Source organism: Adiantum capillus-veneris, chromosome 1, assembly GCF_014529385.1.
Source record: "Adiantum capillus-veneris isolate H3 chromosome 1, ASM1452938v2, whole genome shotgun sequence".
Lineage (NCBI taxonomy): Eukaryota > Viridiplantae > Streptophyta > Polypodiopsida > Polypodiales > Pteridaceae > Adiantum > Adiantum capillus-veneris.
In genome coordinates, this window is record NC_140931.1 from 37500918 (window position 1) to 37573006 (window position 72089).

At 42.1% G+C, this 72089-nt stretch overlaps 1 pseudogene; it reads right to left on the reverse strand.

Annotated features, from left to right (window-relative positions):
- Window positions 1-25974: 25974 nt before the first annotated feature.
- LOC147464559 (uncharacterized) lies at window positions 25975-28785 on the reverse strand (annotated as a pseudogene).
- Between the last annotated feature and the right edge of the window lie 43304 nt (window positions 28786-72089).

Sequence of the window (72089 nt, forward strand, 5' to 3'; positions counted from 1 at the left end):
CAAACCATCTGGAGGTGCAGAATTACTCTAAGCTGTGCGAAAAGTGTCCCAACTTTTCGGCAATGTGATCAACAGGAACATAGCTCTAAAAGGTTCATCAAACTTGACACCTTGAGCTAACAATTGACTGTAGATGGTGTTGAATTCATTCAGATGATTGGACATAGGGGTCCCTTCTTTCATCTTCAAGTCAACAAGCTTCTTAAGCCAGTATACCTGTGAAGCTGCACTCTGCTTCTCATAAAGATCACTCAGTTTTGTCCATGCTTGATAAGCCGACATCTCGTCTACTACATTGAAGTAAACGCTTTCTGCCAAAGTCAGCATAATGGTAGAAAGTGCCAATTCATCCATTTCGCTCCATTCATCTTCGTCCATATCTTCTGGTTTTATCCCCTTGAGCTTTATAGGTTTTATCTGCTTCTTTTGTACCAACACGTGCCAAATCTGCTTCTTCCACAATGGGAAATTGGTTCCATCCAGCTTCTTGATATTGTAAAGAGCAGTGTCCTGTGATCTAGCCATAGCTACGCTTCACAGTAGTTTACTTTCCTGGGAAAAATTCGGCAGAGTTTCCTCTGTAAACTGACCTCTGAACCAATATCAACCTGTCAAATGAACCAAGAAAGCTTCAGATTCTGCAAGAATTTTGGCAGAGTCTCCTTTGTAAAATGGCTCTGGTGTACTCAAAAACAGACCAAAAAACAGCTCAAAAAACCACTGTCTCTCTAACACTGTAAGCTGTGGGTAAACTTGTCCTGCACCTATACTGTCTCTCACTGTCCTGTCACTGTCCTGTTAGCATAGACTGCAACAATGCCTCAATGGCAGTAAAGCAAAGATGCAATCCCAACTGTCTAACTCACAGTCAATACATCCTAGCTGCCTATCTAAGGGTGCTCGAGGGATCGCTCCAAGACCTGTATCACCGAAAGGATCTCAACATTCGAGAATCCCCCAGCTCAATAAAACCTCACTCGACCCTCAACAAAGGCTGCAGTAAATCTCACAATACATAGACTTCCCACAAAGTCATACATCCACAAATTTCCCACTGTATGTTGTAACCGGTGCGGCGGTTGTTTGCTACGTGACTCACAGCCAACAAACCCTCAACAAACATACATCATCTCTAACAATACATCCCATGTGGAAGTACCTGCAATGTCAGGATGAAATTTGGAATATCAAGTAGCAAACACAAGCTACATGATGAACTAGTGGATGTCGCCTACAATCTGTGTGTAGATGCATCCGTGTCGTATGTGACATGCCTCCAAGAACTGTGAGCCGTCCTTCGTTGTGTAGACAGCCACAAATCAGCACTCTGGAAGTGCAGATATCCTCAACACTTGCAGTCGTAGGCCAAAACCCCAAATTTGCAGAGTCGGTTCTGCACCCGCCAAGACCACGTAGTCAAAAATGGCCTGCGCAGAACTTTGTCGAAGCCGAACGGTGGCCGAGATGACCTCAGAATGAAATTCTGAGAACACCAAGCCCTTCGGGCTGTCCCACAGGAATTGGGGCCGTATATTCGTCTGTTGAATCTCACTCCAATCTGAGCAGGTGACTGTGGCTACCTGGCAATGCTGCCCCGAGCCTCGATCTGAGCTCTGATACCAGTTGAAAGAGTACGAGCGGAAATGCGACGCGAGAGAGAGTGCGAGAAGAAGAGCACGACGATATGGTGAACTCGCTCTACTGTAATGTGTAGAGCATAGTGAGTTCTTATTAGGTTTTAACAAAAGAATGTGTGTACATACCTAGTGTCCCGCCCACTTACCTGGGAGACCACATTGGGCTTTATACCCCAACAATCTCTACCAAAAGGACCTTTATTTGCCACTAAGCAGTCTTGCAAAGAAGCCCGCAACAACGATGGCAAATGAACATGGATTGTCCTTGACTGAAAGGCACTGGGAACAATTCGGTTAAGCTTGGCGTCAACGGTGACCTTCAATGTTTCGGAGATGGAGATCACGGAGGACTTGATGAAGTCACTTGATGGCCTCTACAAGAAACCATCGGCATCCAATAAGGTATTTCTCATGAAGCGCTTGTTCAATCTAAAGATAGTAGAAAATGGTTCAGTTGCAGAACACCTAAATGTTCCAAGATTACACCAAAGGTAATTTTGGGTATGTATACTTGGGAGATGATGAAGCTCGTGAAATTGTTGGCAAAGGTATAGTTTGTGTCAAAACTGCTAACAAAAATGAATGGAATCTTAAAGATGTTATGCATGTTCCTTCTCTTCGCAAAAATTTGATCTCTACAGGACAATTGGACGATGAAGGTCACAACATTGCATTCAAAAACAAGCGTTGGAAGATCTCAAAGGGATCTTTGGTGGTTGCCAAAGGAGAAAAGGTTGGTACACTTTACTTGTGTATTGTCAGCACGCAACCTTCAGCTTGTGCAACAACTACAGAAGTCGACAATGCAGTGTGGCACTACCGGCTTGGGTATATGAGTGCCAAAGGAATGTAAATCCTTCAATCAAGAGGGTGTCCCATCACAGAGTGACCATGGACAAGGCAAGAAGGCAAAGGAGACCAAGGAAGCTAAGAGGACTCGACGTTGTATCAATCTCCAAGACTTCCCTCTTGGACATGGTATGGCTCCATACAACCTGTTGGAAGACATGCGAGGTAAGGGTCCTGATATCTCATGGCCTCAGTTTCTTGCATTATGCCCACAAGTTAGGAGGGATTTAACAAAGGCAGTTAGCACTAGGAGAAAGGTAAAAGATAGTTTTCTTGTTGTAAAAATTGCACATGCTGAAATGAACGAGGATATTACACCTGTGCTAGATTGTTACATAAAAGGAAGATTGGTTAGGAAAGGTCTAGTGGATGGGGGTGCACAAATTTGCATCATGACAGAAGGGCTCATGCAAAGACTAGGCATGCACATCCATGAGACACCTGAAATCAAAGTGAAAATGGCAAACAATAGCAAGGCTAGGTGCGTAGGCATTTGTAAAAATATTTTTGTGGAGGCCTTTGGCATTAAGAAGGCAGTGGATTTCTATGTCATGTCTACCAAGGGAAATGGTTACCCATTTATCCTAGGAAGACCATGGCTAATGAAAATGCGAGCTTTGCAGGATTGGGAGAGTGGGAAATTAATTTGCAAGAATGACAATCACAAGAAGGTTGTCTTTGACATGAAGGAGCAACGCCAAGAGGAGCTCCATGAAGAATCATCTCGAAGTGAGACGGAAGAAGATTGGACTGAAAACACTTCAGAAGAAGAAAGTAGCGGCAGCATTACTGAAGAGGAGTCCTCCATTGAAGTCATGGGGGTAAGGTTTAAGCCAAGCAACCAAGAGACCTCTTGTCAAGGCTTGGAGGAGGTAGGTCCTCAAGAGAACCAAAAGGTGGAAGATGAAGGAATGTTAGAAGGTATGTTGTCTACAACACTTACAAATGATGAAAGAGAGGAGTTCAAATGTGTGCTGAGGAAATTTCCGAGGCTTTTTGCTAAAGACTACACCGATGTGCGTGGAGTAGATGTTGTTCAACACAAGATTGAGTTGAAGCCAGAGGCCACACCTAAGGCTCAAAAGCTACGAAGGCTAGGAGTCATTAAGGAGCAGGCTCTACTCAAGGAGGTAAGAAAGCTTCTAGTAGCAGGTTTCATTTATCCAGTGGAGAATTCAGAGTGGGTCTCTCCCGTTGTTGTCACTCCTAAGAAAAACGGCAAGTGGAGGGTGTGTGTGGATTATCGTCCACTTAATGAGGCAACAAAAAGAGATCACTTTCCCCTCCCATTTCAGGATGAGATACTAAATGAAGTAGCTGGTCATGAGAAGTACATTGTGTGTGATGGCTACTCGGGTTACTTTCAAATAGGTATCGCATTGGAGGATCAATTGAAAACAACCTTTATCACTCCTTGGGGTTGTTATGCTTTTAGAGTCATGCCATTTGGCCTGACAAATGCTCCTGCAACTTTCCAACGCTTCATGAACATGGTGTTTCAAGCATTCTTTGGAAAGTCCATTAGGGTTTTTATTGATGATTTTTGCATTTATAGCTCAAAATCATTGCATCTACAAAGGGTAGAAGAAGGTTTAAAGAAGCTCTATGACATGGGAGGTCAACTCAACCCCGACAAGTGTCACATAGCTGAGGATGAAGTGATCTTGCTTGGTCACAAGGTTTCCTATAAAGGCATTGAGGTGGATCCTTCAAAGGCAAAGGCTCTTACTGAGCTCCCCTCACCCAAGAATCTCAAAGAGGTCATATCATTCATTCAAAAAGTGAAGTATATGTCACGCTTTATTCACTTAGCTTCGGAGTTGCTTCATCCTTTGCAAAAGTTGACACAACAAGTAGAATTTGCATGGTCTGATGAGCTTGAAGAGTATTTTTGTAACATTAAAGTCATTTTGTCAGAGCTACCAACACTCATGCCTCCTTGTTGGGAGTACACATTCTTTGTTAGCTCTAGTATTGGAAGGGAAACAATTGGTGTTGTGTTGCTACAACAAGATCCCCACAGTACAAGGATGCGACCCATCTACTTTGCTAGTAGGGTCATGAATGCTTTGGAGAGAGACTACACAGAAGCAGAACTCATGATGCTTTCTCTCATGTTTGCGGTGAGAAAGTTTAGATCCTACCTGCTACCAAAACCTTTTGTAATTCTCACTGCAAAAAATTTGTTCCCTTGGGTGTCATCTCAAATGAATCTTAGTACCAGGATCTCAAAGTGGATTATGGAGTTGCAAGAGTTTCAATACTCTTTCAAGGTAGAAGATAGTGTGCGTGCACAATTGGCAGGGATTCTCACTTATAGGGTGCATGAAAAGGAGATTAAGGTGCCTGAAGTAAAGACCCTACCATTGCCACCACCAAAAAGTATTCCTAATGCTTTTACCTTGTTCTTTGATGGAGCTTTTCGTCGAGCCACAGGAAAAGCAGGGGGAGGGCTAGTGTTGCTCAACCCAAGTGGAGAGGTGGTCATGAAAGAGAAGTTCAATCTACCAAGTTCAGCTAGCAACAATGAAGCAGAATATGACACACTACTTCATGGTTTAAAAATATGCATTGGCCATGGTATACAACGTCTCATGGTAAAAGGGGATGCACTTCTCATTGTGAAGCAGATTTTAGGCATTTGGGCATGCAAAAATGAAAGACTAAGGGCCAAAGTTCATACCATCCGTAGGCTATTTAATCAATTTGAGGAGGGGCATTGATGCTATGGGTCCTCTGCCTAGGACAAAAAATGGTAAACTCTACATTCTAGTGGCTGTAGACTATATGACTAGGTGGGTGGAAGCACAAAGTGTGGCAAGAGTGAATGAGAGGACAGTTAGCAAGTTTGTGTACAATCACATTGGTTGCAGATTTGGCACACCTTTGGAGATTGTTTCTGATAATGGTCCAGGGTTTAGGAAGGGCTTGCTCACAAAAGTCTGTGAAGTACTTCACATTCTACATCGTCACAGTACACCCTACTATCCCCAATCAAATGGTTTGGTAGAAAAAGCTAATGGTGTCATTGCAGGCATCATTAGAAAGATGGTGAAAAACAAGACAAAGTTGTGGGATGACTTCTTGGATGGTGCCTTGTGGGCGTATCGAACCACATATAGGGAAGACACGGACTTCACACCATTTCACTTGGTCTATGGTCAAGAGGCTTTACAGCCAATTGAACTAAACATTCCAACAATGCGACTTCATGGCAAATCAGCACAAGATGATCAAGAAGCATGGATGGATCGACTTCTTACCTTAGCTGAGCTTGAGCGGAAAAGAGAAGCAGCATACGAGTGCTACAAGAGGAAAGCTACGCAGGCGAAGGAGAAGCTTGACAAGAAACTAAAGGACAAAGGCATCAATGAAGGAGATCTGGTGCTAAGGTATGACAATCGACTCGATAATCGTTTTGATGCCAAGTTTGAAACAAGATGGCAGGGGCCATACATAGTCAAGAAGGCTTTCAATTCAAGTTACTATCAGCTTATGGACTTGAATGGTAAAGAGCACTCCAGGAAAGTAAACGGGTATCGCTTGAAGCCCTATTTGAGTCGCCTTCTATCAAAGGATCTACCAAAGATCTGTCAAAAGGCCACCGTCTCATGTAAGTATTGTTACATGAAGCATGAGTGTAACTCTAGCCAAAATTCCGAGGGGCCAAACAATGAAGATCTTGTCAAGGACTCTGAAGCACTCTCTTTGGAAAAGATGCTCTATGATGGTACATGAATATACCATCATCCAGGGGGAGGGCTAATGATAGCCGTTTTTCGGCTCTTTGTAATTGCAACAGTGAGTTACCTCACCCTACCAAAATTACCCAAACACTATGGCTATCCCTACCATTTCACTGTACATAGGCGTGCGTGAGTCACGGGACTTTTCCCATATCTTCTTAAAAAACCCTCAATTAGCTAGTCATTGGGCTAGTTGAGCCAAAAAAAATAAAAAATATAAGTATATTATGGCCCATGCGTATGTAAATATTTCTTTGTATATAGGGCCTAAATAAAAGATTTTTTCATAATTATTTTGGTATTTATTTAAATATTTCTACCTAGGTGTGTGTTATTTATGCTCTGTACATTGCCTCACCATTACCACAATTTTTCTTACCATTTTCATACTCTTTATTCCATATAGAAATATTTTCATGTAAGCTTCTCTTATATTTGGTGTAACTCCACCCCAACAAAAATCCAAAAAAACTAGTTTTATTTTTTTCACTATTATGATTTTTCCCTTCCTACATCTATTTTGTTTTTTTTCTAAAAAATTAGAACACCAAAAATATTTATCTTTTTATGGTAGCCTCATAATGAGAGAGATTTCTTTTGACCCCTTCATATTTTTTCCACTTATATTATTTATATTTGACATGTACATATTTTTTAGACCCCTCAATATTTGATTTTCTTAGTTGTACTATTCACTTATATCATGATCTCAACAATATCTTCAATTATAGACCTACCAAATAAGGTCAAGGGTAGGTGGCATGCATACATGCACTATGGAGAGCTCACTCTTGGAGGTATTCAAAAGAATCATCCAAAGAAGGACCCCACAAGGACCTTGTGAGGTGGAAAAAAACGACCGGTTTTGCTGAATTTTTAAAGTTCACTTGCTCTCCGAATTTGAAAAGGTGATACAAACAAAAGTTGTAGCTCGTGAGCTGAACTTTTGCCTCAAATTTTTTCATATTTTTTTGAGCTACGAGCTGTGAGCTATGATTTTATTAGTGGACCCCAGTTTTCCCATGCTATGCAGCCACACTCTCTCTTCCACTTTATCATTTTCCTCTTTCACACACACTTCTCCACTCATCATCCCCACCTCTCTCACCCCTCCTCTCTGCACCCTACTCACCTTCTCCTCAACTTTGAAGAATAAGAGAAACCATGGTGAACTCATACCTCCCACACACAATTCCATTCCAAAATTGACCACCTAGTTTCATTTTTCCTCCTCCAATTTACCCATATCTATCAAAAAAACCACAAAATTCAGCCTCTTCTCTTAAAAGACAGCATCATGGTGGTTGATTACTCAGCTTCAATTACCTTGTCTCTCAAGGAAGGTCAAGAGTGGAGAAAAAATGTACCGTCAACAAGCGTCAAAATTGGCCCTACTCAAGACACTTGGAGCATCAACCTTGTAAGAAATCCACCTTTTCTTACCTCTTAAGAGTTTTTCTTCCTTATTTGTATCCTACATGGATACTCCCATTGTAAATATCCAATTCCATTTGTAAATTAATACTAACTCTACTAACACTAACCCACTATGAAAAGTCCTATCACCTCCATTTCTCTCCTCTCTCTTTCCCCACCAACTTCTTGATAATTCCAAGCAAAAGAAATTAGATAAATTGCTGAAAATCTAACCCAACCATGGTTAGAGGAGTAACCCTAGCCTTCCAAATTGCTATAAAAGGAGGGTGTAGCTAGCACAAAAGGGGGAGCCATAAGCAAGAGCACTATGCTATAGCTTGAGAAGCCAAGCTCAACCTCTCTAGAAGGAGCTCTTGAGTGGAAGCTCATTGTCTTATGCATGTGCATGTGTTGTAATAGGGGATTAGCAAGGGAACTCTATGCCATTGTAAGAGAGAGAGTGATAATTCAATTGAGAGTAGGAAATCTATCATTTCTCCTACTAGTGTAAGCCCAACATTTGCTGAATCAAGGAGGGTGGATTTGAACTAAGCTTGGATACTTTGTCTCCCTTCCAACGTGAAGTAATGGACAACAATGATGCGTAAGTGTCTTGGTGTTTTTTTTGTTAAGTTCTTGATAGCTTGTCTCTGGTGTTGTCATCAATCTCGCCATAAATCCCACATACTGTAAGAGGGCGACAGGGTGGAAAGGACTCCCCTGGCCTTAAGACAGTGATTGGGGTGGCTTTTCTTGTGATGTGTTGTGGTGAAATCTATGCAAGCTATGTTGAACAAATACTAATCTCACTTTGATTTGTCATGACAGATTTGTAAGAAGGTATTAATGCAACAAGCACCCCCTCCCCCTTTCTCTCTCTTTCTTACATATATATATTTATGTTTGCTTGATCATTAACGATACACTTCAAAGCAGCCCGAGCACCATCTCTCTCTCTCTCTCTCTCTCTCTCTCTCTCTCTCTCTCTCTCTCTCTCTCTCTCTCTCTCTCTCTCTCTCTCGTGTTTCAGTGTGTGAGAGTGTTGCATTGGTGTTAGGGTTAGTGTAAATTCCTTGCTTGTTTGTGGGTTGCTCTAACGATTCTCCTCTTTTGCGTCCTAGTTCGTTCTTAAACTAGGTGGTGCCCCTTGTGTAGTTGGGATTTGGCTGGGGGTTTGTTGTTTTGGGTTGTGTTGTGTTGTGCCCCAGCCCCATTGAGCAGCACGGGAGCCTTGAAGGGTGTCTAGAGGTTGCTCTTCTTGTTGCCCGCCCCGGACCGCCTCAGCGTAGGATGTCTCTAGACCAGTTTTAGGGTCCAATTGTACTTTTGACCATACAGAAGTGTTCACAGTGTCACAGAGATCCCAAATATTTTTTCAAAATTGAATTTGGACTCATTTTGACCAATCCAAACTGCATTTCACTGTTTTGGCCATAACTTTCACAAACGGTATCGGATCGGAAAAGTTTTTATATCAAAACGTAGCCTGAGAGCGGCCCTACTGAACTAAGAACAAAACTTTGAAAAAAAAACATTGTTTGAGGCCTCAAAATTCATCCGGAAGTCAGGGGTGTCTAAAAGCAACACAGTGGAATAAGTCTACTTGAACCAAGCAAAAGCTCTTAAGCCCAGAAATCATGTCTACCCTAGATTCAAACGCAGATTACACAAGCTTGGAGATCCCTACGATAGAGGAATATCCTCCCACAATGGATCTTCCAAACTTGCAATTGATAAAGACCCATCTTGTTGAGAGAGTTTGGATGATTGATCATGAGAGTGAAGGACTATATAGATACATTGACGACAATGAGGTCAATCTTTATAGGTGCTCAGATCCATACCTAGAAGAGATAACGGATTACAAGCTCTTATATGTCTACACATACGGAGTCAACTGTCAATGGAGATCTATAGTTGTCGACAAGTATGGACGAGAATACAGAGTTGTAGAAAGCACAAATCCACAGACTGTACTAGAAAGAGGTGGATATTTGGTCAATGAAGGACCACAAATGCCTCCACCAAACACGACAATTCCTATAGGAGTTCCAAGAAGAGAGCCACCAGGATTCCCTTCAAGAGCGATAACGAGAGAAGGATTGGGAGAGTCTCTGGTTAGACTTGTAGACAATCGACAAGTTAGACCATCCCAAGTCCAGAAATGGGTAAACAGAAAATACTCCGGGGATGAAGATCCGAGAGATCACGTAGCGTCTTTTTAGAAGAGTGTTTAGAGCAGAGGAAGTTTCAGATTTTGCGACACAGTTTGCGGGATTTGGATTGACTCTAGAAGATGATGCAGCTACATGGTTCGACTCGGTGGAAAAATGGTAATTTGAGACCCTAGATGAGCTGTTTGAGGAGTTTATTGAAGAATTCTTGCCAAAAGGCATTGCTCACAACACGGTCTCGCAAATCCATAGATTCAAACGGAAAGAGAATGAATCAGTACGCAAAGCATCATTACGACTCAAGAGATATGTTAAGCTCTGTCCGAGAGCGGAATTACCTACACAAGCACGACTGATGCTGATCTTTATCCAGGGAATGAGAGATGAGGGCCTTCAGAAGGATCTGCATATGATAAGTGTAAAGAATGAGGATGCAAGAGAGCTACAGAAGACAAGCACAAAGCACACAGAGATGGAAAGCTTCTTCTTCTTCTTCACAGAAAAGAGAGTACAAAATGACTAAGTGCTAAAGCTGAAAAGTAGCACATATGTACATGCGGTCACTAAGTGTGAACTCGCTAGAAGCGTACTAGGCTGGCACTATAAGTGTAGTCCAGCTGTAGAATCACTGGCAGAGATCCTCCGTGTCGGTCATCTAACGCGCCAGTGAGTAAATGCCGTAAGCGGCCAAGACCCGTAGTGGATGCCAGCTCAAGGTGTAGAGCTCGACATCTCAACACTCCCCCTCAAGCTCTGCATGTCGTAGAGTCCAAGCATAGTCCGGAAACGTTGAAGCTTCTCAGCTCCGAGGGCCTTGGTAAAGATATCCGCTATTTGCTCCTCTGTGCTGACGTAGACCAAGTCGATGTCGCCCGCCAACACTCGCTCTCGAACGTAGTGGTAATGGACCTCTATGTGTTTGGTCCTAGCATGGAACACTGGGTTCCTAGCCAACTGCATGTTGCTGAGGTTGTCACAATGAATGACAATCTGCTGGTCCACCTGCACTCCCAAGTCCTCAAGTAATGTGCGTAGCCAAGCTACCTCGCACGCCGCAACTGCTGCACCTCTGTACTCGGCCTCTGTGCTCGATAAAGCAACCGTAGGCTGCTTTTTGCTGCTCCAAGTAACAGCAGCACTCCCAAAAGAGAACATGAAGCCACTTGTAGATCTCCTATCAACAATGCTACCTGCCCAATCTACATTTGTATACCCATACAATGCTAATGGTGCATCTGCTGCATAGAACAATGCGTAGTCAAGAGTCCCTTGCACATACCTAAGTGTGCGTCGTACTCCATCCAAATGTGGCTTCCTCGGAAGCTTCATGAAATGACTCTCCAAGCCTACTGTGTAGCTCAAGTCTGGCCTCGTGATAGTCAAGTAGATTAGACTACCCACCATCTTCCTGTACATATTGACATCCTCAACAACATCACCCTTCTCTGCACTCAGCTTTGCATTCACATCCAAGGGAATAGAAATTGGCTTACAATCAACCATACCATACTTTGACAACATGTCCAAAGCATATTGTCTCTGTGATAGCCATACACCCTCTGGAGTCCTTATCACCTCAATGCCAAGAAAGTAGCGCAACTCGCCTAAATCTTTCATTTCAAACTCCTGTTTGAGAAGACCCTTCACATGGTCAATGTCCATAGCATTGTCACCAACAATAATAAGGTCATCTACATATATGGTAATGACCACAATCCCCACATCACTCTCACGTACATAGAGTGAATGATCAGCATGAGATCTCCTAAAACCAATATTGACAAGATACTTGGCAATCCTGTCATACCATGTTCTAGAGCCCTGCTTCAAACCATACAAAGCTTTGAGAAGTCTGCATACATAATCTGGGTAACCTGGATCGACATAACCAGGTGGCTGATCCATATACACTTCCTCTTGCAACTCACCATTCAAGAAGGCATTCTTTACATCCATTTGATGCATAATCCATCCTCTAGATGCAGCCACTGCTATGACAACTCTCACAGTCGTCATCTTTGCCACTGGAGCAAAGGTCTCCTCATAGTCTATGCGATACGTCTGTGCATAACCCTTTGCGACCAGCCTTGCCTTGTGACGCTCAATGTTACCATCAGCCTTATGCTTGGTTTTATACACCCATTTATAGCCAATAGCTTTCTTGCCACTTGGCAATGGCACCAACTCCCATGTGTCGTTTGCTTCCAATGCATCCATCTCTTCATTCATTGCACCATCCCAATGCACATTTCCAACTGCATCCTCAAAACATGTGGGCTCCACATCCTGTATCACCTTAGCCATGTAGGCTTGGTGATGCGCTAGTTACCCATCATAAGTCAATTTCTGAACTGGATTTTTGACTCTGTTAGATCTGCGCGGTCCTGGGTCACTCCTTTGCCCTCTAGCATCTTCTTGTACTTTCCTTACACCAGGTGTCCTGACAGCCGGAATTCAAAATTCCTCATCAAGACTTTGTTCAGAACCATCTGAATCCATGTTTACATGTGAAAAACCTGATGATGCATCAACCATAAGGGGAGGTTCATCAACCTTTTCCTTTCCTTTTCGTGATACATTCCCTGTACCTGCTGGTGGAGTAACCTGTGTACGTATTCTACCATTCCATGGCTTCTCAATAGAGCCACGAGAAGAGGACTCTTGTGGTCCACTCAAAACCTGTGACTGTGGCCTCACATTTTCTACAACCACATCATCTTTTACATCAGCCCCAATAGTGCCATGTGCATTACTGTACCAGCAGCTCATCTCATCGAAGACTACATCTCTGCTCACTCGTAATTCTCGTGTAGTAGGATTGTAGCACCTGTACCCCTTTTGTTCAAGGGAATATCCCACAAGAATACATTTCTATGCTTTAGGATCCAATTTCCTAAGCAACTCATGTGTTACATGCACGTAAGCTATGCAGCCAAACACTTTCAAGTGTGCCAAATCAGGCTTTGTACATGTAAACTTTTCCTCAGGTGTTACATCATGCACCGCAGCTGTAGGTGTCCTGTTCATAATGTACACAGCTGTATTTACAGCTTCAGCCCAGATATGATGAGGCATGTTCTTCTCATTCATCAATGCACGTGCAACCTCTGCAATGTGGCTGTTTTTCCTTTCTGCGACCCCATTCTGTTGTGGAGTATATCTGCATGTAAACTGCCTGCGTATACCATGCATTCGCAAAAAATCTGAAAAATCATTGGAGAAGTACTCTCCCCCTCCATCTGACCTCAATGTCTTGATTTGCATATCTGTCTTCTTCTCAATCATGACTTTGAAGTCTTGAAAGTGACCAAACGCTTCACTTTTGTTACGCATGAAGTAGACCCATACTTTCCTTGTATGGTCATCAATGAAAGAGACATAATACCTGCAACCATGTATAATTGCAGTATCAGTTGGACCCCAAACATCTGTGTGCACCACCTCAAGTGGCTTTTTACATACATTGCGCTCATGTGGAAATGAGCCCTTTGACTGTTTTCCAAACTGGCATGCTGCACACACTTTATGCATACCATCCACCTTGAATTTGGGCAAACCTTTTACAATCTGTTTTGATTGCATGATGTGCAATCTCTGCTCATTGACATGGCCAATGCGTTTGTGCCAAATGTCAACATCAGCCACAACACCTGTGCCCTGTGCAAATAATGCAGCTTTTACCTCAGGCATGTCTACATTCAGTGTAAACATTCTGCCCACACATTTGCCCTCTGTGATCAGCTTACAGCCATTCTGGAAATCTTCTACATAACAGCCATTCGGATTGAAGCGAACCTGCAAACCCTGCTCAACCATTTGTCCAACAGAAACAAGATTCTTTGTAATGTTTGGGACATAAGGTACATCTGCTAAATACTTTGATTTCCCACTCTTCGTATTTAGAGGTATGTCCCCTACATGAGCAATGGGGTGAGTTGTGTCATATCCTGTCTGCACATAGCCTGACACATCTGGTTTGCGCATATCTTTAAACCACTCTCCACGAGACGTCATGTGATTAGACGCACCTGAATCCACATACCAAACATCATCTTGGGTGGAATTCTCTGCAGTCATTGTATTCATTACATGCTGCATAACAAACATGCGCTCGTTTTTGTTGTCATCTGCCTCTCTGCTAGTAGATGCATAGTTGCCCTGTTCTCTCTTTCCACTTGCTTTTCCCTTTGGACAGTCACGTGACATGTGACCTCTTTCACCACAAGTCCAACATTCTCTGCTATCTGGAGTATGTTGCTGCCTGCTTGATCCTGCACCACGACCTCTTTGACTCCCCCTACCTTGAGACTGGTTTCCCCTGCCACCTGTATTGTTTTGATTTGATTGACCTTCCAGAAATTGGCCCCTGCAACCCCTTGGGCCTCGACCACGACCTCTACCTCTACCTCTGTTGGAGTTAGAATAGAAGGCCTGTTCAGAATTATTTCTGCCATGAGAAGAAGATGTGTCAAGATTCTTCTCCTCCAGAATAAGCATAGAAATCAAATCTTGGAACACGGGGATGTCGTCTCTTGTATTCATGGAAGACCTAAAATGTACATACTCATCTCCTAGACTATCCAAGCATGCACGAACAATGTCATAATCTTCCACTGAGACTTTAATAGATCCAAGAGCCTCAATGATACTCTTGATCTTCAAAGCATAATCATTGATGGAGAGGTTGTTCCTTTTAACCTGATTTAGCTCCGACTTTAGTTGAAGCTTCCTGGCCTTGGTGTTCACCTCGAACACTCTGCCTAAGTTTTTCCATGCAATGGCGGGGGTTTCAGCATCCTGTAGATAGCCCATCATGCCATCTGTGATGCTCATAGAAAGACAATACATCACTTTGCTCTGGCCTTGTTGCCAGTCCCTCAAAGCTTTCCTTTGTTCTGTTGTAGCATTTGCCTCGGGAATCTCTGGTTCTTTTTCATTGTCTCCTTCTACATAGTCCCAATAACCTTTTCCTTTTAGGAAATTTGTTATTCTGAACTTCCATGCAGGGTAGTTATTTTTCTCAAGCTTCTCAGTAACAATCTGACTGAAACCGTCGGACATCTTGAAGCACTAAGACAAAATAGTTGCAATCTGCAAAAACCTGCAAATCTGCTGAACCTGCTATCGTGGTACCTGTAACGCTTTCTACACTCAACGAGTGTCCATAATCAAGCGTACATACAACCATTGTACTTATACAGTAAATCTCTGTATACTGCACTTTGGAGACCTATTCAAAAACTTGTGCGAAAAACCCCTAAAATTTCTGGTCATGGATTGCGAACGAAGGGATTGTGATGCTCTTGATCTCTTAGCCTCACTTGCCTGCACCAGGCTCTGATACCATGTAAAGAATGAGGATGCAAGAGAGCTACACAAGACAAGCACAAAGCACACAGAGATGGAAAGCTTCTTCTTCTTCTTCACAGAAAAGAGAGTACAAAATGACTAAGTGCTAAAGCTGAAAAGTAGCACATATGTACATGCGGTCACTAAGTGTGAACTCGCTAGAAGCGTACTAGGCTGGCACTATAAGTGTAGTCCAGCTGTAGAATCACTGGCAGAGATCCTCTGTGTCGGTCACCTAACGCGCCAGTGAGTAAATGCCGTAAGCGGCCAAGACCCGTAGTGGATGCTAGCTCAAGGTGTAGAGCTCGACATCTCAACAATAAGGAGGATGACGCTAAATGAGTTGATCAAAGAAGCTCTTTATCTAGTGGATAATTGTGAGGCATACAAAGAAAAGGACTTAAAGAGTCAAGGAGATGACACATCCTCTCAGCACAGAGTTTCACAGATAAGTGAGTCCATTGCCAAGCCAACGGCACCTATTGATCAAGAAAAGCTTATCGACGACTTGGTCAAGAGGTTGATTCCTCTTGTAAGGTCTGATTCGGGAGAGCCAAAGTGGTGTGAAATTGAGAGAAAATGGACAAACCATACGGGGGAAGAGTGCTATTATAGCATGGAAAATGCTAGGGAGAGGTATGTATAACCTGTTCCAGAAGCATCTACTCCACCTAGATACATTACGGGGAATGCGCCAAGACCAGTAGGAGTTTTAAGGCCACAGCTTGTCTTAGGACAACAACCGCTGCCAGGTGCTAGAATGCCGGTAGACATGAGATACATGCCAATGATGGAAGCATCAAATAAACCAACGCCAGTACCAGCTACAATGTGGTATAGCAACCAAAGTGAGTATTACCCTTCGGAGCAACAAAAGGTGAGAGAAACACATGGAGTGGTGAGGCCGGTACAACCTCCACCTCCTGGGTTTCAGTCGAAAGAAAGAAGGTATGAAATGGACGAAAGGACATTGAGATTCATTGAAAATAGCAGCTTATCTAGGTCAAAGCTTGCTTATAGCCAAGAGGAAATGCTAAAAGAATCTCCTTAACCAGAGACAGATTGTCACAAAAGTCGTGACAAACACTTGGTCAAACAATGTCCTCATACGGATATCACTGAAGTAAATGCTTATTGTCTTGACTGTGGCATCACTCACTTGATCCCCGAATGCCCGAAAAACCCAAACCAAATCAGGAAAATCACGACAAATGTATCAGGGATTGTTCAGCTACCTAGTAGCTCAGAAAATGAAAATGTTGTACCAGTTCAAGTAGTTACGAGAGCACAAGCTCAAAAGAAAGCTGATGAGAATCCAGAGACAAAGAACACGGAAAGTGACACAAGTCCAAAGACAGATGATGGACCAAAGACTGATGCACCTAGTCAAAAAACCAAGGGCAAACAAAATAGTTGGAAAGCTAGAAAGACTAGGATGAAAGCACGCAGGGAACGAGAGCAAAAATCCCTAGCTGAGAAGCTTACCGAAGCTGAGGAGAAGATAAAACAACATGAGGAAAAGGAGGCACCTTCTCTTACACAGATGGTTAAACCTCTAGAAGAACCATCCACGGATGAGAAACCGAGAAGTGCTAGTTCAGGAGGATCTGTGTTGGCAGAGAAGGTTAATGAGACATTAGATGCCCTCTTGAAAGCCTATGATGCGAGGCTAAAAAAAAACCAAACCCAAGAACAGAAGTGGATGACATATCCCTATGCGGAATTAGAAAAGCAAAGATTGGAAATGTGCAGGAAAATGATTCAAACAGCCCAATCTTTACTAGAACCACCAGTTGCAAAACCTGAGGATGTGATCCGCGTCATGCCAACACAAGTAATCCCACCAAACCAGGAACTAAAAGAGCCAGAATCTAGTCATGAGCACAGACCAAACCTCAAAGAACCAGCATTAGAACCAAGGATAGTACTGAATACCACGGATAACTCTTCCGAGGGATTTCACCAAGCTATACCTGAGGATTGTAAAGAGATAGATGGTCTGATGAATTGGGGAAACAAGTCAGAGAGGCCAATGAAGCCGATGACCTAAGAAGACGAGTAGACAAGACTGGTGATGAACGAGGAGTGTTTCTACCACCAACAGAGGAATTTGAGACTGGATCTCAAATGAATCTAGATGTGCAATCGTGTTGGGGCGACAAAGGATCTTTACAATCTATGGATAGTCAACCCCATTCGCTAAGAACACTACCGTCCTACATGGGAGAGTACGAAACCAAGTCAGATGTGGTTGCAGTCCCATCACAGAGACTTTCTCCCAACAAGGCCATCGATTCAAAGGGGCTAGTAGATATTCTATCTACCCCAGTCACCTGTACAATAATGTTAGCCGAGTTGCTCAGAATAAGACCAAACATGTGGGCTAATGTGGGTGAATGTCTAGAGAAATTTGGTGTAAAAACCCCAATGACTCAAATCGAGGAAGGCATCAAAGAGCTTGAAATGCCTCAACTAAATACTAGGCCAGTTCCATTAAACAAGGTAGGCGAGTATTACGAGGGAGAAGATGGAAACACCACCCTTCCTGTGGAATTCAATGGTGTAAAAACCATGGCAATCCTTGACAGTGGAGCTGGTGTGGCCATTGCAACCAAAGAGGTTTGGAAAAAATGGGGAAAACCTGCCTTGAGATCCACACGAATGACCCTGCAGCTTGTAGACAGACACAAGGAAAAGCCCCTAGGACTGCTAGAAAAAGTACTTGTTACTTCTTATGGCATTGAATATGAACACACTTTTGTTGTTGTTGACTTTGGCAAGAAGAACAACTATGAAATCATTATGGGAAGACCATTCATGCGACAATTGAAAATAGTCCAAGATTGGGGTTATGACCATATATACCTGAGACATATGGAAACCATAACAAAGGTAAACTTGAGGGACCATAGCTATAGGGATGTGACGAGAACACCGATTGAGGAGTTTGATTCCGCCACAGTAGCAGGATCAAAACTTCCAGCTTGGTTAGGTAAGCCTAAAGACCTGTGGATGTGTGGAGCTTCACAATGTGGTAGCTTGAAACGTGAGGAATGTATCCTAGAACGGGTTATAGAGGATATGGACTATATCCCAGAACCATTTCCTGAAGAAGAGTTAGAGCCTTTTGGATGGGAACACATCTTGGCTGCTCTGGACGTGTGCACCGTGGAGGATGCTCCCACAACAAAGTTTTGTGATGAAAATGGCTATGATGTCGTTCCTTATTTTGCAGTGAGTGTAATCCAGGAAAACGAAGAGAACCAGACATCAACAAGCTCTCGAAATAAGGATCAAACAAAGAAATGTGGAGAATCAAAAGATGAAGAAGACGACGAGTTCTATGACTCTGTAGAACACTTCGAGCTTCAAGAAGATCAACGACCCAAGAATCAATGTCATTGCTACACGAATAAAGTGCATCAAAAGTGGATTCCAAAGTCCTCAATGAAGACACAACCACCACAAGCATCCTCATACAGGGCTCCTAAACAGGATGCAAAGACTCAGCTAGGAGGAATACGACCAGAGCAACGAGCTAACAATGCTCTTTTCAATGGGCTAGAAAATTCCTCCAAGAAACTACCACCCACGAGCAAACAGACATTAAATTTCCACTACCAACCAAAAAATCAAGGGAAAGTACAAGAAGTCAACCTTGCTGAGGATAGTAGCGATAGTGATGAATCTTACGACATCCCCTATCATCAACATAGACCATCACTATGACCAACCCCTTCAGCAACAACCATGACAGGTCAAAAGAACAGGACAACAAGTCAAAGCCAAAAAGCTCGACAAATCTGGATACCAAAAAGCCAGATCAGCCAAAAACAGATATGGATCAAGAAGACAAAGATCTCTAATGACAAATCACAAGATCCAACACCAAAACAAAAAAAAAGAAAGCGTGCACGAATGGGTAAGAATATCACAAAGTCGCAAGGTTTCACAACTCAGGTTTGGGCTCCAAAGAAGTTGATTCAAGCACAAAAAAGTCAAGAATTCATTTGGATTCCAAAACAACCACGGTATCAACATTCAAAGCCTGAATCCCATCACCAACCAAGCGTACAAGGGCCGAAGCAAAGACCACTGTCGACTCACACAACAAAAATGTGGATCCCAAAGAAGTCTCTTCAAACACAAACGAAGCATTCGCAAGTATGGGTTCCCAAACGAGAGCAGGCAACAAAACAGCCAATAATCGCAAAGAAATGGGTCCCAAAGAAGATCAACAAAACTGTTGTCAGTGCATCGCCGCTTGAATTCTTACAATTCTTCCTACAATTACAGTACAATTAGAAGAGAGCAAGTCGCTTCAATCAAGCAACGATATAGGAGCTTCAGAGACCATTACATTGCTTAGAATAGGAAGCCTCGCCAACAAATGCCAATAAGCAAATTGCTTATACCCACATCTTGCACAACATAAATCTTTTCCATGCATTGACTGTGTATGCATAATAGGGCTACATTACAAGGCCTGCATAGGCACAACTTTTTGCCCAAGCACAACACATACCCTTTGCGATACCCTGTCATAAAGGATGACTCCAAATAGGAAGGGGGGAGGCATTCTGAATGCGGATCTAATATTATGACTATTAGAGGGCAATGTTTTGTGAGATGCATTAAATTTTTGCGTTTTATTGTGATAAATTTTTGACGAAATTTAGAGTATATGCCCTCATAGTAGTGTTACCAAGAGTATGGGGACAAAATCCATATATGAGCCCCTAGGGACATGTGTATAGTGTACATAGCATTTAGATTTCTATTTGAATTATTTTTCTTTTGTTTAGTTGTTTTAAGATTTTCTTTGTTTATTATTAAGAAAAAATTAAAAGAATCCATAATCCACATGAAGAAAAGAATGACGAGAGGCCTGAGCACTACAAAGAGAAGAAGGTACAGGAAAACGATGAAACTTCACGAAGTATGTCGCCGCAGCCACTATAATAGTTGAAGAACTTGTCACAAAGCAGTGTCAACAAGCAACCGACAAGTCATAAAAGTCAGAATCGAGTCGTTAAGCCACAAAATGAGTGAGGTGCATGTTAGTCCCAAAGCTTCAAGTAATATTCTCTGTGGTCTAAGCGTCTTAGCTATTCTAGGTACTGCTCAAGCTGGAAGAGTTGAGCATATTTAAGTTGTGTCGCTCATCCTGGTATAGGTGAGCAAAAGAGTCGAAGTCTAAGTACTTAAGTCTGGTGAAGTGAAGGAGAAGGTCCAAAAGACACTCACGTACTAAGCACAGTGAGATACGAGTGGAGAAACTTCTACATCGAAAACCCTTCTTGGAAAGGTGGAAGCTATTGAGACATCTTTTGATGTCACATGTGCTACATTTATTCCTCGAAACACCCATCATCTCCTTCTTTCACATTGCATGCTTTTGTTGACAAATTTCTCATATGCATATAGAGTGTCCCATAATTGGCACTTGCATCAGGCACTCTTTCCGTGTTTCACCCAAGCACACACCTTTCATGAACATGTACTTCACGTTCAACTGCTCAACTCCAATAAGAGCGTATACCAAAGGCATTTTTTTCCCACCGTGTTTTTTTCCTTTGGTCATCCAGGTTTTAGACCCTAATCTAAAGACACCTATCACCATCCTGTTGTTCATATTCCTTCTACATCAACAATAAGGAAATGCTACTCAAATCAATTGACAAATGAATTGGAGCACCAATTTCACATCATAGCGTACTTCTCCTCAATGGCGAGTCGAAGAATGGCCTACAATGACAACGATGCAAACAACACTAACAACATGATTGCACAAGAACAAAGAAGTCCTCAATGACAAAGAGTAGACATAAGAGTAATCAGAGGATCTCTAAAAGTAATCAGAGGATCTTTGTAAGGGTTTAGCCATACAATTTCTACAAAATCCTTACAAAGTTGTCATTGGCTGACAAGAACAGAAAGCCAATCACTCAATTCTACAGATTGTAGAAGTTGTTTCTGAGAATCACAAATACTCCGAATTCACAGATTTGCTGGAGCAAGTGATGGATGGAGCTTTCTCTATCCATGATGATAAGAGTCAAGTTCACCGACATTGGGTTCTTTTTGAATTTAGATCTGGCAGTAGACCTATAATGACAGAAACAGATGCTGCAGCTCGGAGCGTGGATGTGCAAGACATAAAGTTCGTCATCAATTATGATTTTCCTAAATCATGTGAAGACTATCTACATCGGATTGGACGAACAAGACAAGCTACTGCAAAGGCTATAGTCTATACTTTCTTTACAGCAACAAAACGACAGCCAACACCACATTGCCATCGACAATCAGGTCATGTCGGGGACGACATGAACGCAAGAGGGGGGGATGTTGACCGCTGGGTCAACAACACAACATAACTCAAGTTTCGTACCAAAGTCTTATCTTTTGCGAGTTATGAAATGCTGCGGATTATGGATATAAACGTCATTTGTAATGAGTAGTTATTCTAGTTTCAGAAGCCGGGGTGCAGTGGCACTTCCAGATTGTAAATACAAAGCCATTTGACCCTTTCAACCCCATTTTTGGTTAAACCTAAGGTAGCCTTAGTATATAAGGTACCTAGGTCATTTCGTAAAGAAGACTTTTATCATAATCAAGTTTTAGCGCTGTCGTCTACTGTGTGTGAGAGAGAAAGAGAGTGAGCGTGAGCTTCATCCTCTCGCTATGCCCGGCTCGCTCAACACATTGGAGATCCGACTGCACCATTGCGGTAGGCTCGAGGAGAGCTACGCGACAACGCCAAGCATTCCCCGCGAGACGAAGCGCACAGGCCGACGCATCTACGAGCTAAGTGTGGTTGTAAGTGTATCAAACGATGTCTGTTTTTTGCGTGCTAGTAGTCTATAGAATCGTAGAGACATAAGCTACGCATAGGTACTCATAAATTTCAGTTTCGGGCACTTTCAAAATTCGGCTCTTTCATCCTACGCGTTTTTCGCAGATGGGTTTTGAGTGAGGGTTTTGAGTGTAGAAGCTCAGGGACAGGTGTATCCTAGTGAGGGGATGGTGTTCCTTAAGTTTCGTACGAATCTGGCATGATTAGGTGAGTTACCTTCCGCATGTGTGTATGTGGCTAGGTGGTGTAGTTGAGAGCAGTGAGGTTCTTGATTGTGGTTTAGTTGGCCTTCCTGAGTGTTGTATGTGTAGGATGGTCTCAGCCTGACAAGCTTAAGACATTTCCTCCGTGTGCCTATCGTGTCATCTGTGTCCTCGATTGACATTATGTTGATCTAGGTAGTGTTTGCATGCACTTCATGGGTGAGTCGCTTCCCGTCCAACACCTTGTACTTGGATTTGGATCACCTGAGGTAAATTTATTCTTGTAAACCCATTTGCAAGGTAAAGCTTTTGCATCACTTGGAGGTTCTACCAAATCCCAAGTGTCATTAGCCAGAATCGAGTTATACTCAGATTGCATAGCCTGCTCCCACTTCACCACATCATCCGTCATCATGGCTTCTTGGTAGCAGCTTGGTTCACCGCAATTGGTCAACATGATGTAATCAAGACCTGGCTCGAAACACGCAGGTGGACGAGAGACTCTAGTAGACCGTCTCACTCCTTGACCATTGTTATGCGCTCCCTCTGGAGCATTGCTAGTGGAAGGTACATCACTAGCCCGTTGAGTTGATTTCACTGTCTTCGAGGCAACATCTTCAAAAGTGACTCTCCGAATCTCTATTTCCTTGATAGGTTGCTTATGCATCTTCGACTCATTGAAGATCACATTTGAACTACGGATGACTCGACGAGATTCCGGGTGCCAGAGACGATATCCCATCTCTTCATCTACACCATATCCAATGAAAATACATTTGTGTGACTTTGGCTTTAACTTCTATCGAAGTTGTTTAGGCACATGAGCATAATCTTCACAACCAAAAACATGTAGATAATCATAGTGGGGCTTACATTTAGACCATAACTCTTCTGGAATCTCATAATTCAATGGTGTACTAGGCAAACGATTTATAATGTGCATTGCAGTCAAGACGGCTTCTGCCCAAAAGCCTTGTATGAGATTTGCTCTAGAAAGCATGGCTGTGACTCTTTCTTGAATCGTACGATTCATGCGCTCAACAAGTCCATTTTGAGCTGGTGTGTATGGTGCAGTAAACTGACTTTTAATCCCCCTTTTAGCACATAAATTGTCAAACTCCTTGGAGACATACTCTCCACCGTTGTCAGTCCGCAACCTCTTGAGTTTCTTGCCAGACTGATTTTCAACGAGTGCTAAAAAAATTTGAAACAGAGAAAGAACTTGATCCTTATGTTTCAAAGGATATGCCCACACCTTTCGAGTAGAGTCATCTAGGAATTTCACAAAATAGCTGGCCCCCCCTAGAGATTTGGTTGACATAGGACCACAAACATAACTATGCACTAAATCTAGAGGTTTAGCTCGCTTTTGACCCAATGGTAAGTGCACGGACCTAGTCTGTATGCCATAGATACAGAGCTCACAAACAGGAAAGTCAACATAAGACAAGACATGTAAGTAGCCAAAACGAGTCAGAGTTCTCATTCCTTTTTGGCTAATATAACCTAGCCGGCAATGCCACAACTCAGTAGACAGCAGCTCGCCTATAGATATGTAATCATGACCAACATCTGACACATGCATGGAATACAAGGTACCATGCTTCTGACCTCTAAGTACAACAAGATTACCTTTGCGTACTATCCACGAACCATTGTCAAATGTGGTGTTGTAGCCCAAATCATCAACCTCACCAACAAAAATCAAGCTCTTAGTCAACTTGGGCACATGTCTGACATTACATAAAGTAAAGTGCGTGCCATTCCTTAGATGCAATTTGACGTTTTCAACTTCCTCAATGTCTAGTTCATAAGCATCACCAAGTCTCACTTTGCCACAAGAGTGAGAATAAGTAGAGAACCACTCTCTATGTGGTGTCACATGGAAACTCGCACGAGAATCTACTATCCAATTATGTGCATAATGTGCATCTTTTGTAACAAGAGCCTCAATAGGTAGATTTTTTGTGAAGACCAATAGGTCAAAGGTAAGTTGCATAACAACCACTGGAAGAGTCTCTACAATAGGATCATTTGAGGACTCTAGCACATTGATCTCCTCTAACTTTGGTTTGCCCTTGTTTGAATCATCAGACTTAGAAATTTCAATGGATTGTTTATCCTTCTTGTTTTGCTGCCATTTCCTGTAATCCTTCTTCACATGCCCTTTTTTATGACAGTGATATCACTCGACATTACGCACAGAACCCCAAGACTTATTGCGTGAGCCCCCACGTTCCTTGCTTTTAAACACTGGTAATTCTAGAAAAAATTTGGCAGAGTTTCCCCAGAAAAACTGATAGAATCTCAATCCAAAACTGTCACAAGAGATCAATAACGCATCAAAAGTAATGCTCTCAAAACATAAGACATGCGCATCAACCACTAACTGTGCATAAAAAGTCAAAAGCTGACCAAAGACTGCCAACACGGCTCAAATGCACTTAGCCCTCTTTATACATGTCCTATGGCGAGGCCACGAAAAAGGGGTACTCCAACAACCTGTATCACCGAAAGGATCTCAACATTCGAGAATCCCCCAGCTCAAGAAAACCTCACACTATCGACCGTCACAAAAGGTTATGCAGACAAGAAACCAGCCAGTCTCACAAAGGGCCTCTGAACCGAGTCTCAGAAACGGTCAAGACTGCCAGAAACAAGCCAAATTGGCTCCACAAAAGGTACATATGGTAGTTTTCACAACTCAACGTAGATCCACTGTCAACAATACTGCAAGGTGCAGTATACGCGCTCAAACATGCGCCAAACAAAATGTGCAAGCAGTAAACAAATTCCTTCGGGGAGTAAAACCGCTCTCAAAAGAGCTCAAGCACTATCAAAAGTGCCAAAACAATGCAGATGCGCATCAAATACTCCCACTGAAATCTGTGTTGATGCTAAACGCTACAACCTGTAAGAACCTGGATGTCCTGTGTGTATGCAAGAACCTGTGAGGAGATGGATGCCTGAAAAACCCGAGACAATGTCGATGCTGAAAAGTGCTCCTAATCAGCCCATAACCACCATCTCAATAGCACATAATAGCCATAAAGCGGCTATATACCATCCCAAAATAGTCTCTGAACAACCTACACCTGTGTCCTATACCTGTACCTGTAGTTGTAGCAAAAGTGGAGTTGAAAAATACAACTCTTGAAGCGTAGCTCGAATGAATCTTTCGACTGCACGAACAGCTTTGAAAGGGGGGTAAAACTGGAGGACACCTGTGGACACCAGGTGGAAACGCTGTCGGAACGCTGAATTTGCCGATGTCGAAATTTGAAACCTGTTTGCACTTTTGAAAGTGCGCGCGCACGCAAAGACGCAAAAACGGCAAGCACAAACCCTGCTCTGATACCAGTTGAAGGTGCCAAGGGAACCGTGTGAGAGTGCAAGTGCAAGAGCAGAGAGCAGAGAGAGAGAGAGAGAGAGAGAGAGAGAGAGAGAGAGAGAGAGAGAGAGAGAGAGCAACCTGCTTTGGGTGGAGCGCACAACAAAGTTATCCTATTGTTGCATCTCCTTATTCTGTTGTATTAAAGAATAAGTGTATACATGGTTAAGTTAGTAAATGGGTTAGTAGTAAGTGGGATGTCCGGCCAGTTGGCCTGAATCCCAACATCTCTACCTCCACAGCCTGAGGATATTCTTGCATTCCATTTTTTGTAGGAAGTTCAACCATTGCATGCAAACTATCCACAATAGGCAAAATTGCATGTAGCATCAGAAAATGGCTTTGTAGTATTAGGCACACTCTGTATAGATGCTTGCATTGGGAGGACCAATCTGGGCAATCACAATAGGAGGACTGTAAACTCACGTGAAACCAAGTGTTCAAAGACATGCTCTGAATCTTCAATAGCAATGTAGATCCATTCACCACCTGAAGAGTAGATGGATTAGACTCATATTGCTGAAATAACTTCTCCCCACCAGCGAGTGCTTTGGTCGCACTCGTGCTTGAGCCATACACAGCAAAACGTTCAGAGTCCACTATTGACATACACACAATGAACTTGTTTAGGAAAACTAGCTGATATAAAAATGTAAGGAGAATGATTAATGCTCACCTAGCTCTTGCTTCTGCTTGAAGAACTCCAATGGAGTTCCTCTATCTAGGGTCCACTCCTTGCATCACCAACAAGTGCATGCAATAGGTCAAGCACTAGCCTATTTATCCTTGCATCAAACAAAGTGTACTTGATATAGTGCCATAATCTCTCCACCAGATTTGTAGTGTCCACATTGCCATGGGGTAATAAGCGCCCAAACTTTGGCCAACGCTCACGCCATATACATGACTTTGAGCATCATCGGTTGGATACATAACGTTGAATATTTGCATGCTTAGAGTAGTCCAATAAGAGTTTCTAAAAGCGAGCATCAAAATCATCCTCATACTTTGAATGCATAAGGTTGCACATCATAGAATATACTTGATCGTTCAAGTCTTTTGGCACTTGGGGCAAAAGATTCTCTACCCAAGCCTTCTTGGCATGAAACCAGCAGAGCAGGACATGACATGCAACTTGCACTCGACATCATCTGTTGTCTTGAGCCCAACAAGCATCATCATCCCTAATGGATCTCAAGATAGCATTCAGCTCTTGAGGGCACTTATCTATTATAATTGCATTCGACCGAATGCTACCATCCTTGAAAATATTATGTGGATGGTCAATTCAAGGGAAATGCTCTCTTGACATGTCCCAAGGTCACATGTGCACATCATCAACCACACAGGCAATCCAATCCCAGCTTGATTAGGCAAAACGACTGCATATAATGGCAACCCATACACATTTGTCTTGAATGTGTTGTCCACAGCTCATGCGTTATGTCGTGAGAAGCGAATACACTTCTCCAACATCCAACTATCTTGAATGATAATAACAAATGGATTTTGGATGTCTTGCAATGCATTTGGATTGTATGGCTGGACATATGCAACCTTTCAAAAGCAGCAAGCATCTACATAAGGATACAAGGACAACATATAAAAGTAAAAATGAAACTATTGATGTAAAAGAAGCTACCTTCCCATTAGCTTGTAACTTCAAAACCTCCATATACATCCCCGACCAATCATTTTCTGATGCTCGACCTAAAAAAAATATCTTGGGTGAAGAAAATGCTATATAGGTTGAGAGCATAAGCAATGAAAAGTACTACCTTGAAGTCACAAGCTATATGCGAGCTGCCGGACCTCCTTTGGAATCATGAAGAACCGGAAAGTCACGCAATCTACTGGAGGCACTTGTTGCATGTGGAAGTTTTGTTTTGAGATCAACATTTTGGCAATGTGGCGAGATGTACCCACATCAAAGTAATCTTCCATGCAACAGCGAAGCACCCGTGGATGAACCGGTAGATAGTATAAGTCAAGCCAAGAGCTAGGAACATGGCCATCATGCATAGCATGGAGAACAATAGTGACTTCATCGATTTCTTCTTTGAATTGCACTCGTGCCTTGAAAGGACAACCACACTTCTTTGTTTTTCTCTCTCTACGCTTGTCTTCTCCACGATGCCTTCTTGAACCACCACGATGACAAACGTAGATGTCCTCTACCTTACCAAAACTTACTTGGGCTAATCTTATCTTGACAAGTCTCACCTTATGCTTAAGTGCAATACTCTCTAGCGCATCATTCTCGTGGGCTTTATCTATTAAAATTTTCTAACTTGGGTTATTCTCATCAGCATTCAACTTTCCTTCAACCTTATTTGACATAAGAAATTGGGGAGGCAGTGTTGGATCCTTGCTACACACTTTACAAGATCTAATCACGTCTCTAATAAAGGAAATAGGTATGCCATGCTTTCTCACATTTGTACACCATTATGATTTGACAATATCAATACGTTTTGACATGCCAAGGTGAGCCCTTTGCGGATCAATGTGACATTCTTCTATGATAGCTTCCCATTGCTCAACTGGTGCAATTGCCAGGAGAGGCATCTTCAAGTAGAGCTTGGTCGATCCATCACGTTCGGGTCCTCGAATACATAGATTTTCCTTCATCCTGTTCCATCTCTTTATGTCATGGACACCTACTTCTTGAAGTGTAGCCAAACTTGGGTTGCAAACCCCCTTCATATCTTGAAGCATTAGGTCGTAGCTTGCTCGATCAAAACTAAAGAAGTGGTGAGAAAGATGCAAGGATGGATCAGGAGACGGGATCCTAGGTTTGACCATGTGGATTGAGTCCCCATTTGAGGCCCCACATGGTTTCTTTAGAGGGAATTGGGCTCCAGCTTTTGGATGGTCGGCACTGCTTGAGTTTCCTTCATTTAGCCAACCAGTATTAAACCCAACGAATCCTCAGAATCCTGGTTTGAATCTGATTCAGATTCACTGCTCACCTCTATACTCTCATTCAAATCAGGTATAGGCCCATCCATTTTACTCTTCTTGGTTTCTTCTGCCTGCCAGTTACCCTTCATGGCTTCTTCTTCCTGCCAGGTCACATTGAGATCGATTTTGTAAGCGTCTTTGATCCTCTCTTTGCCTTGCATTACCTCCTCATCCACCCAACTTGCATTCAGGTCCATCCTCTCCTCCTTTCTTGCCAGTTAACCTCCAAGACCACCCCAAAACCGACTTTGAATTCTCCTGTATGCCCGTCGATTTCCCATGTGCCAGCGTGGATACCTTTCACCCTTTTGACCCCACCATGTGGGTATTACTTAGTCCGGGTTTAGTTTTTGTTGAGGTGGACCGCCAGGCGGGCATTCCTATCCGGGTTTAGTTCTTGCTGAGGTGAATCGCCAAGCCAACACGTCTTTCGAGTTTAGTTTTCAAGCGACGGACACTCCAGATCCCCCCGATAGCCGTGTGCCCACTTCCCACCCTTTGATCCCATTGCCACCCCCATTAAAGGCTGGGTGTTACTTAGTCCTGAGGACAGGTGATGCAAAAGTCTTTTTGTTGGCTTTCTAAAAGTAGCTTTTAATGTTTTCAACGACGATTGAGACGTACCTTAAATGTTATTTCAATTTTTAAATTAAACGAATCTTTTTATTTCGCGTTTCGTTTCACATATGGACATGTCTTGACTTTTTTTTTTGCATTCTATTGTTTTAGAATGTTAAAGTGAAACTTCACTTTGCATAATTCTAGCAAATACTATAGATATATACACACACACACATCATTGCATAATTCTAATAAATACTATAGATACACACACACATATTGATAAGTTTTTATATTTCACATTTCATTTCACAACCTCACATGGCTTAATTTTTCTTGCATTCTACAAATTGATTCTAATCAATATTCAAGAAAGTCTTTTTTATTAAGCGGTCATCGATCGAATTTCCTCCTCATCACAAAGAAAGGAATCGGAAATACTTTGAACTATTTTCTCATGTACTTCACGGTTTCTCCCCCCCCCCCCCCCCCCCTTTTTACCATGCTTTACAACCAGTTAGTCTCGATTTTCAACCTACTTAAGACTAAGCTGAGGCAATCCTTTCTCGAACACCGATTCCAATTAAACTCAACTTAAAGACTTTAACACTTTCTTTCTTTTTTTAGAAAGCCACCCTGACCCTTTCACTTGTTGAATGGAATAAAGGGAGATGTCCCTTTGTGATCAAAGAGCTTAAATAGAAAGTGAAGATTGAAGGCGTGCGAGGGTATGGCAAGAGGGAGACGACAATAGTTCACGAGTGGAGGTGGTAGATGAGAGGGCATGAAGCTGGCATGTAGGGTGAGAGAAGAGATCAAACTGACACCTCTTCTTCCCTCAACATTATATAACACGGGGTATTAAATGAAGTGCTAGCCATATGATCCATGGTGAAGAACTCCGAGCACAAATCACTAGAGCCACAACTTTGTCAAATTTTCGAGAAGTAAACAAAGACAAATTTTGTAAACTAGGATAGTGACAGTGGACGTCCAAGTTTATTAATGAATTTTTTGTTTGGCTTTGGAAGCACTGATGCACATATGCGAGTTGGTTATGCCAACAACCTCTCAAGGTGGGGGTCCTAGGTTTGAGACGCTTGGCTACCATCCGGAGGTCGTTTTTTTCCACCGTCCATCCCCTCGAGATTCGCACTGACGACCCACGATGTAGATCCCACCACTCAGACCCCATGTTAGATAGTACTTAGGCTCTTCTTCACACAAATCGACAATGCCACATGGGTATACAAGCTTGAAGGCCTCCGTACCTTCTTCCACTTCTTCACACAAACGGACAATGCCACATGGGTATACAAGCTTGAAGGCCTTATCTCGTACCTTTGATACTTTTCAAAAAAATTAATAAGTACGTCCAAATAGAAATTGCCTTGTGATTTTTGTGCAGCTAATAGTACCAATCAAAACAAGGTGAGTGGGTCACATTGGCATTCTGAAACAATAAAATGAAAACGAAATAAAGTCACGTGAAGCTCTTAAAGGAAATGAAACTCAAAAGGAAATAAAGTCACTCACTCATTTTGAGTGAGTTTGGGAAGGGAAGAAAAAAAGGAAAAAAAAATTCATGAGAGGCTCTTAAAGGAAAGGACCCATCTATATATTGTACTCTATTCTATCGATCCACATTAAGGTGGTCCACGTGACTCAACAAGAGGGATATTCAAGCTCACGAGGGGTGGTGGATGTTGGGAGGACAATATACGAGAGATGAGAAGGTGAAGAGGATAAGGGGTGTGTGTGTACGTGTGTGTTTGAGGCGAAAAGGTGGTGGGCTTGCTCTGAGGTGAAGAGGTATTGGGGAGAGAGAGAGAGAGAGAGAGAGAGAGAGAGAGAGAGTTCTTGCTCGATAGGAGGGACCCAACTACAGAAACCTCGATTGTACTACTCAACTCAATTTGCACTATGAGTAGCCGCCGACCCTTGATCATTGCTTGAGCCTCTGCGTTTGACATTGTGTGTCCTAGGAAGCACCACATGACCTTGTGTTTCACACTAGTCCCATCACGAGTTCCTTTCATGGCCCCTGCTATCTCTAGTTGGCCCTACTGCCCACCTATCCCAATGTTGGTCTGATTGAAGAGCACCTCTATTGATGAGTTGCTACCCTTACCACACAAAATCCCCATGCCATCTTGAATTACACCTCAATCTCTCTAGACCTATACATTCATTTCAAAACTAGAATGGGTTGAGTGTGCGTGGAAATCGGAATGGAACACCCATTCCCGGTGTGTCATTTGGAGGAGAATTGATGCAGCATGAGGCATCTCAAAAGAATTGTCCGACTCCCAGTTACTACTTAGGGAAAGATAAGAAGGACGAGGCAAGGTCAACTACTCCCATGAATTTTGCTACCATAGCAAGAGGATCCTACCGTTGTTTGATTGCAACGAATGTGCAACATGCCTCATCATGTTACTGCTCTATAGGTGTATACGTCCCTCAAAGGTTGCAATAAAAGACCATCGTGATCTCTTTTGTTTAAATCTTCCATGCATTTAGTCACTCATGTCTCTTGGATGAGGACTAAAAGAACGTTAATGACATGAGGAGGGACTATACCACTCCATTGAACAAAGAACAATGCACTTGCATTGTTGTTCTTTTTGTGGTAAAACATGTCATCCCTATAATGTGCTCATTGCAAGGACATCCCAGCATAGGTAGGTCAAAGAAAAACTTCTAAACCAGCAAAAAGATACTATGTTCCTTTTTAAATTCTTAAGCCAATCAATGAGATGGCTTATCAATTAAAGTGGTCCCAACCATTGGCTCATGCACCATGTTTTCCATGAGAGCCTATGTAAGCCTTACAAAGGAGCCCCATCAAAAGGAGAGATGGTTGCAGACCCTCCAAAAATTGGAGATCAAGTACTTCAATCTGAGTCCATCCTATGACGTGAAGACAAGGTATTAAGAAACAGTAAGATTATCTGACGATATCTTATTAAGTTTAAGAATTATTTTTTTAAAGATGCTAGATGGATGCAAAGAACCTAGCTTAAGGATAATATAAACCTTGTCAATGCTTACAATGATGCGTTAAAATAAGCTTTTGAAAATGCATTTTCAATGAACAATGTTTTTGTCTTATATGACTAGTTCTCTTTTTATTGTGCACAAATTTTAGAAGTATGCATGCTTAGAGTCATGTTTGTGGTGATGACGTCTCCCAAACACCAAGTAGAACTTGTCACTTTACTTTTGAAGTATGATATGGACTAAAGAGCAGACATGCTTGCGGAAGCTACGTCTCCCAAGCACAAAATGGATTAGTCATCCATCTTGGAATGATGTCGAAGGGTAAAAAGGGATCCACTACCCGCTAAGACAAATTGAGTAATTACTATGGATTTATCTCTTTTACCTTATAGTCGAGGACGACTATGCTTTTGATAGAGAGGTAATGTCATTAAATCTAATATCTAACCAACCCAAATGATTTTCTCATATTAAACTGATCATTTAATGTGGGATAATAAATGGGAACAAGGGTTAGCAGATAGACATGTGCTTACGGATCTATCTCAACACGGGGCCAATGGAAAAGGGGTCCAAATGAGAGATGGTTTGTCAAGAAGCAAGGTTAACTAATGGAGCTTAAAGACCTTAGGGTTAGATTCATTAAAGACCTCCAATGGTTAGTGTTAAAAGTCCTTTGACCTTAGGCAAGCTAGGACTGAGCTTGAGGTGGGAACCGGACCTAAGCTTGAGGTGCTTGTCATGCTTGATGATTAAGGTGTGTGCTTGATGACTAAGGTGCTTGTCATGCTTGATGAATAAGGTGCGTGCTTGATGACTAAGGTGCTTGAGGTGCTTGTCATGCTTGATGAATAAGGTGCGTGCTTGATGACTAAGGTGCTTGAGGTGCTTGTCATGCTTGATGAATAAGGTGCGTGCTTGATGACTAAGGTGCTTGAGGTGCTTGTCATGCTTGATGACTAAGGTACTTGAGGTGGTTGTCATACTTAATGAGGAAGGTGCTTGAGAAGCTTCCCATGCATGAAAGTTCCAAAGTTAAGGGAATCTTTGACTTAACCTCCCACTCACCCAAAGGGCATCCCTTTTCTCAAAGGGCACATGGGACACATGTCAAAGCTAAGCCTTTCATCAAAGCATCTGTTGGGTTGTCATCAGTGTGTACCTTGACCAAACCAATGAGCTTTTTGGCCAAGAAATCTCTCACAAGATGATACCTGACTTCAATATGTTTTGATTTGGAGTGAAACACAGGAGTCCTTGCCAATGCAAGAGCACTCTGACTATCACAATATATCACTAGAGTCTCATCAATGCCAAGATTTTTTACCAAGAAAAATAACCATATAGCCTCTTTACTTGCATCTGACAATGCAACATACTCTGCTTCCGTAGTGGAAGACGACGTGCAATCTTGAAGACATGACCTCCAAGATACTGCTGCTCCAGCAAATATGAAGACATAGCCAGATGTCGATCTCCTATTGTCGACACGACTCGCATATTCTACATCCGCATAACCCATGATGGATGCATCACTGTTCCCGAAGCGTAAACACCTACCGACCGTACCTTTGAGGTACCTAAGAATGTGCTTCACTGCTTCCCAATGCTTGCTGTCGGGATTTTCCATATATAGGCTCACCACTCCCACTGCAAAAGCAATGTCTAGTCCTGTGTCCATCATAGCATACATGAGACTTCCCACTGCCGAAGAATATGGTACCTTAGCCATTTCACGTCACTCAACATTAGATTTGAGTGCATCTTCATCTTGCTGAGTTTCAAGAATGCCTGCATTGGGTTACTCAATGCTTTCCCCCCCTGCATATTGAAACGCTGCGAAACTTTCTCAATGTATGTTTCCTGAGATAACTCAAGAATATGACGTTTGCAATCTCTTTTGATTCGCATGCCAAGAAAGTATGTAGCATCCCCCAAATCTTTCATTGCAAAATTAGTGCTAAGTGTTTTCTTCAAGTTGGCAATTTTCGCAATGGATTTCCCAGCTATAAGCATGTCATCAACATACAAAACTAGAATGATCATCAAGCCATCATCTAGATTTCTTGTGTACAAGCAGTGATCCTCTTCGCTCCTTTTATATCCTTGAGACCTCATACATGCATCAAATTTATGATACCACTGCCTTGAACCCTGCTTTAAGCCATAAAGTGCCTTTTTGAGCTTACATAGTAGCTCCTCATGAGATGCGTTCTCCTGAACAAACCCTTCAGGCTGCTGCATGTAAACATCCTCATCGAGGTCTCTGTGAAGAAATGATGTCTTCACATCAATTTGGACAAGTTCAATGTCCTCAATCGCTACAAGACCAAGTACGGTTCTAAGTGTTGTCATCTTGACCACAGGCAAGAAGATTTCATCAAAATCGACTCCCTTTTGTTGTTTGAACCCTTTGGCTACAAGCCTAGCCTTGTACTTTGGAGATGGATCACCTGAGGTAAATTTCTTCTTGTAAACCCATTTGCAAGGTAAATCTGTCGCATCATTTGGCATTTCTACCAAGTCCCAAGTGTCATTAGCCAGAATCTAGTTATACTCAGATTCCATAGCCTGCTCCGATTTCACCACATCATTAGTCATCATGGCTTTTTGGTAGCATCTTGGCTCACCACAATCGGTCAACATGATGTAATCTAGACCTGGCTCGAAACGCCAAGTGGACAAGAGACTCTAGTAGACTGTCTCACTCCTTGAACATTGTTATCCGCTCCCTCTGGAGAATTGCTAGTGGAAGGTACATCACTATCCAACTGAGTTGATTTCACTGTCTCCGAGGCAACATTCTGAAAAGTGACTCTCCGAATCTCTATTTCCTTGATAGGTTGTTTGTGCATCTTTGACTCATTGAACATCACGTCTGAACTACGGATGACTTGATGAGTTTCCGGTTGCAGAGACAATATCCAATCTCTCCATCTGCACCATATCCAATGAAAATACATTTGTGTGATTTTGGCTCTAACTTCTGTCGAAGTTGTTTAAGCACGTGAGCTTATATAAACTTCACGACCAAAAACATGCAAATGGTCATAGTGGGGCTTATAGTTAGATCATAACTCTTCTGGAATCTCATAATTCAATGGCGTACTAGGCAAACAGTTTATAATGTACACTGCAGTCAAGACGGCTTCTGCCCAAAATCCTTGTGTGAGATTTGCTCTAAAAAGCATGGCTGTGACTCTTTCCTGAATCGTACGATTCATGCACTCAACAACTCCATTCTGAGCTGGTGTGTATGGTGCAATAAACTGTCTTTTAATCCCCCTTTTAGCACAAAAATTGTCAAACTCCTTGGAGACAGATTCTCCACCGCTGTCAGTCCGCAACCTCTTGAGTTTCTTGCCAGACTGATTCTCAACAAGTGCTAAAAAGTTTTGGAACACAAGAACAACTTGATCCTTATGTTTCAAAGGATATGCCCACACCTTTTGAGTAGAGTCATCTATGAATGTCACAAAAAAGCTGCCCCCCCCCCCCCCCCCCCCCCCCCCCCCCCCTAGAGATTTGGTTGACATAGGACCACAAACATCACTATGTACTAAATCTAGAGGTTCAGCTCGCTTTTGACCCAATGGTAAGTGCACGGACCTAGTCTGTTTGCCATAGATACAGTGCTCACAAACAAGAAAGTCAACATAAGACAAGACAAGTAAGTAGCCAAAACGAGTCAGAGTTCTTATTCCTTTTTGGCTAATATGACCTAGCCAGCAATGCCACAACTCAGTAGACGGCAGCTTTCGGCTATAGATATGTAATCATGACCAACATCTGACACATGCATGGAATACAAGGTACCATGCTTCTGACCTCTGAGTACAATAAGGTTACCTTTGTGTACTATCCATGAACCATTTCCGAATGTGGTGTTGTAGCCCAAATCATCAAGCTGACCAACAGAAATCAAGCTTTTAGTCAACTTGGGCACATGTCTAACATTACATAAAGTAAAGTGCATGCCATTCCTTCGATGCTATTTGACGTTTCCAACACCCTCAATGTCTAGTTCATAAGCATCACCAAGTTTCACTTTGCCACAAAAGTGAGGATAAGTAGAGAACCACTCTCTATGTGGTGTCACATGGAAACTTGTACCAGAATCTACTATCCAATTCTGTGCATACTGCGCATCTTCTGTAACAAGAGCCTCGAGAGATAGATCTACTGTGAAGACCAATACATCAGAGATAAGTGGCATAACAACCGCTGGAAGAGTCTCTACAATAGGAGCATAGAAGACTCTAGCACATTGATCTCCTCTAACTTTGCTTTGCCCGTGTTTGAATCATCAGACTTAGAAGTTTCACCAGATTGTTTATCCTTCTTGCTTTGCTGCCATTTCCTACAATCCTTCTTCACATGCCCTTTTTATGGCAGTGATAGCACTCGACATTACACATAGAAACCCGAGACTTACTGCGTGAGCCCCCACATTCCTTGCTTTTGGCACGACTTTGAGTGCGACCCCTCTGTCTATCACTAGCAACATACGCATCACCATCCTTCTTGCCTTCGAGAGATTTCCTTCAAATCTCCTCGATAAACAAACTCCCAAGGACGTCATTATACACTAGATCAGTACCAGGTGCTGAGTTGCTAATCGCAGTATAGAACGTATCCCAAGACAAGGGTAAACTGTATAGCAAGAAGATACATTTGATTTCCTCATCGAAGACCAAACCCTGAGTGGTCAACTGAGTGAAAATGATATTGAACTCATTAATGTGAGTAGAAATAGTGCCCTCTTCCTTCATACAAAGGTCAAACAGCTTCTTCATCAAGAAAACATTATTAGTGGCACTTTTGTTCTCATAACTGGAACACAACTTATCCCATACATCTCTAGCACTCCTTTCTCCAACTATAGTAAAGTACACATATTCGGCCAAATGCAAACGGAGGGTAGATTTGGCCTTAGCATCAAGTTTCTCCCACTCAACATCTATATACTCTCCCTCTGGGTGCTCCATGATAGGATCCAACTGGCCTTTTTGTATAAGAACATCTTGAATCTGCTCTTTCCATATAGCAAAATTTGTCCCATCAAATTTTTGAATATTGTAAATATGCTTTTCACCACTATATGACATGGCTGCAAACTAAAGATAATATGGCAATAAACAGTGGTAATTCAGGGAAAAATTTGGTAGAGTTTCCCCAGAAAAATCCAAAACTGTCACAAGAGATCAATAACACATCAAAAGTAATGCTCTCAAAACATAAGACACGCGCATCAAACACTAACTATGCATAAAAAGTCGAAAGCTGACCCAAAGACTTCCAACACGACGTCAAATGCACCTAGCCCTCTCTATACATGTCCTATGGTGAGGCCACGAAAAAAGGGGTACTCCAGCAACCTGCATCACCGAAAGGATCTCAACATTCGAGAATCCCCCAACTCAAGAAAACCTCACGCTATCGATCCTCACAAAAGGTTATGCAGATAAGAAACCAGCCCAGTCTCAAAAAGGGCCTCCGAGCCGAGTCTCAGAAACGATCGGGACTGCCAGAAACAAGCAAAATCGGCTCCACTAAAAGTACATATGGAAGTTTCCGCAACTCAACGTACATCCACTGTCAACAATATTGCAATGGGGGTTCACTGTCATATGTACCTTTTGTGGAGCCGATTTGGCTTGTTTCTGGCAGTCCCGACCAAACGAAAACAGGCGCCAAAAGAAATGTGCAAGCAGTAAAAAAATCCCTCCGGGGAGCAAAACCGCTCTCAAAAGAGATCAAGCACTATCAAAAGTGCCAAAACAATGCATATGCGCATCAAGTACTCCCACTAAAATATGTGCTGATGGTAAACACTGCAACTTGTAAGAAACTTGGATGTCCTGTATGTATGCAAGAACCTATGAGGAGATGGATGCCTGAAAAAAAACCCGAGACAATATCGATGTCGAAAAGTGCTCCTAATCAGCCCATAAACACCATCTCAATAACACATAATAGCCATAAAACGGCTATATACCATCCCAAAATAGTCTCTGAACAACCTGCACCTGTGTCATGTACATGTACCTCTAGCAAAAGTGGAGTTGAAAAATACAACTCTTGAAGCGTAGCTCGGATGAAGCTTTCGACTGCACAACCAGCTTCGAAAGGGGGGTAAAACTGCAGGATACCTGCTTGAAACACTCTCGGAATGTTGAATTTGCCGATGCCGAAATTGGAAACATGTTTGCACTTTTGAAAGTGCGCGTGCGTGGACGCAAAAAAGGCAAGCACAAACCTTGCTTTGATACCAGTAGAAGGTGCCGTGGGAAGCGTGTGCAAGTGCGAGAGCAGAGAGAGAGAGAGAGAGAGAGAGAGAGAGAGAGAGAGAGAGAGAGAGACTTGCTTTGGGTGGAAAGTACAACAATGTTATCCTATTGCAGCTCCTTATTTTGTTTTTGTATTAAAGAATAAGTGTATAATGGTTAAGTTAGTAAATGGGTTAGTAGTAAGTGGGATGTCCGGCCAGTTGTCATGAATCCCAACAGATCCCTTTGCCACCCCCATTAAAGGCTGGGTGTTACTTAATCCTGAGGATCACCTGTGAACAATGTGAACGTCTTTCAAATATCATTATTGAATTTTCAAGAGCGGCTTAGTCTTTAGAAGACAACGGTTGCTCTTGTTTGAATGAGAGAGAGTACTAGATTAGTTGTGTCAAGACTCAAGACCTAAACGAAGGAATTTTAAAATTCATAGAGAAGAAAATTGAATTTAAGCTTAGAAAATCTAAAAGTCAAAATATTATTTGCATCCATTTGGAGACTTTCAAGTAGTCACAAACATAGAGGAATAATTTTAAGGTAGATTGAAAATTGAGATTCTGCAAAATGAGTGTATTTTTTACAATTTAACTCTATTTTCTTAAATTTTCCAAAAGGGTTTTCTCCTTCTCCCCCTCCCTTCAACCTATCGATTTGGTTTTTCAACCGGCTCAAGGCTAAGTTGAGGCACACTTTTAAGGAACATGACTTTCAAGATGGACTTAAAAAGAGAAATATTGACCTTTTGTGTAGAAAAGAGATTTGTGTACAAACTTTATGTGAATGAAGACCTTTTTTTTTTTGCCATACTACAATTGTGAGTTGGAGAATTTATATTAACAAGTGGGACTCTTATCACATTTGATAGCGATGCCACTGACTCTTATTGCCTTTGACAGTGATGTCACCGACGATGGGAATTAGCAAAATCTTACTCAAAGTCCCTTAGTCCTCTTGCTTTTAAATCTTTTCTTCATTTAAATTGTAATTAGGATAGAGGAACAAGTAAGGAGGCACGCATCAATAGCCAAGTTGTGTGCCTATCATCATGACGCCTTGTTCACATAAAAGTGTAAAAGTATAAAATCGTAGTAAAAGTGCAAAATCTTGAAAGGTGATCCCCACTATCATGCACACCTTGTTTCAGTAAAGATGCAAAATCTTGAAATGTGGGTGGTTGAGACAAGAGAGCCCAAGTTTTTTGGCCTTCTTTAAGAAGAAAAGTGTCTTTTTGGACTACCTAAGGAGTCCTTGGTAAAACACTGGATTTTTGGTGCAATTGTGGACCATTGGATAAAGCTTGTCGATTAATGCCACATAGTTCTTTTGCCAAGAAGGCCATAGGGGAGTGAGAGAGAAAACATGCTATTTACTCTTTGCACCTCTGACCATCCAATGGTCATCACCACATTAACTTTGATGGTTGACATTTCAAGTCACCTTAAGACTTACTATACTCATTTTAACATTTTCATTATGAAAGTGACTGTGTATGTGTGCATGTGCATCTCTCTCTCTCTCTCTCTCTCTCTCTCTCTCTCTCTATTAAAGTGTTTGTGAAAAATCATTTTTCCAAACATATAAATTTTCTTTTCTTGAATTTCTTAAGAGGAAATTTTAAAGAATTAGATTTATTTTCAAGCTTTTACACTTTGTTTCTCTATTTTGGGACCAAATTTCTCTGTTTTTCCTTGCTCTCGACCGGCATTTTTGAAATTAAAAACGACACAATATAATTTGAGACACATTTCTCCGAACACATAGGTCCATTAACATGTCAAATGTGTTCTAATAATCACTCAATTTATTACAGCAAAAAATGTTGCCTTCTTGAATCCATCGTGAAGTCTTCACCTTGTTTAATATTTCTTCTAGGTCATTTGTGTACCTCTCTTTTTAAAGACGGCCATTGAATATTAGTTTGGTTTTAAGAAAAAGATTTTAGAAAATATATTGTAATCTAAATAAATCCCTACTACACTTGTTTCCAAAAAATGCAATACTCTATTGTAACAAAATAAATAAATTAAATGCTAGTGTCACTTTCTCATTTTTCCTCTCACAAAGAACCACTAGTATGTGACCGGCGCATTGCTACGGCAAAGAAAATCATGGCGATTGGAGATCTCTCTCTCTTTCACACACACACCACAGAGTCATATATAGGTACGTGTGCGTATGTGTGTGTGTGTGAGTGTGGTGTGTGTGTGTGTGTGTTTGTCTGCTCACCCACGTGTGACGAGAAAAGAACTATAGTACTTGGAATCACTCTAGCAAGATAGCATTGCGTAGCTATGCCTTTTGACTCTTTCTCTCTCTCTCATATTAGATCTTGAGATCAAGATTCATCGAGTAGATCTCTACTATCTCTTTTTCCACCTTCTTTTCCCCCTTTCTTGATTTTTTTGAGATGATGGATAGTCTCTCTCTCTCTCTCTCTCTCTCTCTCTCTCTCTCTCTCTCTCTCTCTCTGGATGAGCACATGGAGTGCTTTTAGCCAAATGGTTGCGAGCGACTCATCCTTCACACAACTAATAAATTCAAACTGCCCATGTCTCCTTTCTCATCAACCAACGAAAATGTACCAAAATTTTACCAGATTGCTTTTGTTGCACCATGCTATCAAAACCATGACTTGCCAATAGACAGGCTTTTCATGACCCTCTATTGGTTGAAGCAAAATAGGTTTTGGTTGGTGCCACACTTTGGGGTCACTTTTGAAGGGCTACCAGGTTGCCAAGGGAAGTCTCTCTCTCTCTCTCTCTCTCTCTCTCTCTCTCTCTCTCTCTCTATATATATATATATATATATATATATATATATATATATATATATATATATATATATATATATATATATATATATATATATATATATATATAAAACTATACAATGACTTGTCGCTCAATATATTTTGTATGCTTCAAAATGATGCCATAAGTATGCTCTACTCTCTCTCTCTCTCTCTCTCTCTCTCTCTCTCTCTCTCTCTCTCTCTCTCTCGTGCTAAAAGCATGCTTTGGTGGTACAAAAAGGATTGTCCTTGACAACACCTTTGACAAATCTTTGAGCTACAATTTCTACATGTCACACAAAAAACTACCTATCATACTATATATCAGTAGATAGATCTTCAAAAGGAGAATCTAAAAACACAAGGTCCGAAAAGTTTTGACCTAAACTACAAAAATTTTACTAGTCCCCACTTTTTCATTGGTAGAAATAAAATAGGTCCTTTTTTTATACCACCAAACCACGCTTTCACTGTAGTACTAGTACACACACACACACCAAGTCTTGAGTTCGAGACTTTCTCGCTAGATTTTCAATGTTCCTTTGGCCTGTTCCTATGCTGTCAAAGATTCTGTTCTCTCTCTCTCTCTCTCTCTCTCTCTCTCTCTCTCTCTCTCTCTCTCTCTCTCTCTCTCTCACACACACACACACACACACACACACACACACACACACACACACACACACACATGTGCACGTGCACCTTGAGATAGATGTAAACTATCTACAGCTTCTCCAAATATGTGCAGTGGAAGTAGTTGAAGGTAGTGGCTCTCAAAAGATAAAACAACACTACTAGTTACAGAAGAAAGCCAAATGCCAGGATGCTGCATCTTTATATCCCCAATTAAGGTCTTTTCATATTTAGCATTGCATGAAAAGGACCCATTTTGACTTTTTCCTTTAATTGTTGCATCACCACCATTACATGTAGATAAATATCTCTCGGCACGTTGGCCCCCACAGTGCTCTCTGTACAGAAAAGTGCCATCGTTGATGATGGGATGATGGGATAGTGCATGGAGTGTATAAACGCCCATCACTCTAGGGCTATCTATCTTTCCATTGCATAATAAGTAACACTCTCTATTGTGTGCCTTGAGCTTCCTTTGTCTTCTCCAAGCTGTGTGCGTTTCTCTGCAACCCTAATTCCAACAATTGGTATCAGAGCAGGTTGCGTCCTCTCGGGCTTAGTTATCAGCTGCTCTAGCACACACCTTCTCACTTTCTCCAATTTCAGTGAGCTTTGGCAAGCGTTCGCAGGCCGACAAAAATTTTGGATGAGCTCGTAGAGCTCAGTCTACTCAGATTTTTGATTCACACTCATTTCGGCCTCCGTTTCCACTACAAGCAGTACTGCACAGGCTATTTCGTCATTTTTTGCAGAATTTCTGTCAGTGCCGTTTTCTACATAACAGGTGCCTCATAGTCTTCTATGGTTTGTGCTATATAGCACGTGTTGTTCCCGCTCCGTTTCTCCTATTTTCGGGCAGTTTTCACATCAGGTGTACCATTTACCATGGCTTATATGATGCAACATGTTCTTGTGTCAAAGGGCGTCTGGATCATTGTGCAGGGCATTGATGTACGTCCTGGTTCTAAGGATGTAGGCGATGTTGAGGATGTTGCAGGTCTTGCTGCAAGGATTGCTGCTATTAGAGTTGTTTTGCCTACGGCAGAACAAGCTTGTTGGGATGTAAAGGATGCACAGGCTCATGCATTGATTGTGTTGTCTGTGAAGCGCACCATTGTTCCTCACATTCATTCAACAAAATCTGCAAAACAGGCTTGGGATATTCTAACAGGTATTTATGCAAGCCGCAATGAGGCTAAAATTTCTTTGCTCCGTAAAGAGCTGGAGTCGAAGATTATGCATGAGAAAGATGATATGGACTCTTTCCATACTGGTGTCAAGGATATCAATGAGCAACTTATTTCTGCAGGTGAAGTCATTTCAGACAGCTCCCTTGTGCAGGCTGTTCTTGATGCCTTACCAGATTCCTACCAGACTTTTGCTAGTACTTGGAGACTGACGACCCAAGGAAATCCTGAAGTTGTCAAGTTTGATGCATTATGCACATTGTTGTTGCAAGAGTCGCTTTCCAGAAAATACAAAACTAGGCAGCGTGTAGTTTAACAGGCTTTTATTGCTTCTCAAAGAAAGGGTGATAACAGCAATGCAACCACTTCTTATGGTTCTACTGCGAGTGGAAAAACATCTGTTTCTAATGCTTCTGCTGGCAGCAATTCATCTGGAAATTCTGGTGATAAGGGCAAAAAGAAGATGCGTTGCCATTATTGTAAAGCTAATGATCACTTGATCAAGTCATGTCCTAAGTTGAAGGCCAAATAGGCTAAGAAGAAAGAGGGTGGTTCCACTGCAAATGCTGGTTCCACTACAAATGCAGCCATTGTTGAGTCCTCTGTGAAAGTAGACTGTGTTGTTGATGTTGATGTAGAATGGGCTTTTAGCACAGAGTGCACTTACAATCCTATTGTCTATGATGCATGCTTGTTAGTTGCTGCAGATTCACATGTGTGGTATTTCGACAGTGGTGCTACAAAGCACTTTACCTCACATTGTGAATTTTTTACCTCTCTCGAGTCTGTCCCTCATGGGAATTCAATCACTTGTGCCAACAATGCCTCTTATCCGGTTCAGGGAGCTGGAAAGATTGTGCTTACTGCTGCAAATAGCAATTCCTTCACACTTGTTGATGCACTTTATGTACCTAGGATGAAGAAGGATCTCCTATCTCTATCTGCACTTGCTAGACTTGGACTTGTAGTCAAATTTGTGGATGGCAGATGTACAGTTCATGATCTCCATTTTAGTGATGAAATTGTTGCATCTGGCCTTTTGTACCGTGGGCTGTATAAGCTCACTTTGAATGACAAGTGTGGATAAAATTTTGCAAATGCTGTTGCAGATTCAATGGCTATTTCAGATGCAAAACTTTGGCATGCACGTTCTGGTCATCTGAATTTTTCCAGTTTGCTACGTTTGCAGAAATCTGATATGGTTGCTTCTTTGCCGCCTCTTGAAGCACCTGTCAGACTTCTTTGTGAAGGTTGTATTTTGGGTAAGATGCAACGTTCTAAGTTTCCAAAGGATGGTTCAGTTCATGCCACATGCAGGTTGCAGCTTGTGCATAGTGATGTTTGTGGGCCCATGCAAACTCCGGTCCTTGGGCAGTTACCTTTACTTCATGACCTTCATTGATGATTACTCCAGGCATGCATGGGTATTTCCGCTTAAAGCGAAGTCCAAAGTTTTTATGTGCTTCAAACAATTTCTGGCTATGGCTAAAAATGTCTCGAAATGTACTGTGGGCACCCTCCATTCCGATCAAGGGGGGGAGTGTATGTCTCATGAATATAATGCATTTCTGGCTAGTCGTGGGATAAAACACCAATATACAATGCCTTATACACCTCAGCAAAATTGTGTTGCTGAGAGGAAAAACAGGTCATTGACGGAAATGGCACGATGTATGGTCGAAAGTCAAGCGTTGCCGCATTCTTTTTGGCTTGAGGCCATCATGTGTGCCACCTATGTACTTAATAAGTGTCCTACAAAAGCTTTGCAGTCTATTACTCCATATGAAGCATGGCATGATAGAAAGCCTTATATTGAACATATGTGTGTTTTTGGTTGTTTGGCATATGCTTTGGTGCCACAAACACAGCGCAAAAAATTGGATGATAAGACTGTCAAATGTATTTTTGTTGGTTATAGTGCTGAAAGCAAAGGTTACAGGTTATATCATCTACAAACAAAGCGTATTCTTGTTTCACGGGATGTAGTATTTGTGGAAGATTCTGTTCAGCCCTTGCTGTCATGTACTAGAGACAGTAATGTAAGCTCATAGGACATTTATGACACTATGTTGCCTCTTTTCAGTGGTGGAAATACGAATATAAGTTCCAATGAGGTAAATGTACAGCCTATGGGGGTTTCTGAAAATGTTACAGATCAGCCTATTACTGATGCAGATGTACATGATATACTTGATGAGAAAGGGCTGAAAATGAGCAGGCTAGAGGTATGCCAAAATGGCTGGTGCACACTTTGCGTGACAGTAAATTGGATGCACCTTTGTCTAGTCGTACTCGTTCAAGCTCTCACCATGCATCTTATGCATCAGATCGTTATGCTTTGGCTGTGTCTAGCTTACATGATGTTGAGGCGCCTCTGTCTCTTGATAAAGCACAAAATTCAAAAAATTGGATGGCTGCCATGCAATCAGAATATGATGCACTTATAGAAAATGACACATGGACTTCATGTGATTTGCCTCCTGACAAAAAGGCCACTGGTACGAAGTGGGTTTACAAGTTGAAATGCAAGCCGGATGGTGAGATCGATCGCCATAAGGCTCGACTTGTTGCAAAGGGTTATGCACAGCAAAAAGGCATAGATTATGAAGAGACTTTTGCTCCCACTTGTTGTATGACTACTTTGCGTTTTCTATGTGCATTGGCAGCTCATTTTGGTTGGGATGTACATCAATCAGACATTGTTACTACTTTCTTGAATGGTGACATATTTGAGGAAGTTTATGTAACGCAGCCTCGCGGTTTTGTCATAAAAGGACAAGAGGACAAAGTGTGCAGATGTAAGAAGGCTTTGTATGGGTTGAAGCAATCTCCTCGTACGTGGTATGAGAAAGCTGACACTCATTTGGTTAAACGAGGCTTTCATAACAGTCCAACAGAAAGCACATTCTATGTAAAGCGTGAGGGTGATGTACTTCTCATTGTGGTTCTTTAGGTCGATGATTTGCTGATCACTGGACCAAATGAGAGACATATTGCTGAATTTAAGGCTGATTTGAATGCTACTTTCAAGATGAAAGATTTGGGGTTGTTGCATCATTACTTGGGTATACAGTTTAAGCAGCGTGATGGTGGTATTGCCTTGTGTCAGAAAAGTTACATAGAGACATTGCTATGTAAGTTTGGATTTGAGGATTGCAAACCTATTGCCACTCCCATGGAAAGAGGTTTGAAGTTGAGTCTACATGATGCTGGCAATCTTGTTGATGTCACTCTTTACCAAACTCTTGTTGGGCTACCTCATTTATGTATGCAATACAAGGCCAGATATTCAGTTTGCAGTCTCACAGGTCAGCAGATTTATGCATAGCCCAGGGTCTAAGCATTGGCAGGCTGTCAAGAGGATTTTCCGCTACCTTAGTGGCACTTTACATCTTGGCTTGTTTTATCCCAAGGGGGGATCATTGCCGCCAGGCTTACATGCTTTTTTGGACTCATATTGGGCTGGTTGTTTTGACACGCGAGTGTCCACGAGTGGTTTTTGTTTCATGCTTGGAAGTTCATGTACATCATGGTTGAGCAAGAAGCAACCTACTGTGGCCCCTTCGAGTTATGAGGCTGAGTACAAGGCAGTCTTCATAGCTACGGTTGAGTGTGTATGGCTCAGACGCCTTATGGATTATTTGGGTGTTGGACAGGACACTGCCAACACTATCTACATTGACAGTCAGAGCGCACTGGCAGTTGCGAGGAACCCAGTTTTTCATGCTCGCACAAAGCACATTGAGGTGCATTACCACTATGTCAGGGAGAGGCTCTCAACAGGAGAGATCAGCTTGGCTTATGTGCCAACATAGGACAACCTTGCAGATCTTTTCACAAAGGCATTGTCTCGTGAGAAGCTTGAATCTTTCCGCAAAGCTTTCGGCTTACTCCCCTTTGTGGACTGATCATGTCCTCAGGGCATGGCACTTCCCTTTACTCATGTGCCAACTCTCGTTCACCGCATCACTCCAGGGGGGATTTGTTACCATATACATGTGGTAGTGATGTGTGTGAACACACTAGGACCGTCGGGGCATTTTTTCCCTCTTTAGGAGGTTTTTCCCCCCCGAGCATTGTATATACACCCATCACTCTAGGGCTATCTATCTTTCCATTGCATACTAAGTAACACACTCTCTATTGTGTGCCTTGAGCTTCCTTCGTCTTCTCCAAGCTGTGTGCGTTTATCTACAACCCTAATTCCAACATGGAGAAGAATATACCCAGGTTTGGATAGGTGAATGCTCTCTCTCTCTCTCTCTCTCTCTCTCTCTCTCTCTCTCTCTCTCTCTCTCTCTCTCTCTCTCTCTCTCTCTCTCTCTCTCTCTCTCTCTCTCACACACACACACACACAATTTGTCGAGTCATGGCTAGAGGTTCTCCCACCTAAGCCATTAGCTCTTTTCCCTCTTGCTATTAGCCCCAACACTTAGTGGCTCAAGCAAACCCATGTACACCCTTTTTCTGCTACCAAGCGCTCCCCACTAGCGAGCAGTGCATGTCCCCTGTTCAACAGCACTTCACAACCAAGTTACTATTGCTAAATGTCGCAGTAGCACCGCTTGGCCTATCGCACTCTTCCATTGGCAACTAGACAAAGAAGAGAAAGAGTGAGGTGGGTCACCAAGACCAAAACCAAGACCTTAACTAGGGTAGCTAGTGGCGATCATGTACAGGTACGATAGGCCAAGCGGTGCTTCTGCGACATTTAGCAATAGTAACTTGGTTGTGAAGTGTTGTTGAACAGGGGACATGCACTGCTCGCTAGTGGGGAGCGCTTGGTAGTAGAAAATGGGTGTACACGGGTTTGCTCGAGCCACTAAGTGTTGGGGCTAATAGCAAGAGGGAAAAGAGCTAATGGCTTAGGTGGGAGAACCTCTAGCCATGACTCGACAAATTGTGTTTGTGTGTGTGTGTGTGTGTGTGTGTGTGTGTGTGTGTGTGTGTGTGGCACACAGGGTGATGGTGACACACACACACACTATCATAAAAACTAATATCTAATTCTCCCAAATGATTTTATCATGTTAAATTGATCATTTAATATGGGGAAGTACCAGGGGAGTAAGTGCTAGAATATTGGTAAGGCTGCCAGACCGGTCTCAATAGGGATCCAAAGGAGGGAGAATACGAATCCAAGGGGGGGACAGTCTGCAAAAGAGCAATGTGCTTCAATGGGGCTTAAAAGCCCTAAGGTTCAACTCCAATAAGACTTCCATAGGCTAAGGTTCCAAAAATTTAACTAAAAAGTCCAATGGCCAAAGGTGGGAAATTTGGATGGTTATGGGAAGACTAAAAAGCCTTCCCACATCCCTAGGAAGGAGGGGGCGAGCCCTAATGGTAGGGGATGAGAGAGAAGCACACACACACACTCCCAAGATCTCCCCAAAGGGAAGAATGGACATATAGCAAGCTCCTAGCCGAGTTGCCCAATCTTCCCTCAAATCCTATTGGATGGCCATAGAGGTGGACCAATGAGAATTAGGTTAGAGTAAAATTAGTCTAATCAATTTAAAAATTCTTGATAAAAGAACCAATAGAAATTAAGGTCATAGAAAACTATTGGACCGTCTACCAAGGGGTCCAATGAGCATCCAGCAGCCCAATGGCTTGCTGGATTTCTATTGGCCAAAAAACTAAAAGGTCCAGTGAGAGTTTTAATAAATTATTTGATTACCTAAAGGTCTCACAAAAGGGGAAAGGAGGACACATGTCACAAGGCTATCAATTTTGCTTCTAATTTGTGATTGGCTAAGCTTTGCAGGAGCCAATGGGAAGCCAACAAGAGAAAAAATCAAGAGGGGTCGATCAAGTAGAGAGAGAGTGGGCATTTTAGTCTAACTCACTTTGCTACACACACACACACAACTTATGTGTTGAGGAAGAACTCCATCTCCTTCTCCAAGCATTGAGAAGTGGAGGCCTACACGAACAACTCTTGGCTATGGAAACCAAGAGCCAAGCTTCAATGGCATGCTCATCTCCTCTACAATGCTAATTACTAAGCTAAGCTATGCAATTAGAATAATTATGTGAGGAAAATCCTTATTTCTCGTAAGATACATCTTCTTCCTCCTCAATCTTTCCTCATTCCCTGCTAGCTCTCACCATTTTTGAAGGTGTGTGAGGTCTTGGGACTGAGGCTAGGGATACTAGGTGTGTTTTTCAAGCATAATTTGGTGCATGAAGCTTCCATCTTCATTGCACCAACGAGTTTTGTCAAGGAACACAAAGACTGTATTGTACAAAAGTTTCCTTTGATGGGAAAGCTATAATACAAAGACTTTATCGAGGGGGGACCGGCTCCATGTAAATCCGGTCCTCAACTGTTGTCAATCATTCTATTTCTCTCTCTTTTCAAGTATTGTCTATGCTAAACTAGCTAGGTGTAAATTTCTATGTTGCTTTCTCAAATTAAGTACTCTCTCTATGCTCATTAGGAACTTGTTCTTAATGAAATGCTCACTATGTTATCAATTTCCGCTACACACAAGTTACTAGTGCATTAAATGTTACCTTGGTATCAGAGCTATTGGTTTCTCTTTTCTTGCTCAAGAAGAGAGGTCCTGAAGCTTGCTACAAATGGTTGGTGTTATTAATTGCAAAAGAATAAGTAGAATAGGGATTTTTCATTCTGTAAGCACGCCTGCTTTATGTAGTTAACAAGGACACTGTCGAGAGCTATGGTCTTAATAATGGAGTCCTACGGGGCTTGCCTATGGCTTAACCATTATTGAGCTGTTAGAAGCTTGATAAGAACCGGTGTTGTCTTGGATCTGTTAAACCAACCCTCTCTTCTATTCCTTGCAATTAATAATATTTGAGCCACGGGTATAGATGCTTGAGTGCTTATCTTTGAAGGTAAAGAGGAGTAGCAACTAGGGCTTGAAGTGCCAAAGTACAAGCAAAAATTTACACCTAATATTTGCTAGTATGGCTAACAAGGGAAAAGAGATTGAAATGAATGTTGATAGCTTTGATTTTGCTTATGAAAGAGCAACTAATGATGCCCCTATGATTGTAAACTATCTTGTTTCTTGGCTTTAACAAGACCTGGGAAATCCATCCCTCCAAGGTGATGTCTACAGCAATTGCGCACCCATGGTATTCTCCAAACTCCCCACCAAGAAGAGAGACTACCTAGGAAAGCTCTTGGTGAGACTTCCAAAAGAGAACTTATCTTTGAAGGTAAAGAGGAGTAGCAACTAGGGCTTGAAGTGCCAAAGTACAAGCAAAAATTTACACCTAAAATTTGCTAGTATGTCTAACAAGGGAAAAGAGATTGAAATGAATGTTGATAGCTTTGATTTTGCTTATGAAAGAGCAACTAATGATGCCCCTATGATTGTAAACTATCTTGTTTCTTGGCTTCAACAAGACCTGGGCAATCCATCCCTCCAAGGTGATGTCTACAACAATTGCGCACCCATGGTATTCTCCAAACTCCCCACCAAGAAGAGAGACTACCTAGGAAAGCTCTTGGTGAGACTTCCAAAAGAGAACTCTCTCCGATAAAGGAAGAAGAGGAGGATCCGTACGAAGTGCTCAAAAACTTACTACTCGATGAGGCATCTCCCTCCCAAAGGAGAACCCAACTTTCAACAGTAGAGCCCCCACCGAAAGAACAAGAAAGAAGTCAGTCTCCTGCCACCTCGGTGGAGATGGCTCCACAAAGACAACGGGCAAAACGCTCTCCAACACCCCCTAAATGGAGAAGACCATCTCATACTCCTCTTCACCATAATTCAAAGAGGGAAGAGAGAAAACAAGAGAAGGAAAAAGCAAGAAAGAGGTCACCCTCTTCTCCATCCTCCTCTCATACTCTTTGTCTTCTGAAGAAAGTGATGGTGTAGCTCTCAAACCACCCAAAAGAAGAGGCCATAGGAAATCCTATGCCGCCTGGAAAAGGTCATTCAAGCTCAAAAAATTCAAAGAGGGAGGAAAGAACATGTCTTTCCTTACCTACGATGGCACCTTTGGTGCTATGGACAAAGTCTGGGCCTTTATCCAACAATTCAATGTGGCGTATGGAGATGAGGGCTTCAAGGAGTCCTCTAAGCTACGTCATGTAGCTATGCATTTTCAAAAGTCCGTCAGGCAATGGTGGTCTAGCCTATGAGAAAATAGTGAAGCTCCACGAACATGGAAAGCTTTAAGAGCTTCCATCACCAATGCCAAAGACAAAGTACTCACCGAATGGTGAAGCTTGAAGCTCTCTCCCTACGAATCTATTCACAAATATGTAGACAATTTTTGGGATTTTCTACAAAAAGATGTTTTTTAGAGAGCAAAAACAACAATTTTGTGCGGGTTTATTTGAGCATATGGTGGAGTATGTTAGCTCCCAAAGGACACACACCATATCTGCGGTCATATCCATACCATGGTGGCTTCAAGAATCAACTTCCAACAAGGGGCTAAGAGAAATCTTAAGCCCATGGAAAACAAGGACCGTAATGAGCCTAAGGGGAAGGACAACGTCCAAAAGTCTCCCAAAGGCAACGCCAAAAACAACAAAGCTAAGGAGGAGGGAGTTTATAAAGGCAAAAATAAACTCACGCCTGAAGAGCTAGAGCATTATCAGAAAGATAACCGTTGTTTCAAGTGCGGGGAGCAAGGGCATGCCAACGTGCTTGCCCCCACAAGAATACACGTGATGAGCCTCCTGGAGCTACCTTGGTTGAAATTCAAGAAGCGGATGCTCATCACAAAGGATCTCCACTATGTCATGCTTGGGGAAAGGTAAGAGAACATGATGCTTTCATTCTCTTTGACCCTGGTTCTACTCACAATATATCCACGGAGTTGGTCACCAAGCTAGACATCCAAGCCTATGAGACGAGGAGATGTCCTATCTGCCAATGGTGCTTTCAAGGGGCAAGAAGCCTTAGTCACTCCCTTAATTGGGAAATTGAGGCTCCATGTCCAAAGCTATGTGGACAAGGAGTATTTCTTCATCTCTCCTCTCAAGCATGAGGATGTAATCTAGGGGCACCATGGTTTGATCGCATGGCTGCCAACATTAAATTCTCTTGAAAGACAAATCTACTTTAGGTACAGGGAAAAAGATATGTACATAGATGCTAATTGTATCGTACAAAAGTCTCCTTTGATGGGAGAATCTATAATAATTTCTCAAATTAAGTACTCTCTCTATGCTCATTAGGAACTTGTTCTTAATGAAATGCTCACTATGTTATCCATGTCCATTACACACAAGTTACTAGTGCATTAAATGTTACACACACACACACACACACAGTGCACATGCATATGCGTACACACACATGCAAGTTGTCAAGTGTACAATTTTGGGTACTATAGTTTGCCCGTTGTTGAAAGAGGGTGGACTTGCACAATCTCTCTCTCTCTCTCTCTCTCTCTCTCTCTCTCTCTCTCTCTCTCTCTCTCTCTCTCTCTCTATTTGAGCTTGATGAAGATGGGCTTAAGCACGAAGTCTATGGCATCCTATTGACCTGCAACTATTCATATCTTGGATGAGTTGATTATCAAGCTAAAGTATCTTGATTGGAAGCCACAAGCTATGCTCCAAGATAGTGCAAGTATGATGACTTGTAGCTGCTCATGATGAGGCTCCAATTTCTTCAAGGGCGGTCAATTGATGAGGTGATGGTGGGCTTGCACCATTGCAACTATGATTGATGATAGTGTAAACAATTTTTTATGCACACACACACACACACACACACACACACACACACACACACACATAGAGGTTAAGATGATGTTAAGTGTACGATTTTGACTATTTCAAGGCATAGGGAAAGAATAGATTTGCATTGAATCTGGACTACTTCGTGCAATTTTTGAAGTCTCAAGTTAATGCATCTACAGCAAGGAGGACAACCAACAGGGGCTCAACAACTCAATTTTGGTGTTGATCCAACATGACATCCAAATCAACCAGCAGGCGAACGTGGAGACCCTCTCCTTCCTCTAATTTTTCAAGCTCCATGTTGAGCCAGCAGAGGATCACACCCACATTTTTGCTCACACTCATCATTTTTGTAACCATTGATTGTAATAAATGTCTTTCCGACATTGATTTTGATTGGAGCCATTCATTAAGTAACGGGACTCAATTGAGTTTCCAGCTTGTAATTCCGAAGTAATTTCACTTGCTGATGTAATTAGTTAGAGATGTTCTCACCTCCAAGGCTGAGGTATATAAGCCAAAGTTTTGTAACCTAAGAGATTCAGATTATTAATCAAAGTGAGTTTTTGAGCGCCGTGACTGTGTCTGAGAGAGAGTGAGAGAGAGAGAGTCTTATCTACTTGCTACGCGAGCTACGGAGCCGCCATTGGAGAAGCAACACCGCCATTGTGTTAGCAACGGCGAGAGCTACGCACAGATACCAAGAGTGCGCGCTATCGGCTTCTATGTGTGGTAAGTTCCTACGAGCTTCGGTGTGAGTTTTCTTCCAACTCGTGTGTCGGAATTGAGCGTGCAGCATATCTATAGAACCACAACGAGTAGAGCTACACATTAGTACCATCGGGGTCAAGTTTCGGTCACCTGTATTTTTCGGCCTGTCTTCATACGCGTTTATCGCACGGAGTGGTTATAGGTTGATTTTGCAGTTCAAGTCTTTAGGGTGTTGTTCTTACCTAGTGTATAGACTTCCCCTTGAGTTTGAGATCGATTCAATGATTCTAGATCCTGTTTCGTATAGCATTCGTTCGTAGTACGGATTTCAGTCACTTGCGTATTCTAGAGCTTAGATTTGATTTCCTTAGTAGTGATTGTCATTAGAAGGTCGAGTAGGTGATTTGACACCCACCTAGTTGTTTCCATGCGCATGTGGGTCAAGCTCCGTCCTCGTCTGACAAATTCTGTTGTTGGTTGAGTTCTCGCTATTTAGCTTCCGCTAGCGGCGTAACCGCCTTAACATTTGGCGCCGCTGCCGGGGACGAGAGCCCTAAGTGGTGACCTTAGACTAATCCTACGAGGTGAGTCGTATAAACTACTTTGTATACTTTAGTTATAAAAGATCTAGGAGTGGTGGACTCCGAAGATCTTGAGAGATACTAGGAAGTGGGGTATTCCTGGGTCTTCCGTGTTGAGAGTATTTTTAGTTTAGCTTAGATTTGTTTGTTGTTTTGTTGGTGTTGAGTAGTTGTTGATAGAAGAAGAATTTGCTAGTCCGTGAGTGACAGTGGATCTCTTTAAAATCACAATTACCAAACCCATTTTATGATTAGGAATAGCTTAGGTAGGACTTCATTTGATCCTGATCTAGAGCTAGTAATCATTGGAGTATTTTCTTGATATGGTAGATTGCATGTTAGATCACTAAACCGTCGAGTTAGTAGTGAAACTTGCAATAAACAAAAGTCAGAGAAATTTTCTGTGTATCTGAGAGTTGCTGAGCACTTGAGAAAGCTTTAGGAATGATTCTGTGCCAAAAAACTGGAAATCTGCAACTTTAGACATCATACGCGTATGATGTCTAAATGACCAAACAGAGACCAAAACAGAAATTTTGACTTTACCAGAGTGTTCAAAAGGGGAGTTATACCTTAATTTCAACTTAAAACAAGAGCATTAACACTCAAAGAAACCCAAAAAGACAAGTCGGAGTCCAAGAAACGCAAAGAATAGGAAATTTTGGATTCAGATCTTGTTTTTACATTCAAACCTGACAAAAACACTTGAAACTCAATTATAAACATTGGAGAAGGCTTAAAACCAAGAATAGTCAAAATCTGGGACAAAAGACATCATACGCGTATAATGTCTTTTAGCACATCCACTACTTATTTTTGATATCTGACCTGACATGATTGTTACAAACACTGTAGAAAGCAAAAATATCAAGTCTTGATCCAAATTGATGAAAAAGACATCATACGCGTATGATGTCTTTGACCTAATTTTGGACATATTTTGATACTTTGCCAACACAGATCCATTGTAATAGCTGTCTAGAGGTTATATTTCAAGTTTCATCCCATTTGGATCACAATTGACCCAAAAACAAGTCAAAAGCGGAAAATTGCCAAGAAAAGCCTAAATTAGCCATAACTTGCTCAAACAGAGTTCAAACTGAATTTTGTGAGTGGAAAGAGCATAAGGGGGCTACTGAGAGTGAGCATAACCAAAATAGTCTAAATCTGTGAAAAAAGACATCATACGCGTATAATGTCTTTTTCAGCATAACTGCAACAAAATTCTCACTTGATGAAACAGAAGTTGTCCAACTGACAAGATTAAACAATCGACCAAGTATCAATCAGTTTGGATCAATTCTGACCACAAAAACTTGGGGAAAACAAATTGCCGAGACGGAAAAGTTAAAGTCCTTTAGGGGAATTGATGAATTTGAGATCGGGCAGGAATCTCCAGAATAACCAACCAAAACAAGGGGAACAAGCAAGTGTCATATCAACCGAGGGAAGTGTAAACCAAAGTTGGGTGCAACCATTAGAGCCGATCTTTGAAGGAAGTGTTTCTGATACTTCTTCGGAGAGATCTTACGAGATTTTCACCGAACACTTGGAACACTCGAACATGAACAACAGAGAAAATATGGCAGCAGGATCATCAAACCCTTCCGCCACAATGAAGCTATTGTTCATAAAATACCAGTACGACAATGAGCAAGGTGCCAAGATCTACAAAGATGGAATGGACCGCTATTGTGTAAAGATAGAAGATAGACCTAGTGAGTTCAAGGACTTAGTGCCTGTGAGCTATAGCGGAGATAGATATCTAGATGACGAGGGTACCATGTACTTGGTAGTCCTAAACCCTAACATTGTGGACAAGTGGGGGTTGATGGGCACCAAAGCCAAAGTAGATGAAGAACTCGAGGAGAAAGCACCAATAATGAACTTCCCTGATGCGAGGTTAAGAAGAGAGAATGAAACTACAAGGATCAACACTGATAACATCTATGTGGGGCTATACAAATATAATAATGGGGAGCAAGATCTCTATTATAGATGTGAAGAACCCTACACTGGAGAGTTGACAGACCAAAAAAGACTTTATGTCTTTACCTACACAGAGGGATCGGAAGTGAAAATTGCCGCTTACGACAAGTATGGGAGGCAATACTCAACAATGGGCAAGAAAGAATTAGAAGGATATACATAATTTGGGGGACCACTACATCAGTATTATGTTACTTCTAGCTCACAAAGACCAGCACCAACAAATGGAGTGCAAAACCCAATGACAACAGGAGGACAAAGAACTCGGGTTGCTGACACTTTCAGTCAACCTCAGTTTTCGAAGCCCGGACCAATGGGATCATTACATTCCAGAGAGTCAATGGATACGAATCGAGGTAGTGTAGTTCCAATCCCCACATATACCACTCCAGGTCCAAGGTTCGAAGCGGAACCATCACATTTACCTCCTAGTAGTAGATTCAGGGCAGGGGAACCGACAAGGGTAACCCATGAAGTCCATGATGCTAGAGAAAGCTTTAGCCGGGACACAGGAGCAATGAGATTGGTAGCAGACCATAGACGTATGAGACCATCTCAAGTAGCCAAGTGTATGCCAAAGAAGTATGGTGGTTCAGGAGATCCGTATGCACATGTGTCACTCTTTAAGCAAGTCTTAAGAGCTGAGCAGATAACAGATTTCCATACACAATACGAGGGATTTGGTCTTACTCTAGAAGGTACGGCATTGACATGGTTTCAACCACTGAACATAGGGGGATTCCATGACATCGACCATTTGCTAAGAGAGTTTGCTGAGGAATTTTCAAAACGAGGGATTAAGCACAATACGGTCTCACAAATATATGCTTTTAAACAGAGAGAACACGAAAAAGTGAAGGAAGCTTCACTTCGCTTCAAACAATACATTGAGAGATGTCCAGTACGTGAACGACCACAAGATGACAGACTATCTGTTCTCTTTATTGAAGGATTGAGAAACGACACTCTCAAGAAGGACTTGCACTTGAAAGCTTGTACAAGTTTCGAGCAAGTAACGAGAGAAGCATTGTACCTAGTGGATAACTGTACGGTTTATGGAGAGGTGTCAGCGGATACAGATTTTGCATCCAGTAGCTCTTCTTCCGTAGCGAGCGAGACTACCACTAAAAAGAATGTTCAAACAACAACCATGCCAAATGTAGAGCAAATGATAGAAGAGGCTCTAAAAAGGATGGCACCATACCAAAAACCATTGCCAAAACCACTGAAATGGTGTGCTATTGAACAAAAATGGACAAACCATCCAACAAAGGAGTGCTATTACAACAAAGGGTATGTAAGGGAGCGTCAGTATGCACCTCCTGCTCAATTAGCACCACCTCAGGTACATCCAGTACCTCAATACCCAACGGGAAATGTACCAGGACCTATGGGGATAGAAAGACCGCAATCGGTATTGGGACAACAACCACCTTTACCAGGAGCAAGAACAGTGGGCATTAGATATGCACCAACCTTAGAGAATCAGGAAGAACAAGCCTTAGTGCCTGTTCAAGCCTATTATGAAGAATCTGGTGCACACATGTCTCCAACTGTGTATTACTCACCAAAAGAACCCAAACAACCAGAACCATGGGGCATGATTGGGAATGTTGGAACACCAACAGTTACAAGTGCTTCTGATGAAGAGAGATACAATTTAGACGCAAGAACATTGATGTTCATAGCTCATGGAGGGTTAACAGGACAAAGACCATCCTATCCACAAAGGACGATCAAGTGGGACCAAGACCAGCACTAGGACCCTGTTACAAGTGTGGAGGTGACCATCTGATGAATGTTTGTCCACATACGGAAATCATTAGAATTAACGCTTATTGCACTGAGTGTGGGGTTACTCACTTCATTGAGGATTGTTCAAAGAATCCAAACAAAGTGCAAAAGACGACATTGAATATGCTAGAAACTATTCCTACCAGTAGTGGGTCTGAAAATGAAACTCTGATACCAACGCAAGTTGTTACTAGAGCTCAAGCTAAGAAAACCACTAGAGAACCTGAGAATGGAAAGTTAGTGAGTGAAGTGGTTAGTCAAGGACCGCGGAGTCAGAGAAACACATGGAAAGCTAGAAAAGCACGCATAAAGTTGAGAAAAGAACGTGAAGACGCTATTCTAGCTGAGGAACTAAAGCAAACGAAAGAAAGATTAGAAAAACTTGAGAGTCAAAGCGGGAAACGAGAGATGAGCCCTGAAAGAACGAAACAAAAGAGTAGCAAAGAAACAACGAGCTTAAGCTCAGGGGGATCAGTGCTAGTCGACAAAGTACACGAACCATTGGACGCACTGATGAGAGCTTACGAAGCTAGGTTAAAGAACAACCAAACACAAGAACAGAGGTGGATGACATACCCAAACGCGGAATTGGAAAAGCAGAGACTTGAAATGTGCCAGAGAATGATCGAGACTGCACAAGCCTTATTAGAACCACCAAGAGAAACAATGAATTGTGGAACGGAAAACCCAATTCAGCAAGAGACTATCATTTCACGGGTAGCTGAAAAGACTCCCAGTGCACAAAAGCTTGAAAATACACACAAGGATGACCGCATAGTGTTGAACACAACCGATCAGGAGATAGAAAGTTTTCATCCTGTCATACAGAGGTCTTACGGAAGAGATGAGGATTACAATGAATTTTGGAAACAAGTGAGAGAGGCAAACTTTGCAAATGAGCTAAGTTGCCAAGCTAATCAGACAAATTGGGAAAAGGACATCAGAAATCCTCCCATAGTGGAATTTGAGGCAGGATCTCAAGTGGACTTGGATCTGCAATCTTACTGGGGAGATGGGGACTGTTAGAACAATGGAGAGCAAACCTCATTCACTGAAAACCTTACCTTCATACTTAGGAGAGTATGAAGCAAAATCCGAGATTAGAGCACTTCCCTCACGAAGAATCTCATCAGAAAAAGTCATGGACTCGCAAGGATTGATAGAGATCTTGTCAACACCAGTGACATGCACTATCACTCTAGCTGAGCTTTTGAGGTTAAGACCACATATGTGGACCACTGTAGGAAAATGCTTGGAGAAATTTGGGATAAAAGACCCAACATCGAGACTGCAAGAGGGTATACAAGAGCTGAGCAAACCACAAAAGAACGCTAAGCTTGTACCCTTAAACAAGGTCGGAGAGTATTGCAAAGGTGAAGAGGGGAATACAACCTTACTAGTTGAATTCCAAGGAGTGAACACAATGGCAATACTAGACAGCGGAGCTGGGGTGGCCATTTCTACAAAAGAAATCTGGAAAAAATGGGGGAAACCAGCAATAAGGAAGACTAGGTTGAAACTACAATTAGCAGATGGACACATGGAGAAACCTATGGGGTTATTAGAGAAAGTCGTAGTGACTTCTTGCGGCATTGAATACGAACATACTTTTGCTATTGTCGATTTTGGCAAGGAGAATAACTATGATATCATACTGTGAAGACCATTCATGAGACAGTTGAAAATGGTCCAGGATTGGGGCTACGATCACATATACCTGAGAAATATGGAAACCACTACACGTGTGAACCTGAAAGACCATAGCTACAAAGATGTGAACCGAACACCGGTAGAGGAGTTTGATTCAGCTACTTTGGCGGGATCCGAATTTCCAGCTTGGTTAGGTAAGCCCAAGGAGTTATGGATGTGTGGAGCCTCGAAATGTGGAAGTCTAAGGCGAGAAGAATATGTTTTAGAAAGGGCTATCGAAGACGAAACTTATATAGGAGAACCCTTTCCAGAGGACACGCTTGAACCATTAGAATGGACACACATTCTAGCAACCCTAGATGTTTGTGCAATCCGAGATGGTCCCACAACAAAATTTTGCGACAAGGACGGGTACGACGTGGTTCCATACTTCATGCTGAGAACGATACTCAAAAAAGAAACTGAAAAGAACGATACACTGGAAAAGGAAAATGAAGAAGAGGTGTTTCACGACATTCCCGATCATCCAGAGTGGGGAAATGAAGCAGACAACGAGTCAACGGACAATTCAAGCGGAAACGAAGAAACTATAACGGATGTCCGATTTTATGATTTTCCGAACCAAACTAAACAACGCCAGAAACGCTATAGAGCAAAGAGAAAAACGAAGGGGGTTAGAACCAATCCGATGCCTAGAATAAGGGGAAAAAATCAATTCCTAATGCTAGTAAAGGCAGAAGATTGTGTTAAGGACAAGATTTCTGGAATAATGAGAGGCAATGATCAAAAGAGCTTACGAAAAGACAAAAGAGGCTCAAGAAATCAAGTTCAAAGGAATGGAACGAAAACCGAAACAGAAAAATCGAAAAAGAACAAGCGCAACAGAGAACACACGGAGTCCAAGTTAGAACGTAGAAACAAGTACAGAGAGCTCAAGAAAACTCTTAAAGAAGTTTGGATGACAGAAATTGAGAGTGGAGAGGACGAAAACGCCAAAATCAAGGAAAACATGGATGTTCCCTCTCACTACAGGAAATTCACAAAAGAGGATAGGAAGGTGGTATTAACCCAACCTATTCGAGAGAGAAGGGAGAACGAATCTTATGACGGACCGGAAGATGCAAAAAAATTTGATTTAGCAGCTCCAGGTGAGACACCTAGACCGGTGTACATAGCCACGGATTTGTCTCCAGGCGAGGAAGAGAGACTTTTGAGTCTTCTCAGAGAGTACAGGGATGTGTTTGCATGGTCTTATAAGGACTTAAAGGGAGTTGACCCATCGATATGCCAACACACAATCCCACTAAAACAAGATGCAAAGCCTAGCAGACAGAGACCATACACATATAATGATACGTTTGCTAAGCGAATCAAGGAAGAGATAGATAAGCTAATGGAAGCTGAATTCATATACGAGATTGAACACACCGATTGGGTATCTCCGATTGTGGTGGTACCCAAGAAGAACGGAAAACTCCGAGTGTGTGTCAACTTAAAGAAAGTGAATGCTGCAACAATCAGGGACAATTATCCCCTGCCGATAACTGATCATGTTCTAGAGCGTGTATCAGGGAAAACAGCATACTCTTTTCTTGATGGTTTTTCAGGATATAACCAGCTAACCATAGCACCGACAGATCAACATAAAACAGCTTTTGCAACGGAGTGGGGAATTTATGCTTATCGGGTTATGCCTTTTGGTCTAACCAATGCTCCCGCAACCTTCCAGAGGCTGATGACGCATGCTTTCAAAGAATACTTAAGGTTGTTTCTAGAAATATACATGGATGACTTATGTGTACATTCTCTTCTGAGAGATGAGCATCTAGAACACCTAAGAAAAGTATTTGAGAAATGTAGGACATATCGCATTTGTCTCAATCCTGAGAAATGTGTGTTTATGGTCCGACAGGGCAGAATTCTGGGACATATTGTCTCACAAAACGGAATATCCACGGATTTAGAGAAGATAAAAGTTATAGTGGATATGCCTAGACCAACCAATGCGAAACAAGTACAGAGCTTTATGGGACATTGCGGATATTATAGACGATTCATTTACATGTACGCTATAATAGGCCAACCACTTTACAGGCTAATAGTGAACTTTGAATGGACAGAGGAGTGTGAGGAATCGTTCAAGAAATTGAAAGAGGCACTCATTACTGCTCCAGTCTTGAAATCACCAGATTGGGAGAAGATATTCCATGTGCATATAGATGCTTCGGCATATGCAATAGGATGCATTCTGGCTCAGCCAGAAGAAGGAAACATGGATTTTCCTATCTATTACGCTAGTCGACAGCTCAACAATGCAGAGAAGAATTACACCACAACAGAGCGAGAGGGATTAGGAATGATATATGCTGTGAAGAAATTTCGGCATTATCTTCTAGCCAACAAGTTTGTGTTTTTTACGGATCACCAAGCCTTGCTCTACCTAGTGAATAAACCATGCAATACCGGGAGAATAGTGAGATGGTTCATTATCTTACTGGAATTCGACTTCACGGTAGTAGTAAAGAAAGGAAAAACACATCTTAGAGCTGATCATCTTTCGCGATTGACGAATCGAGAAGACCCTATAGGAGTAGATGACGACATGCCAGACGCGTACTTGTTCAACATAGAAATGATACCAAAGTGGTCTCAAAATGTCGTTAACCTATTAACCTATGGAGGAGAGTTCGATAGAAGAGAATACTACCAGAAACATATTGCTATTCAGCAATCCAAGAATCTTCAATTGATTGCAGGAAGGTTGTATCAATTGGAAAATGATCATGTTTTACGACTATGCATCAATCCTGAGGAATATAATATATATCTGCGCGAAGCACATGTTCAGGAATGTGCCTTTCATTGTTCAAGAAGGAACACATATAGGAATTTGTTACAATTGGGAGTGTATTGGCCAGGAATGAAAGAAAGCGTACATGAATATGTCACTGTATGTATTGTATGTTCATCAAAACCGCCAGCAGAGTATTCGACATTATATCAGATAATGATCACTCCAGAATGGAGTCAGTATATTGTTGAATATCTCACAAATAGAACTTTCCCAGAAGGAACGTCAAAAGCTCGTCAGAAATCTGTAGAGACAGAAGCTAGAGATTACGCTTTAATAGGAGATCAACTCTATAAGAGAGGTAAAGACAACCAGCTTAGGATTTGCGCATCAGAGAATGAGTATGTGATAATACTAGAGCAAGCTCATGGAGGAGTAGGTGGAGGCCATTTCTCAGGTGATAAGACAACAAAACTTGTCTTAGCCGCAGGAATATGGTGGCCAACATTACATATGGACGCTGAGGAATACGTTAAACGGTGCGATGGCTGTCAGCGGACCAAAGTACCACTTAAAAGAGATGATATGCCGCTTAGACCAATGATGGGGGCAAGAGCTTTTGCAAAATGGGGGATTGATTATGTCGGACCCATTTCACCTCCTGCATATAAGACTCATGCACAATACATCGTTGTGGCTACAGACTATCTAACAAAGTGGGTCGAAGCAAAGGCAACTCAAAAAGCAGATGCCAGGACCACGCACAATTTCTATATGAATACGTCTTTGTACGATATGGATTCCAATAGAAATTGTGAGTGATCGAGGCACACATTTTATAAATGAAGTGATAGAGATCCTTCTAGATGAATTCATGGTAATCCATAGGAAATCAGCCCCGTATCATCCACAAGCAAACGGACAAGCTGAAGCAACAAACAAAACCATATGCACGGTCCTTACGAAGATTGTATCTGAGTCGAGAACTGACTGGGACCAGAAGTTGCATTCAACATTATGGGCATATAGGGTAGCATATAAAACATCAATAGGAACGACCCCATATAACATGGTTTTTGGGCTAAATGCTATCTTACCAATAGAATTCTTGATTTCAACCTTAAGGGTGGCTAAGGATCTAGAGTGGACAGGGCACGAGCTTTCTGATAGAATAGATGACCTGGAAAAGCTAGACGAGCTTCGCCTAAAAGCAGTAGCTTCTATCTACGCTCAAAAAAGGCGACAAAAGGAATTTTTTGATAAGCATGTGCGGACTAAAGAGTTTAAGGTTGGGGACTATGTCCTAGTTTACACTCTGAAACAGCATGCTAAGAAGCTTAAAAAGCGAGGGATGGGACCTCTGGTGATTAAAGATCTATCACCAAGTGGAGCCGTCAAGCTTGCTACATTAGACGGAGAAGAAATGCCCAATTGGATTAGTGGATGCAGAGTGAAAAAGTATCTCTTGCCGCTAACCCAAGACATGCTTCTCAAAATACATCAAGAAAAGCTGCGTGTCCAGAAAAAGAAAAAGATTGTGGAGGAAGCGCAAGCCGAGGCGAAGGAAAGAATGGAGAAAAGAAGACTACTGCGTCAGAAACAGCGCAATGAAGGAGCAATACGAATAAACGCAGTCAGTATAACAGAAATGGATAATGACAAAGAAGAACCCATCATTGAATGCAAAGTAGGAACCAACCAAATCAAAGCCAGAGCACTATTGGATTCAGGAGCTCAAACTAACCTACTTTCACTCAGTTTGTATAGACAATTGACAAATGACACTAAATTACAAACTGCCAAGCAAGGTTAAAGAGTTACTTGAGAATTCAATCAAAACTGTCGGATGCACAGTTTTACATATACAGATTAACCAGTATGTGTATCCTCATATGTTTTACGTGGTTGAAGACCAAGCTACACAACATCCATTATTGCTAGGACAACCATGGCAGAAGCAATACAATGCAATGATTGACTGGAGTTCTAAATCAGTGCTTATCAAATACGAAGGTGAAAGTCAATCAGTTAAGTTCACCAAAGGAGCAGAGCCAACTCCAAAGGAAGAATCCAAGCACAAAGGTAAACAACAACCAGAGAAAAAGAAGAAGCAATGGCAACCAAAAGTTTCTATACAACTGGATTGCTCTTCGACGAGGAACTCTCAACAGTGGATAAGGAAGACAAGCAATAATATAACAGCTCAACCTTGGGAAAAAACGGAGTCAAAGTTGGTATGGAGACCAAAAAAGGTTGTGCCAGAGGAAACAAAGGTGGAAAACAGAGTCTTCAATACCAGACAACAGAGTGATTCCAGACAATCAAGGACAGTGAAACAGATCTGGATTCCAAAGAAGTTCATGACGGCACAAAGCTATAGCAAGCAAATTTGGATCCCAAAGATTTGTAAACAGGAACTCCCTTCGGTACAATCCACGGAAACTCCTAGGTATTTCAAGGAGAGGAAATCAACACAAAGAACAAAGCAGGTTTGGGTCGCAAAGAGTTCGTGGCAAGCACAAGCAAAGCGGAAGCAGATTTGGATTGTGCAAAAGAACAACAAGGTAAAGAAGAATCCATCTACTGATTCTACTACCGCAGTGCCAAAACCAACCCAAAACCCGACCACCAATCCTTCAATCAAACAAAGAGCAGCTTTATTGAAAAGACTGTTGTATCATCGCTCTACAATTGCAGTGGGAACTTATGACCATAACAACTACAATGCTTCGCCCATAGACAATTCATAGTCGTCCAGGAGGACTCAGACTAGGAGGGGGGGAGGTATACAGGAGCTACAAAGCAGCTACAAGCGACAAAAACAAAGAAAAACAAAAATTATATTACAAGGCCAGTGTCTTACATGATTTTGCAATTTTTATGTTTGATTGCGGATATTGATAATATTTATGCCCTTATATACCTTGTTTTGCAACAAGAAGAGATCAAATGATGAATTTGGGTCTCTAGACGTGTAAATATCACTAAATAAGAGTGTTTTTGGAGCTAAAAAGTGGAAAAAAGTGGTAATCCAAGTCCAGAAATCACAAATAAGTGTATATTCATATACACAGGGTTACCAGCTATTTATCGTGTATGTTTGGAATTTTTTGGCTTCAATTTGCTATTTTCCTTTATTTTTTATGATTTTCTTAATAAAAGTAAAAGAAAAATAAAAAAGCAGGTGAAATGAGATCGGAAAAAAGAAAGGAATAGACGGTGATGGTCCTAATAACAAGGGCAACCCATGGTAAAAATTGGGTACAATTCTGAAAAAGTTGCGGAAAGCCCGAAATGACAGAATTTTGGCAAAGTGGACAGATTTCTCAGAAACAGGTCAAATGGAGTCCAAATTGAGAAATTTCAAATCCTAAAGTGCATTTCACGACGAGATAGGAGCACATATCAAATTTGGTAACAAGTGATCCGGGAAGTCCGAAGTTAAGTATTTTTCACATCACTTTCAAGCTCATTTCCACTATTACCTTCTTGGAGAGAGCAAAGAGCACACAGGAGCATCCAACCTTCTACAGCCTTCTACGACTGCTACGAGAGCTCAGAGGAAACCAGACATGAGAGGTAGACTCATTGCCATAAGCTTTTGATGCTTATCGTTAACTTTTGTCGCGAAAACTGACCAAAACCAAGAAACAAGAGCAGACGGGGAATGGGGAAGAACGCTAGGTAGTGGCACAACCGCCTAACCAAACCTTGCAAGAACTTAGAGGTGGGTTATCCTAGTATAGAAGATGGGTTTCTAACACTCAAAGCTCGAGAAAGAACGACTTGAAAAACCCTAGGTCAACAGAGCCTGCAAGAGGTAAACAGGAAAAAGTTGTTGAAACGACACAAAACTTCTCAGGAAGCTTAACAATATCGAGGGCAATGCAACCATGGAGTATCTCCGGGTTTGGATTACCAAAAGTAGGTCGGAACAACCGATTCAGCTGCGGACACACAAAGCGTCATTTTGGCATAACGGCTGAAATTGACCACCGAATGACATGAAACTTCACAAGCAGCTTCAAATATACATGGATGACTTATGTTTGCAAACAAAACCCAAAAGAAAGCTGATTCACTTACCGATGGTGAAAAAGACGCTTTCGGAAAACCAAATGGAGAAAGATGGAGAACGGGGAGCCAAAGTCAAGTTCAACCAAATAGATGGCTTCACAACATATCCAATGAGCTGGAAATGCAACTCTCGAGAAGAAAAGTTGAAGAAATTCAACCCCACGGCAAAGAGACGACTTCGGAGACTGAAATGCCTATAAGGGGGCTTTTTAGCTAAACTGATGACTTTTTAAGTTGAAAACTAGTTAGCAGGGCTTAGGGCACTAGCACAAAGCATTCTTTGCACAAAAAGACCAACATTCCAAGAAAAGACATCATACGCGTATGATGTCTCACAGCATGAATTTCACATCCATTTCAACATTTGAGTGCATAGCCTCATTCCACATGTTAATCACATCCTATGAACCAAGTATCATGAGAATTGGAGTTAGAAAACCCAAGGAATACCAAAAAGACGCAAATTAGGCCATAAAATTGATTTTTGGTCCTAATTTTGTCAAAATAACTCCAAACTCAATGAAACTTTGTAGGATTGTTGATTAACACATCTACAAGCTATCTGGAACCAAAAAGCACCATTTTGACACAAAAGACATCATACGCGTATGATGTCTATTTGCACTTACAGAGCCAAAACTGCTCATTTGTCATCATACATCCATTATATATATCTAATACATGCTACATATGAAATTTGGAACCATTTGGTCAAGTGGATCACCCCATTAGCCAATTTGAGGGAAAATCCTTCATCCAAAGCCTATTTTTGGCCAAATCCAACATACTCAAGTCCAAACCAAGATTTGAGTAGAAACAATCCTTCACTAGTACATGGGGAGTCCACAGAACCAATCCCATGCAGAATTGATGAAAAAGACATCATACGCGTATGATGTCTCCAGAGCCATTTTTAGCCCAAAATCTATCCAAACTTCATAAATCCATTGAATAAGCCTATCTAAAGCCAAATCCAAGCTTATAGAGAAATTTGGTCCAAAAATACACTAAAAGACATCATACGCGTATGGTGTTTCACTATGTGATTTTGGCACCTCAGGGCTTCAACCACCAAACAGAAGTAACCTACATGCCATTTGAAAGTGAACCACCAAGTTTTATCCAAGTTGGATCATAAAATCCAAATCCCTTTCAAAATTTTGCCAAGAGCCAGAACTGGACTAAACTGGCCAAAACTTGACCAAATGGTATCCAAACTCAAATCCAAGCATATGATACTCATGTATACACTATCAGCTACAAGCACAACCAATATGAAGTCATTTTGACACAAAAGACATCATACGCGTATGATGTCTCCAGCATGATTTTGAGCCCATTTTGCATATTTTTTCACCTACCTTGCATCCTTAGGCCCTGAATAGCTCATGTTTCAATTTTCAAGTCATTTGAATAGTTAAAAGCTTCATTTCGGCTTTCAGTACTAAAAAGACGCTAACTTCTGAAATTGGAGTTACAGGATCCATGGATTCCGCCAAGTCATCGGCAACGAAGAGAAAAAGACCGACAATCAAAGATGCTCTTGCAGAAGTGGAACCCTTTGACATTCCAGCAGAAACCCTCAAGCCAACCAAAACTTGGGTGGAGGAAGCAGTATTGGAGAAAGAGGGAATAAAGATCTACCAGGGGACTTTCAGAGATCCTCAAGGGCAGGCGGTGGATGTACCGATGATCCCACAGGAATTGGTAGATTATAGTAGGTCAAAAGACATTAGCAGGTACCTGGAAAGGGCAGACTTGCACAGTTTCTTCACCTCGAGACCATCAGGTGTGGATACAAGAAGAGTGTACGAGCTGGCAACATCCATTTAGAAGGATGGGAAAGCCACATTGACAGCCATGGATGGAGAGAAAGTAGAAGTACATATCACTCCACAGCTCATTGCAGACGCATTGAAGCTGCACAACAAAGGGAGCTTGGTCAGGGAAAGAAGGGAGGCCATAGAGGTCTATGGGCCCAAGAAGCAAAATGCAACCTATGGAGATATGGCGGACCCAAGAGCGGCAACCCTTTGCCGACTGTACAACCAGTTTCTCCATGTTTGCAGTAAGAGACCGCAAAAGTATACGACACCACCCCATGCCATTGCAACCACCATCACATGGGCATTAAAGAGCAATATGCCAAAAGAGGTGAATTACGCTCAACACATCCACGAGCAAGTAATTGCCATGCACAACGAAAAGCCAAAGTACATAGGAGGAGCGGAAATTCTGACAAGAATAGCTTATGAAGCTATTGGAGCTAGAGATCAGTGGCCAAAGGTTCCCTCCCAGAATGAGTGGCTTAGAGAAGCCGACGAGGAGGAAGAACAGCCCGAAGTATCCAAGAGGGCGTCCACAAGAGCACGCCGGAAACTAGAAATAGTTTCAGAACCTGCAGAGGATGTGGACGAGCCGCTTAGGAAGAAAGTAAAGAAGAAGGTTGCTCCCAAGCAAACCAAAAGTCAGAAAGAGGCAAGAATGGAAAGACTAGTGGAGCAGTTTAGAGCGGAAAGAGCTCTAAAGGGTGACTTTGAAGAAAAGTGGGTGCCAGACCCCACTAAAGTCGGAACTAGCTCAGCCAGGCCACATGTTGATCAATACGATCAATATATTAAAGCTTATGAGGAGTCAGAGGCTATACTGGAGCAGCAACCTGTCGAGCCATACACTGAAGAGGAGGTACAGCTTTTAAAAGCTGAGCTGAAAAAGGACGACAAGGGGAAAGGGAAAGTAGATGATTCTACTAAATCTCAAGAGAAAGACGGGCAAGCCGAAAAAGGAAAAGCCAAGGAAGCTGAGGACAGATACCCCTCTATGACTGATGTACCAAGCCCAAAGAAGACGAAAAATATCGTGGAAGAGACCACAATAGAGATGGACACAGATGATTTGGAAAAGCCGAAGGCCGAGACCAAAGAAAAGGAGATAGATCCAGTTCAGCAAAAGAGAAATGATTATGAGGATCTGGTAGCGATAGGATACACTAAAGCAGAGGCCCTTTAGGCAGTTTATGGGATCACCCTACAAAAACAAGATGATCGGAGAGGGACGTAGGAAAAAACAAAGAGTACAAAAGAAAGTGAAGAGAAACTGGACGAACAGAACGTACTAGAAGAGCCGAAGCCAGTGGAGGTAGTGGCAGAAAGAGCTTTAGAGTTGACAGATGAAGATGAAAAAGACATGCACATGGTGCATGAACTGCTAGGCAAGATCAAAGAAAGATCCAGGGCAAAGGAAGTAGAGATTGAGACAGCCAAACAAAGGGAAGCAGAGTTGCAGAGGAAATTAGAGAATGCTATGACTGAATCTGAAAGTCATAAAGCATCACTCTATGACGCGGAAAACAAGAGAGACGGCTTGATACTCCAGCTAGCCGAGGCTTCAAGAGAGGTAACAAGTGCACAAGAAGCAAAGGAGCGGATAGAAGATGAGTTGGAGGCAGCCAAGGATGAGCTCATTGAGCTAAGGGAAAGAGTCGAGCTCCAAGAAAGAACAATCACTAGACTTAGGAATACCCCTAGAGCTAGCAGAGCAGGAACCGAACAAGAAGGAACTCTCGTACCAGCTTTAGAAGACCAGATCCGAAGCTTACAAAGAGAGCTAAGATTAGAGCAAGTGCAAAGGTTGCACATTGCAGAGGGATCATTGGCCGCAGAGGAGAGGCTCACATTAGAAAATCAAACACTATGGACAGAGAATGAGGCCCTCCGCAAACAGCTCCAAGATCTACAAGAGCAACAAAGAAGAGAGACAGAGACACCACAAGAAGAATCAGGTGGAGCAGCCATAGAGCTACCAGAAATTGGAGAGGCAACCACAATTGAAGATCCAGCCCCAGCTCACGAGGTGGCCTCGACTTCAGGAATCTCTGAAGAAGAAGAACAAAGGCTCCATGACCAAATAGAAAAGTCAGCAGAGGAGAGTGCCAAGGCGAAAATGGAATGGGAGAGGAGACTCCTCATCTCCATTAGACTTCAGGGATTAGACACTAAAGTGCTCCATGAAGAGTGGATGCAACCCAGCCTGCCTTTCCCTTTGATGAAATTTGAAGTGCTAAAGACGAAAAAGAGAATAGAGGAGGAGCAGTATGTCGCTCTTTACGAAGGCGACATCACAAAGGAGGAACAGTCAAAGAAGATAGTAGATTCACAACCTAGATGGAGAAAAGGTTGGCTGAACAAATACCCAGCCTACCTCATCTACTTGGTGGAGGCACCAAAGGAGATTCGGGAGAATGCAACCTTCTGCCCGGTGCCAAGAGTCAGAAACTGGAAGGAGCATGGCAGGATTGCAGAAAAGAAGCCAAATTGGCTTAATTATCCCAGGATGCCAGGACCAAAGGCAGGAGAGAGAATAGGTAAAGCCTACATGGTGAAAACCCTAACGGGCACCATCAAGCTCTTTACTGGCTCTCCTGACCTTTCGTGTCAGATGCTCAAGAAAATCTGTAGGACTCTCTTAGCTTGCATTGAAGTGTTCGCGCCAGATAAAGCCACGACCTCGAGTCTACTATCGACGGCCGACACAGTGACTGATATGATATATGATCTTTCATTGCAGCCTTCTCCAAAAGTGTTGCACCTCCTATACCAAAGGATTATGTTTTTGCCTAGCTTCCACATGCAAACATTCGAAGAAGCTTTCTACACAAGCTTTTTCACCCACGAAAGCAAAATATTCGGCCCAACCTTGACCATCGGCAACCTACGATACGAATCACATTTGCAGATGCTCAAGACGACAGGACTTTATTGACCAAGCATAAAAGTCATGTCAGGGACGACATGAACGCGGAGGGGGGGAGTGTTGAGCCAGCAGAGGATCACACCCACATTCTTGCTCACACTCATCATTTTTGTAACCATTGATTGTAATAAATGTCTTTCCGACATTGATTTTGATTGGAGCCATTCATTAAGTAACGGGACTCAATTGAGTTTCCAGCTTGTAATTCCGAAGTAATTTCACTTGCTGATGTAATTAGTTAGAGATGTTCTCACCTCCAAGGCTGAGGTATATAAGCCAAAGTTTTGTAACCTAAAAGATTCAGATTATTAATCAAAGTGAGTTTTTGAGCGCCGTGACTGTGTCTGAGAGAGAGTGAGAGAGAGAGAGTCTTATCTACTGTCACGAGCTACGGAGCCGCCATTGGAGAAGCAACACCGCCATTGTGTTAGCAACAACGAGAGCTACGCACAGATACCAAGAGTGCGCGCTATCGGCTTCTATGTGTAGTAAGTTCCTACGAGCTTCGGTGTGAGTTTTCTTCCAACTCGTGTGTCGGAATTGAGCGTGCAGCATATCTATAGAACCACAACGAGTAGAGCAACACATTAGTACCATCGGGGTCAAGTTTCGGTCACCTGTATTTTTCGCCTGTCTTCATACGCGTTTACCGCACGGAGTGGTTATAGGTTGATTTTGCAGTTCAAGTCTTTAGGGTGTTGTTCTTACCTAGTGTATAGACTTCCCCTTGAGTTTGAGATCGATTCAATGATTCTAGATCCTATTTCGTATAGCATTCGTTCGTAGTACGGATTTCAGTCACTTGCGTATTCTAGAGCTTAGATTTGATTTCCTTAGTAGTGATTGTCATTAGAAGGTCGAGTAGGTGATTTGACACCCACCTAGTTGTTTCCATGCGCCTGCGGGTCAAGCTCCGTCCTCGTCTGACAAATTCTGTTGTTGGTTGAGTTCTCGCTATTTAGTTTCCGCTAGCGGCGTAACCGCCTTAACACTCCATTATAAATACTATAGATAA